Genomic DNA, 72089 nt, shown 5'->3' with positions numbered 1-72089 from the left:
GTGCTGATGCTAGAATGGAGAGGAAAGAATCAAGGTTACTTAAGAGACGCCATCTACAGGATCTGGTGAGAGGTAAGAGCCAGAGTGGGGCCAGGGAGATGGCTCCACAGGAAACGGCACGTGCGGCCACACTGACGACCAGAGTTCAGTCCCCAGGACTCTTGTGGTAAGAGAGAGTAGCTCGAGCCAGTCGTCCTCTGACCTCTGGATGTACTCTGGAGCACATTCACCCACGTGTCTGTACACAGTAAATGAACTAATGCAATTTTGACTTTTTAAAAAAGAGCCAAAAATGTGATGAATCAGTTTATCTACTCAGTGACTATTTATTGATCCCTATTAAATTCTAGACATGTAATGGGGATTCAGTTATGACCAGGACGGACAAGTCTCTCTCAAGGGGCTACTTTGGGTTTGGATCTGGAAATCAGACAATCTACTATGTAGAGAAAGTAGTTGTCTTAAATATAAATTATATTCCGTGTATATGATTATAAATAAGTTTATAAAAATAAAGGGGGATACACTAGGAATAATATGTTGAGGAATGATGATAAGGTAACACATGGGGGGGGGCAGCCAGAAAAGCCAGTGGAAGAGCTTTTCCAGGTAAAATAGAAAGCTAGGTTGAAGAGGCTGGTGTGTCTCAGAAGTGGGTAGGAGCCAGGGTAGCTTGACGTGGTGACGCGTGAGCAAGGGAGAGCCATTCCAAACTGTCCTGGTGATTGTTTGGGGTTTGAACACTTCCCTCTTCATACAGTGGCTGGAATAAACTGGCTTATACCTCAAAGACTGCTCTGTTACATGGCAAGTGAGAGAAGTGGATTATCTCAGACTGAGAGTCAAAACAGAGAGACCAGTTTGGAATCAGTCGTTCAAGATAGGCCAGCCGAGGACAGCCTCATACTGTGACAGTGAGTCAGATGTGAGAGGCATCAGGTGTGTTCTCTGGATGAAGCCGCGTGTCCTCCAGGAAGGACCAGGCTGGAAAGTGGCTGGGTGATCATTTGTAGAGGTTGAGAGCCTGTGTACCCTCTCTACAGAAACAGAATCTGTGATGTATCTCGTGAGTCCAGGCAAGGGCATGGCTGTCATTTTTCCAAGATCCAACAGATCACATCTTTAATATTAAAGAGGCACAAGTCAGCTCAGGAATCAGCAACACAATCTTGGTGCCCAGAGTAATAGATTAGACCTGCGGTTCTCGACCCTTTCGCATGGGGCCACCTAATATCATCCTGAATATCAGATATTTACATTCCAATTCATAACAGCAGTGAAATGACAGTTATGAAGTAGCAGCAAAACTAATTTTATGGTGGGGGGGGGTCATCCCAACATGAGGAACTGTATTAAAGGGTCATCACATTAGGAAGGTTGAGAACCACTAGATTAGAACAGGGGTCACCAATACTGAGGTCATCAAAGTCACATGGAGAAGGGAAGGAGCTGTTGGTCAAGGTTTCTGTGAATGCTGCTTTAACCCATGACTTAAAGCAGAAGTTGGTTCAAAACCTGGGTCTGAGAAGGGCTGGGCTGTGGGTGGTTCACAGTGACAAAGGTTAAGGCGGAAGGTTGGAGTCGCGCAACCTATGGTGCTGGAGGGATGGGATTCTGAGTCGGTGTTTAGACACCTGAGATGCATTGATAGGACAGAAATTCGTGGGAGTACCATGTTCTTTAGCATTTTGCAAGTTAGGCCAGAGGAACCCTGGCCTTGCAGTCTGACTTCAGTGGGGAATTTGCAGGTTTGTTTTTTTTTTTTTTTTTTTTAGAACATTACTGCTTCTTAGTCTTACTGTTTTCTACCAGCTCCACTTTATCCTGCACGTAAGGCCAAGCATGTAGCATCCCATGGCAAGGATCAGCCTAGCTCACCTGCATGCACACATAGACAAGAAGGAGTTCTATCTACCACAATCAGCACGTGTGGGAGCTGAGTCATAAGCTGTGTCTGCCTCTGGGTACTGCACGCTAACCACCCAGCAACATGAAGCTTCACGCTATGAGTTACCTAGGAAGCTAAGGAATATGCCAAAGCTAGCTAAGGTCCTAAAGCAGAGGAGCAGCTGGGGATGCTCTTGGGTGGGAGGACCATGGGGCCTTCTGGGGAGCAGGAAATGTGCGTGGTCTCAGTCTGGATAGTTGTTGCCTGGATCCACCCTTGGGCAAAAATTAATTGAGTTGTAATCTTAAGAACTGCAAACTTGACTGAAGTTATAGGTTAATAAAAAGTTTTCGGAAAGACAAAAGGCAGACAGGACAAAGAAGAAAGGTTTGTCCTAGAATCTGTTCATGTCTAACCACTGCTTGCTGCTCTTCCTCCAACCTCCAGCCCCCACCAATGCTGCATTCTTCCCAGTGGCTTCCCAGAGAATGTTGGCTGCTCCTGACAGCAAGCCAGGAGCCAGTGAAGGGTTGGGGCGGGGGTACTGACTCTTTTCAAATATTGAGAATCCAGTGTGACACCAACTGAAATTTTCTAAAAAAAAATACAGAGCAGCATTCTGTAATATCAGCATCCTTGGTGACCATAATCAGCTGCAAATGAATCAAGCAAGCCACAGAATTTCACAAACTTAATGCTTGGAGTGGGGAATGAAAGCATAACCAAGCAGCATTTGCTTTTCTTGTTAAGGCTCTGCTTTACCTGCTAGTGCCTCTTCTTGGAGATTTTACAACATGCCCTAACTAGACTGCTAAGGGGCCGGGAGTATAGCTCAGATGTAGACTTATCTAGCATACACTGGATTTAATCCCCAGCCTTTGTAAACCAGGCATGGTATCACATGCTTGTAACCCTAGTATTTGGGAGACGGAGGCATGAGGATCAGAAGTTCAGAGTTATCCTCAGCAACATAGTAAAGCTGAGGGCAGCCAACACAGTGTTGGTATGTGTGTTTGACCCAAGGCTATCATCCATGTACTTTCTGCTTGTTTCCTGCCTTGTTGGCCCATCACTCCTCCCTCTCCTAGCAGCTATCTGAATGCTGCCCGCTCTCATCTCAGGGCAGACCCTATACACCTCCCTATCTCCTACTGGATGGTCCTGGATGACCCACAGGTGCAGGGTGAGATCTCCAAAGGCTTAGAAGTTCTGAGTTCTTCAGACTTGAGACCCAATCTCAATGGATCTTTGAACAGTGAAGATGCAGAATATTTATATTTTGTCAAAAACAGTGACCAAGGGAACATCCACAAAGAGCACCAGTCTCCTGGGGATAGCACAGTCTGTCTGTCATTCTTAGTGTGCTTTGCCCAAGTCTCTTTGCCTCGCTGAGTCTCCCCGGTTCATCCTTTTACACATAGGGACCGTGTGCCCGTGAGTTTGCTGGTGCACTGAACAAACAAAGCCAGTGAATACACAGTACCATTTTGCCCACTCCTCACCTCGGCTCCTTTATTTATCTATAAACACTCTCATCTTCTCCCACTTCCACTCGCATGCATTAAGCTACCACAGTCTCCACGTAAACACCCGAATCCACATCTATTGGGCCTGCTCCTTCCTGTCTAGTCCACTCACAAAGAATCCTCCAGAAAGAGCGATCTGGGCCCCCTGCTTTCTCCAGGATAGGCAGTTTGTGGAATAACTTTTCAAGGACAATAGCATCTCAAAGGAGATGCTACAAAATGAGATCACTGGGACAGAAAAGAGGCTGGCTCCTCGACCTCTTACCCTTCGTTTTTCTCTTCCACTAAGTAGTAGTGCCCACCAATACCTGAATGCACAGAGCTACATAGAACACTTGGCTTCTAATCAAATTGCTTTACCCAAGGAAGATTCAGGAAGAAGGGAGAATGTCGCCATCATTTCTTAAAGCAGAAACCGTGCACACAATGACAGCCTTGACAGTGAGCAGGGACCACGGGAACCTCGCCCGACATCAGGCAGCAGCTGATGAATGAGTGAAGGCAGAAGGCTTCTAATATCTCTCCAAACCTAAATTCTTCCCATCTGGATGCATCCTAACACTCCTAGGAGGGGGCCCTTCCCACTGTGGCTTGCTTGCTTCTGTGTGAAGTTTACACCCTGATAATTCATAGTGAGATGGCTTCTATTCTCACTTACCACAACATCTACTCAGAACACTGCCCAGCCCCTGTCATCGCTGCAAGTCTCCCCCCTCTTGGAGCCTCAGTACACCCGTTTGTAAAATGGCACATTGACGCTGAACTGTTCTGAGATAGCTCCCAGGGAGTAACTTGGACCCTATGTGTTCTTTCGGTGCAGAAGGGTCTCCTGGTTCTTAAGGTGTCAGGGAACCCAACCCAGAACCCAGCTTCTGTGTGCTGAAGGAGATACAACCAAGAAACAGTAAAGTGAAGAGGTGGTGTCCCCTAGCCAGAGGGCCACTGCTCCAGAGAGATCCTTTACAAACCAGACCAACCTCTCCTGCTGACGCCAAGCCAGGCTGGGTTGCAAACTGAGCTGAGATCTTTCTGCTCTGGTGCGGCCAGTGCAGGCGGATGTGGGCTGCTGACGCGGGGAAAGGAGCCCGGGATGGGCTCTGGGAAGCACGCGGCAGGAAGACCATAGCCTGCAGCAGGATCGGAAGGGACATCGGGGCACCTTCTAACTCAGCCTCTGAGGCTCTAGCATAGGAGCTAACTGAGCCAAGAGACTCAAAAGCCCAGAGCCAGCCTTCAGCCACTATCGCCTGACCCCTTCCCTTAAGGTCCTCTGTTACCTGCTCCAGGCTTCTCAGTCAAAAGGCTGGCGCTCTCTCTCTCTCTCTCTCTCTCTCTCTCTCTCTCTCTCTCTCTCTCTCTCTCTCTCTCTCTCTCTCTCTCTCTCTCTCTCTCTCTCTCTCCTTTAGAAAAGCATATTTCCAAGGTATTCCACAGTCCTGTTGAAAGGAAGAGGAACCGCCTTTGTAACTTGGAATCCCCCCTCCCATCTCTACCTTCACCGCACTCATCCCTCACCCCTACCCTTCCCTACCTCTTCCGGCTTTCTCAATTGTCCCACTTCCCATCAATTCAGACCTTTTGTAGCTCTCTGAGTGGCATCAGCCAGCTGCAGATATTTTAGAGAAGTCAGAAAATGTCCCTTTGGATAATAACCCTGTGGTAGGGAAGTGTCGCATTGTAAGACCTTCACACATACACCACCACCGATGCCGCCACCCTCTCCTGGACAGAATGTAGGCTGTATCTAATGATACCATGTCTCTGATTCAGTGGGGTGGTTTGCATGGCTTTCTGTACCTCCTGTCTTGTCATCACAACTCATTGGAGAGGGTTGACCCTGCCAGGAGGAACCAAGCCAGTAGGATTCTGGAGTCAGTGGGGAGGCCTGGAGTCACTCCCTTGCTCAGTTCAATTAGTGAGGACCCTGGGAGCACCCCAGAGAAGGTCACTGTCACATTATCATATTAAGAGCTGCCGTTTAGTTTACTGAGTACTTCCTGTATGTCAGATCCCATGCTAAACACTCACACGCATTCTTTTAATAGCTCCCTTACAGCAACCCTGCCACTGCTACTTCTGTGTTACAGAGTGGGGAAGCAGAAGCACCGGGATTGAACAGTCTGCCCCGGGTCACCAGCTAGTAGTTGCTAAAACTGAGAGTTGAACCCGGTCACCTGTGCCTTGTGCCCTGTTGCCTCCCATGGTGGAACTGACATTTGGTATAAAGGATAAGAAACTCACCTTCTGGTCTTTATCACTTTTTGTGTGTAAGGGTATTTTGCCTGCATGTACATGTGTGCATCACATGCATATGATGTCCATGAAGGCAAGAAGAGGGCATCAGATCCCCTGGAACTAGGGTTACGACCATTGTGAGCTACCATATTGGCTGCTGGGAGTCGAACCCAGTTTCTCCAGAGCAGCAGTCCATATTAACACCTAAACCATCTCAGCAGCAAACAGCCCCCCACCCTCCAGCCCCTTTGTTGCTCTACCTCTGTGTGCCATTGAATCTTACTTTTTCAGATACAAGAAATGCCTGCTTTGGATCAAATATGCACATGAGCATTTTTTTCTGGTAAGGGCAGGCTCAGTTTTCTTTAGCACGGAAGAGCCCGCTACCAGGTTCCACAAAGAGACCCGTGACTTGTGGGGCTGTCTCATCGTCACGTCCCCGCAGTGTGCACACCCAGCCCTAGGTCCTCCTCCAGCACAGGCTTGCAGGCTGCTGCTGCTCTGAACCAGAATCCCCTGTGTGGCTCGGTGTGGCCAGCCCTTCCAGCACACCCGCATGTCCAGATAGCCATCAGAGGAAGGGTGGGTGACCTTGGAAGCCTCAGATTCATCATCCACCTGCAACACCTCAGCATTTTTACTTTGCCTCTTGTGTTCTTCGCTTCTGTTCACTCCAAGTTTATATTAAGAGCCAGTAAGAAACTCCTGAATCCTTCAGAATCCTTTTTTTTTCTAAAGTTGTACTAGAAAAAGAATGACAGTCATAAAACTTCCACTAGGCTTGGGGTGAGACAGCTTTCATTATTTTTTTTATATTTATCTTTTTTAACATTATATTTGCTAGTTAAGCACATAGCATAGACAAGACAGACCCTGACTTCCTGGCAAAGACAAGAGATTTTGAAAGGGAAGTGCCAGGAAGAGTCACACAACACTGAGAATCGGGAAGGGCTTTGTGGAGATGAAGATTGTGAGCCCTTCCTAAAGGGTGAAAAGGAACCTACTGGTGGAACGTGCGGGTCAGAGGACTGAAAGAGCTTTCCAAACAGTGGACTTCAGAAGGCCCTTGTTGGTGTGCATTCCAAACAGTGAACCGAACCTTCAGAAGGCCCTTGTCAGTGTGCATTTGCTCATGAGGTCTGCGGCTCCCTTGTGCTCTATTCTGATCTTTCCTATTGCTTTCTTCTGAATAAAATTAGCTTACATATATATATGTATATATATGCTGATCCGAAGGACCATGAAGAATTGGAAGGGCCATGTGGACTTGACCAATAGGAAACAAGCACTGTTGGAAGCCAGGCCCATTCTGGTGAGTGCTCGTGGTTACCGGTTAAGATACTTGCCAGCTGCTGCGTGACAATGGCAAATCAGGTGACATCTCTGAGCGTCCATTTCCTTGAACCTAGAGGGCTTGAATTAGAGGATTTTCAAAATCCTTCCCGACTCCACTACCCCATGATTTTTGTGACTTGAGAGAAAGTAATGCAGTCAATATCAAAGCAGGAAAGCCTGGCCACTTTCTTCAGCCTTTGCTGAGGCCTCGCTGCTCTCCTGTTGAACCAGAGTGTCAAGCAAGGCCACACCGTGACTGTGAAAAAGACAGAGCGAGCCACTCTGCCACTGCGTTTGAGCGTTTGAGCGCACAACGGAAACATTAACATCATTCAGTCGATAGAAAGGATTCATCATTTCCCTGGCCTGGTTTCCAGTCGCTGGCAGCTGCTTCTTTACAATTCCAGCCCCAGCCAGGCTCTAGACGTCCTTCCTTCAAGGCAAGAGCTATTGAGACTGATTGGCAGCAGCTTCTGGCTGCCTGCCAAGGCCAGCTTCTGTAAACCCTCCCACAGATCACCCAATACAAGCTCCAGTCCTCTATGAGGATGTTCAACCTGCGGCCCATAGGCCATCTACAGCTCTGAGTATCTGTGAATACGTTTGTAGATGACAACAACAGGTCACCATGTCAATGAGCGGGACTCCCCTGCAAGCACTGCTAGCACCCTCATCATATACTACTCCACAGTCATCCTCCTCTGCCATGAGTAAGAATCCTAATTGCTCCAAGCTCATCAGTGGTACAGTGCATGGCTGGGAGTGTGACAGCACGGGGCTGGCTTGCCAAACTGTACCTCACTTCCTGTCCCACCTCTTGCCCCAGCTTATTTCCACCTGTCCCAGCAGGCTCTACTCAAAGGACGTTGACACCAGCCTGCCCTTTCTGATCACTGTCCCCTAATCTCTCCATGACGACCCTGCTCTGTATCTGAAGGTATTACTAAGAAGAAAATGAGGAAGGGAAACACAGGAGAGCAACTTCATGGGGAGGTTTTCTGCAAGCAGAATTAAAACCAAGAGTGAGAGGCTTCTCTCCCCTCTCTGCAGACATAGCTTATCTCTTGCATGCCTACCCCTGCCCCACCTGGATCTAGGTCATGCCCGGGCTATTTGAGAAATGGTATTTCTGCTTACAAGCCAAAACCCCACCAAGCAAATTATGCCTTTAGGTCATTTCACTAGAACTGGCAGTTTACCATAGAAACCGACCCTGACCCGCTGGGCGGTCTCCAAGGGGCAGGGGAGTCAGACCTACAGCTTGATTTCCTGGTCTTTGCTATAGGCTTTCCCATGATGGGGGCGGTGTCTGTGTCCCATCTCCAGCTCCCACTCTGCTTTGTTCTTGTCAACAAACAGTAAACAAACCCCCAACTCCAGGTGCCTGGAGTCAGATGAGAACCAGCAGCAAGAGCTGAGCTCTGTCCCTAACCACAGTCAGACTATCAAACTCATTCCTCCTATTGAGACTCCTGGTGAAACGAACTCCTTCTAAACTGCAAACCGTGCAGCTCTCTCCAGGGGCATTGCCAGAGCCCAGTTGTCTGGTGTGTGACAAGAATAGGGGTCTTGTGCCCAGCCTCATGCAGGCCTTGGCAGACTTTACTGGAAGGGGCCAAACTTTAAACATTTTAGACATGGTGACTTAGCCTTTGCCGTAACTACTCAAATCTACTTTGCAACACAGTCATAGACATTAAGAAAATGTGCCTATGCTAACAAGCCACCCATGAGCTGTATCAAGTCCTGGCCCAATGAAATCAGCATGAAGTGGCACAAAAGTAGGAAAGGGTAAGCCAACCTGGGACTGTGACTTTTAGACAACTTACAGAGAGGTTAGGAGAAGACTTAAAAATCAGTTTGGAAACTTCTGGAGGCTGAAGGGAAAGGAGGGATGGAGGGGAGAGAGAATGAGAAGATCAAGTCTTATTTCAAAAAGGAGTAAAGAACTCTCAACAAGGCCCCTGAGCAGCAGGGAAGGCCTCCTTATGACTCTGGGAGGCTGGCTACTGGCACTGATGCTGGCCGGTTGTGACCTCGGTGCCTCCCAGAGGCCAGGGGAGGCAAGGCAGAAGGACAGAGCATGCAGGGAAGCACAGAATGCAGGACGCTAGACGGCAGCCCTGGTAGGGCCCTAAGGATTCCTGGGAGACCGGGCCAGGCAGGAAGACAAGGACTTGTAAAAGCCCCGTTTAAGAGTCTCAGGCCGTCGTATTTGGGACCAGTGGATAAACTGTGAAGAAAAAAAAATGTAGTCATTTTCTGTAAGCAAGGAAGGGATTTAATAATGAGGTTCAAGTTAAACTAGACCTCATGAGACTTCTGGGAAAGGGTGGAGAAGGTGACAGCCCCACAGGTAAGTCCCTTCCCTTTGGCTACAGCTTCCCTTCAGCTGTGGCTGCAATGGGGGTAGAAGTTGCCTCCTGTGGACAGTGGCTGTTTCATTAGCTCTCAGAAATTCAGAAGACTGTGGCACCAATGCTTTCTGAGTGGCTTCCTAGAATGCAGTTTCGCAGGGTTGAACAGCTTGCTGCACGATAGACTTTGCGGAAACCGGAGTGAGCTGACACCAGCAGGAAAATCTAGTGTCTCCAAGGTGCGGTTGTTGCTCGTCAGAATTGCTGGGGAACTACAGTGCTGGAAGGGAAAAATTCATTAAAAACAAAACAAAAAAAAACCAAAGAAATCATTCTTGGTTTCAGGTAGCAGCAGAATATGACCTTGGGCTAGTACAGATTAAGAGATAATTTAGCTGAGATTCTCAGGCCTGGTGTGCAGAGGGCTTGTTAGAGCTTGGGACTTCCAGGTTCAGGGGATGGTCAGGACAGGGAACCCACAGTTCTGACCAGCTTCCATACTTGCTGCTGCTGCAGGCCAAAGAACCCAGCCCGGTGGCCTCTTTAACATTAGGCTTCTGAAAGTGGATGCCCCTTAGCTCAGCAGAGTGTTTTCCAGTGTGGCTAACACCCTGGTTTAAATTCCCAGCACTGAGGGTGTGGGGGGATGCTTTTCCATTTGCTTTGAAGGAGGCTTTATCTAGGGAAGGCACAGCGGGGACTTTCCTCCTCAAACAGCTTCAGGACTGGTCACTAACCGACACTCTCCTCCTGGAGGCAACTGCTGTACTCCAAGATTTGGTTTTTCCACTTGGTTTGTTTGTTTTAAAGGGTGGCTCGAGGGGAAGTCTGGAGAGGCCCACTAATGAGTCTATGACTATTTCCTGACAGGAGAGATGTTCCTTTAAAACTGGGAACAACACTCAAAACGAATTTAACCAAGAGACGTGGTTCCTCAAAAATAAAATCAAAGTCAGTTTTACCAGTGGCAATATGGTATATTTGGGCATTAAAACACTGACACAGATTCCAAAAGGACTTCCCAAGAAGGCATATAACGCACAGGTAGGAGGACTTGAGTGGACGTGGGTGGCCCTGAGCCACATTGTGACATCACAGGGAGCAGGCACGTGTGTGCCCGGACGTCTGTTAGGCTGTTCCTCTCAGAAGTGTGACACCCATGATTGTTAGCTTACCCTGAAAGATGGCAGAAAGAGGTAGCAAAGGTCTATGGGATATTGATAGAAAGCTCTAGAAAAAAATATGACATAATTTGAAGTTTCTAAAATAAAGGCCCTGGAGATGCTATGCCTGGAACAAGGAAACTGATTTGATTATCTCTCTACAGAAATGGGCATTTTGTCTCTGTTTTTTTTTTTTTTCTTTTTTTCCACTGCAGTGATAACCAAGCAAAAGAAACAGCCTTAACTTTAAAAGAGATTCTTAGATCATTTTTTTCAGGCAATAACTTCTATATTCTTTCATAATTTTATAAACATATAAAATAGACTTGGATTCTGTTCCCCCAAGTGAGATTATGTCATTTATTGACCTTAAAATTCTGCAGAAAGTTAGTGGCATTTACATATGTCAAATGCCTTAAATTTTCCTAGGTCACTTTCTAGGTCTTCCATAGAAGTGATGATTGAAAAATCTCAAACGCCCTTTAGAGGGATCTGTGAGCTCCTCATATAATGAAACCTACCACAGTCAAAATCATAACCTGGAGTAGAAACGCAGGCGAATTTTCTGAAGTGAAAAAAAGTATCAGAAGATTACACACAGTATGGTATTCCTTTACAAAGTTTGAAATAATAAAAATGTTCAGGTAAACACAATGTAACAATATAAAATGAAGGCAAAGAAATCGAAGTGAGAGCTGGAGGAAAGTGGGCAGAGCTGGAGGGCGTTTCTCAAAGCAAGGTAAGCCAGGTTCAGAAAGACAGAGGGCATCTGTAGGTCTGACCTCTAACTGGAGGAAGTAAAAGGAGCCACAACACTGGGGATCAGAGGGCACTAAGGACGCGGAATGAAGAAGACAGTGGAACAAGAATCAGGAGCAAAAAGGTGTAGCATGGAAAGGGGACAGGGAGGTGAGACTCAAGCTACATGAAACGTGTCTGGAAATCCCATATGAAAACCTGCTGCTTTGTAAGCTAACTTTAAAAAAAAAAAAGAAAAGAAAAAATGTAGAACCAGGTGGTACGTCAGTCCCACTCAGGAGGCAGAGGCAGAGGCAGGCAGATTTCTGAATCCCAGGCCAGACTGACCGAGAGAGAATTACTGAGACTCAGTCTGAAAATTTAAAACTATATTTTAATATAATGACTGGGAAAGTGAGGATGGCTGGAGAGATAACTCAGCTGCTAAGAGCAATGGCTGGCAACTTCTGGGGGACTTTGCTTTGATCCCCAACACCCACATGAAAGCTCAAAACTGTCTGTAACTTCTGCTCCAGGAGATGAGACATCCTCATCTGGCCTCCGAGGGCACCAGAAACACATGGGCTGCACAGACATGCATGCAGGCAAAACACCCATTCAGAGAAAATAAAGTAAGTGAAAAACCATTTTAAAAGGAGAAGACAGATTGAGTGACAACCCGACCCATCTGGGTCTGTCTGTGTGAGTGCGCTGGAACTTTCAAAATCTCTTAGCACGAGACCATCCCTCCCTGCTGACTGACACATGGCTGTGCTATGCAGCGGAGAAGAAAAGCAAACAGGTTCCACACCCCCAAATGGCTGAGTCCTGCAAACATGTTAAGCAAAAGAAGCCAGACACAGAAGACTGAAACCTAAAGCGGAGAGGAAAGTCTCCTGTTGGAGAGTTTGCTCAGTGTGTGTGCAGCCAAGAGGGTAGAACGCACAGTTCATCTAGATGAAGGTCAAAGCTGGAGAAGCCAATCAGGTGGTGGTGGTCAGCCCTAGTCCCCCAGGGAGCATCATGACTGGAGAGACCTGGGCCAGACTCTGAGGTTCGGAGTCTCTTAGCTTGAAACCCACTCCACAGATGTTTTCAAATCCACATATGGTTGTGCACATGCCTGGTGTCTGTTCTAATTCAAAGAGAAGTTTATTTCAGGAGAAAATGAGTGGTGAAAGGGGAGACACAGGCCTAAGGAGAAATGGGATGGAGGTTGATGTAACATCCACACGCATAGACCGCCAAAGATAGATCTAAAGGCTGGGCCATGTATCTAGGCAAAAAACCCTGTGGCTTTTCATGTTTAATGTTTGTATTCATTTGTTCAGCCATCTTTTATGTGTGTGCATGTATGAGGTGTGTGGGCAAGAATGTGCAGCTGGGTACCCGCAGAGGCCAGAAGAGGGTGTTGGATCCATTGGAACTGGAGCTAAAGGTAGTCATGAGTCACCTATCCTTCACGCTGAGAACCAAACTCAAGTCCTCTAGGAGAGTGCTCTTCATTGCTGAGCCATTTCTCCAGCCCCATAAGCGTTTTGTTTGTAACATTTTACAGTACGTCATTTCTGTATTTAAAAGCAACACAGGCCGGTGAAGCACGGTTGTGGTGGTGTGAATAGGTATGGCCCCCACATGTGTTTGAATGCTTGGCCATAGGAGGAGGCACTATTAGGAAGTGTGGCCTTCTTGGAGTAGATATGACCTCACTGGAGGAAGGGAGTGGACTTCGAGGTCTCATATACTCAAGCTATACCCAGTGTGATATACAGTCTCTTTCAAGATGTAGAACTCTCAGCTCCTTCTCCTGCATCCTGTCTGCCTGCACACTGCCATGCGTTCCACTATGCTAATAATTGAACTGAACCTCTGAAACTGTAAGCCAGCCCCAATGAGATGTCTCTTCATAGCAATAGAAACCCTAGACAATGGGGTTAGCAAAGAAAACCAAGCCTCGGCAGCCCACAGAAAGTAATACGTGTTTATTTCTCTTAATCTCACAAGAAACCATCGAAGTTCAGAATTCCGTCACCAAGGTCCAATCACCCTTAGTATAATAAACTCCTCTTAGATTTTGTTTAAAAAAATATTTATAGCATAGAATGGGAGGGGAAGAGGGCGTGGTGACTCTACAGTTCAGGATTCATAGCCTTCTTGTTGGGAAGAAACCTGAGAACTCTTTGTTCAGACCGGTAGGTTCATCATAAAAATAACAAAGAAATACAAATGGGAGGCAGATGATTGACTGTGGATTGTGCTTAATCCGATGGTGTACACCTGCAGCCCAATTAAAATGAAAGGCGGTCCCATAGCGAGTAGATTTTATGCTGCAACTGAGAGAAGCTTAATCTTCTAAGATTCAAGCTGGCATTTTTAAGAAGTGCTGTACTGACAAATGTCAGGAGGTGGGGGGAGATGGGATGGGACACGCCTAGTGATGTCCTTAAGCCCTTTTTCAGGATGTTGTGAGTCCCAACTCCTGATACTAGTCACTGTGGTTTTGACATGACAAGCCAATTCCCAGAAAGGTAGATCAGCTGCCTGGATCTCTTCTGCCTGTAAACCTTTACATCTAAGATTAACGATGTGGCAAGATAGTCTACTTAAATCTATTCCTTCAATGAAGGAGGCCAGCGAGGCTCTAGTAGCTCCCTAATGACACAGAGGTTTCACCTGATGACAGCTGCATTGCCCCTGGCAACCCTCCAGATTTCCTCAGTGATTTGTTTTGTGTTTATGTCCCCCATCACCGTGTATATAAAAAGGAAAGATCCTCTGAGGTGTGGAGATGGAGGCCGAAGACAAACAGGAAGAGTCAATGGGTTTTTTTTTGTTTGTTTGATTGTTGTTTTTAAGACTAGTAAATGCCCCATTGCAGCTTTAGATTTCTGTCTTAATGAGAATTGGGCCACAGATCCAAGTTGCAACTTCTTAACAGGACAAACTTGAAAACAAAAGGACATGGAGGAGTTTGCAGTACCTGTGAAATACTTTGGACCACTTTAAACACACACACACACACACACACACACACACACACACGCCTAGTAATTCTTTGTACTGCCAGGTCTCTTGGTCTCTGTAGGCCCTTTTCAATAGGTGTGCGTACACAAAGTAAGGCCCAACTAAACCCAGGACTTCTGCATGCCAGACATCCTGCCCCTCCTAAGAGCAAATACCCAGGATTTACTCAGTGCTCAGGTTTTTTACAAATTGGTTGCTAAACCATTAGCAGCTCGAAAGTGAGTCTACCACCCATACCACCCTGAATGCCTGGATCCTGTCTGGAAGCTGACCAACATGGGAAATATTTAGCAAATATTACAACCTTTAATTGTATTTTGAATTTAGCTCACAAACAGTAGGTCTGTGACATCTTTTGTGTTCATCCCGTTTTTCTTTTCTTTCCTTCAGACACCTAGCTTTCTAGCACATCACTCCATGTGGCTGGTCCCTGCACTATGCAGAGCTGTGGAGCCACGAAGTGGGAAGGGCTCCTTGTGCTGGTCTGTTGTGTGCAGCAGAAGCACTCTAGGGGAGCAGACGGAAGCCAGAATCTACCCTTGAAATGCATGTGACACCCACACTGGGGGAGAGAGGCGTGTCTCCTCATGAGACAATTTGTTTAGAGAACTGAGAAAATCTCAGATTTGGGGTCTCAGGCTTTTTTGCCATTTCTGTGCTTCCAAGCCCATGTTTCATGGCGTTGGGGGGGAGGGGAAGCAAATGTCTATGTGCAAGAGGCGGTGACCTTTTCTGGAGGACTCCTCGGGCCTTTTGGAGGTAAATGTACCCGGTGGCAGAGAGCACATCAGTTCCTAAATTCATCGTACCTAAGACCCTAGGCAGTGGAAAGTGTTAGGACAGCAGACTGCAAGTCAGGGACCCACGTGGCGTGGAAGGCGATCCCGTGATGCTATTCCACAGAGACATTTTGATGTAAGGCTGGAAGGTCTGTTGTGTTTATAAAGATGTGACTTGGGTATCTCTGCAGTTCAAATGATCCATTTCCTTAACCCTGTGGGCATCCACACGCCCATCAGCAGAGCTCACGTAGGCACGAAGTGAAATAGGACGGAAGAAAAAAGCTTCTTAACTCTTGATCTGTGCCCCCAGTAACTCATCCAGTTCTCCCTGGAAACTAGCCATCTACAGGGTCCATGCAGCAACCCTCCCCAACATTTTCTATCTTAAAATTCAGGAGCAGAGAGCCTTGAATTTACACCTCTCAACTTCCATTGCTATTTTTTTTCCTTTTGGGGGGAGCATCGTGAGCTCCTCCTGCAGCACTTGTGTTCTGGGCACGCCTCATGTGGGTGTGCACCCCACAGTCATACATGCAGCCCTCCACCTTGTGGGCAGAGGCAGGACTCTGCCTGTTAGGACTCTCCAAAAGCAAAGTCAATGACCATCAGCACCCTCGCCTGTTCCTCTCCTGCCTTTGCTTCATCTGGCTTCTCTCCAAGGTGCTCCAGGTCCTAGGCTGCTCCTCCAGCTCCTGTTCATCTGCCTCCCTCCCTTCCCGGAGAGTTTTCCAACGACTAACAGGAACCCAGCTCAGCTGGTTTTTAATCACGCTCCTGTCCTTGCATTTTTCCGACTCAATTAAGCCATTACCAGGGCTAAATGAGGCGTGGACTCTCCAAAAGTCACACCTGTTGTCAGGGAGATTGGGCGCGGGGGCGGGGCGCCAAACCTGCGCAGCTGGCCAGAAACAAGCCAGGCTGGAGAGGGGCAGCAGAGTGTGACGGGGCATTCTGGGCTCCCTACAGTGCTGAAAGAGACCCCCATTGCAAAATAAGAGGAGAAATGAAGACTGACCTGGGACTGGGGACAGTCATGCTGATGGGGGATGGTCACACTGATGATGGCAGAGAGGATGTCCCTCTCTAATTCTTAGGCAACAAGTGTGTACAGAAGCCCTTACCACGGACGGCCACAAGAGTAAGGAAAGCTGTAGCCAGAGCCAGAGGTACACAAGTTTGCTGGTTGATATTTGATGTCTCCCGGTTATTTTCCGCTGTTCATCCTCATTACGTTTCTCCTCCTTTCCACAGCAGTAGTTCAAACCCCCACAGGCTGTGCTCACAGTCAGTGCGGCAAAGAGGAGACAGATTACAGCAGACCAGGGAGAAGTCCTTGGGCTCAGCCTATAAGGTGACACCACTGGAAATCGATTCGGCTTTGGAAACATTTTTTCTCCATAGTCCTTCATAGGCAATCTAGAAATTTTATCTCCTAAACTCCAAAACAGAGAAATTACCGTTTTTGAGCTTCCCGAGCCTTAACCATGCGTAGAAATGTGTAGAGGTTTTGCGTTCAGAAGATCTGCTCCCGGGTTTTCTCTAGGTGGACAAAATCGTTTGACTGGAGACTTACACAGCTTCCAGAAATGTTGAGCCCAAAGGGAGGCAAGGTAGGGCTTTACTCTGGTGAAAACTGAAAGTGGAGATGTTGATGACAAGCCTGTCTTTATCCTCCGGCAACTCCAACTGAACTGTAGGTCTTAGACGAACCAAGGACCTCTGACTTTTTTGCACAAAGGCAAGTTCCACAGATTCTTTTTAAGTATCCATTCAATTTCAGGTCCCTTGTTCAGTGCTGTAGATGCAGCTGAGATCATGAGGAAGTCCTGCCCACAGAGTTTTTAAGTGGGGGGGGGGGACTGCTTTCCCTAGTATGTCTTGCAAGTTGCTCAGCCATACCTGGTCTCTACAGACACACTTCAGTCACTCAGTTAACATCTACTAAACTTCAGACGTGGCACTTTGTGGTAGGCTTCCATGATGAGGAAGAGCCAGCCCTTGCTGTGTGTCATTCAAAATTGTGAGTCAATTCATTCCCAAAGCTATACCAGAGACCATCACTTGGCTCTGTGCTCACTCTGTCCCTAGTTCCCGCTTCATGATAATAATTGCACTGTTGTCATTATAATGCATGTTCTGTCTCCTTTAAAACCATGAATACCTGGAAGGCAAGAATTTCACATTTCTTTCCCTAGTGTCTTATATGCCCTGGTGTCTAACACAAGGGGAGCCAAGAAAATGTTCCTTGAGTGAATTATCATCCACCTAGAGAGCCTATAGCCCAGGCTGCTCACATCTCCCTTCCACACCTCTGGGGTAAGGAAATCGCGGTAAGAAAGCACTGTCCGTCCTGAAACACCCCTTCTGCTACCCTCATGATGGGGAGAACCTCTTAGTCATGGAAGCAGCTGTTTCCGATACATGTCTGCCAGTAGTAGGAGGGGGGGAAGACAAAACAAATATTAGCATTGGCTTTGTGTGTGTTTGCTGCCTTGGAGAAAGGCAAAACAGGGCTGATGCGATTTAAATAAACTTAATGTAAAGAGAATAATGAGTTGTGACTCAAGACAGGTTACTGTTAGGAATAATTAGTTAGGAAAGAATGCAGGGGGAATAAAAGCCACCTTAACCAAGTCAGAAACCTGTTTCCTTGGCCACCACCAAGGGCAGGAACAGTCCAAGTGGTGAGGTTTGGCTCCCTGAGAGTCTTAACCTACAGAGCCATCCTTCCCTAGAGTGTGTGGCCCTTGGCTGTCACATCCACCTCCACGCAGAACAAGGCTTGCGAAGATACATCCCAAAGTGACAAAGCCAAAGGCGGCAGCTCAGTACGGCAGGACATTCATCTAAGCCTTGAAGCTGAGGCAGGAGAATTGCAAGTTTGAGGACAGCCTGGGGGGCTACGTAGGGAGTTCTAACAAGACCTAAACAACAAACTAAACAACAACAATAAAAATTCACTTACACTGGGAAGGCGGGGGTTAGGAAAAAAATGTATAAATTTAGGTTAAAAAAATTAGACTTTTAGATGTCCTTGGAAATTGGGTGAATTCCAATTTGGGAGAAGATGGGAAAATTAGGTGGATTCCAGGGGGGATTTAGGAAGTAGGCTCTTGCAGTGTGAAGGGTTGATGTGATGTCTCAGCTTCTTTCTTGGTGGGTAGAAAATAAAGTTCTGTAACAGAAAATAGGAATGATCAGCAAATTTGGAGGGAGAAGAGTTTAGGGCTTGTTAAGGCAATGCAGCCTAGAGAGGCATCTGGATGAAGTTCAGGGTGACAGTAGTCCCTGGCCCTGGACTTGAGAAAAGACTATATTCTGCTCCACATCAAAAGGCAATTGGCATTTGACCTACCCAAGGGGGATCTGGGATGTGGGGTGGAAACACAGCAGAGGTTCTCAGCAGGCCGATCAGGCTACAGCAGAAAAGGCTACAGCCTAGGAATCTGTGACTGATCATAATTAACACGAGCCCTTTACCCTAGGACATCACACCCCTTTGCACTGTCACCACTATGTCCTGAAAAAAAATGATATGGCTTTGGGTATACAGAATATAGAATAGTCACACAAATAAAATCTTTACTGATAATAAACCAGAAAAAAAGTATTAAGACAATTATTTTAATGGTCTAGTTTCATTTTGTACTGTGAAAAACAAAAACCCTCATGCCTTTAATCTCAGCACTCGATGGCAGAGGCCAGGGGAATGTCTGTGAGTTCACGGACAGTCTGGTCTACAGAGTGAGTTCCAGGACAGCCAGGGCTACATAGAGAAACTGTCTTAAAAAACAGAAAGAGAGAGAGAGAGAGAGAGAGAGAGAGAGGAGAGACGAGAGAGAGAGAGAAGAGAGAGAGAGAGAGAGAGGGGAAAGAAAGAAAGAGAGAGAGAGAGAGAGAAGGGGGAGGGGGGAGGGAGGGAAGGAGGGAGGGAGGGAGGGAGGAAGGAAGGAAGGAAGGAAGGAAGGAAGGAAGGAAGGAAGGAAGGAAGGAAGGAAGAAAATAGTAAGCCAGGGGAAGAAAGGGTTTATTTCCTCTTACATTTGGAGATCAAAGCCCTTCACTGAGGGAGGTCAAGGCAGGCACTCAAGCCAGGAACCTGAAATGGAAACCATGAAGGAGTCCTGCTTACAGGTTCCCTTCCATGATCCTAATTAGCCCAGGACCACCTACCTAGGAATGGTGCCAGTCACCATGGGCTGGGCCCTTCTGTACTGTAAGAATCAAGACATTACCGCATGGGTAAGCCCACAGGGGAATCTTACACAGGCAATTTCCAAATCAAAACTCTGCTCAAACAACTCTGGGCTGTCTAGTTGACAATTAAAGCTTATTGGGAGCCAGGCATGGTGGTGCACACCTCAGATCCTCGCATGGGGGGGCAGGCAGATGGGGCTCTGTGAGTCTGAGGCTAGCCTGGTCTACATAGAGAGCTCCAGGCCAGCCAAACCTACAGAGAGATCCTGTATTAAAATAAGAACAAAACCCTATAGGATATTTAGTATGAATATAATTTTGACATTTATTAAGGGCAACAAGAATTTGCATACTAGTGAAATGGGTGTGTGTTTATTTTTACGTAAAAAATTAAATCTCAGCTAAAAATCATGCCTCATCTTCAGTGTTCTTGAGAGTTCAATGATATTTGGTTTATAACCATTGATGCTGAGCATACTTCATATAAATATGTAGTACAAAAATGACAGAAATCTGTTTAGGGTCATTTCAGAAGTGTTGAAAATATGTCCCAACCCCAAGCCAAATTTGTTGAATTTTTTTTTTTAAGACAATCAAGTCAGCAACTCAAATGGCAAAGTTTGAAAATCAAACCCTTCTGACAAGACAATCTGAAGACACAATGATTCGATACATGCAAGGGATGGCAACAGGACACATTAAACATCTGCTTCTGCTCTAAACCACTGTGTCTAAGGACAGAAAACTTGGGGCTGGAGAGATGGCTCAGTGGTTAAGAGCCTGCCTGCTCTTCTAAAGGTCCTGACCTAGGTTCAATTTACAACAACCACATGGTGGCTCACAGCCATCTGGAATGAGATCTGATGCCCTCTCCTGGCCTGCAAGCATGCATGCAGGCAGAATACTATATACACAATAAAAATAAATAAATTTTAAAAAGAAAAAAAAACAGACAGAAAACTTCGTATGTTTAATGGAACACTGCAGTTCATACACACAATTGTCTTAAGAGGAGGCATTTCCGGAAGCGTTAGCTTGTCACCCAGTGTGGCTAATGCCAAGGTCCTTGTGTGTTCAGAACCACAGCTGTGGTGAAGTCACACGGTGCAGTCTGGGAAACTGCTGCCAAAGCGCCTCAGATTCACCATGCATTTCATTTGGAATTAATTTCTGGTCAATGCTTCTTTACAAAGTCTTTCCTATTGCCAAAATTTCTTTTCCTTTTGAAGTTAAACTTGGGGGATGGGTATGTTTGCCACTGCACATGTTAAGATCAAATGACAATGTTTAAGAGTCCATTCTCCCTTTTCAGGAGTTGAACTCAGATCTGCGGGTCATCAGCTTGCATAGCAAGCACTTTTACTCACTGAGACATCTTGCTGGCCTCTGTCGAAATTGCCAGGATTCCCCACAGCTAATAGCATGACCCGCTGTTACAACCCACCGTTTAAGAGACTGTGTTTCATATAAACTCTTCTTAAAAGTCTTGTAAACTATTACACTACACACTGGAAACAGAGACCTTAACTAAAGGGGGTGGTACCATAAAAATAAGAAAAGAACGAAGGATCTTCTCTGACACTTTTGCTTGATCTGACGTCAGGTTTGAACTTAAATGTAAGTTGTTCTGTGTTTTCTATAGGAACATACGGGAAATAAAGTGTCATTGGTATTTTAACTGAACGAGCTGTTACTTCTGGGTCATTTCCATGCATCATTCATGCAGAAGGATGAGTGGCTTATGGTCAGCAGCTGCAGAGCAGGCCACACTTATGAGTGGCCTCTTCAGAATGTGGCCTCTCAGAACTGGATGCAGACCTTCTGCAATACAGGCAAATGACATTTTCTGTGTCTCACACACAGTACAGTAAAGTTGTGACTAAGTCATGCATCTCAATCTTCTACTCTGAGCCCCTTGAAATGGAAATTCTCAGCTACCTCTGTCAGCATACATGTGATGTAGGTTTACCTAAATCCTCTCTCTCTCTCTCTCTCTCTCTCTCTCTCTCTCTCTCTCTCTCTCTCTCTCTCTTTCTCTCTCTCTCTCTCTCTCTTTCTCGCAGCACCTGGGGCAGTGGCTACATGATGTCGCTTCTCAGGACTCGAGGACCAACCACCCTACACCTCTGCAACGAAGAAGGCAGAAATGGAGAAACAAGCGCAATCACTTCTATTCTGTCATTAACCACTCTGTAGACATGTGTCCCCACCAGAAGGTGTGAACTGCACCAAAGGGGGACAATCTTGGGGCCCCCCAGACCACTAGCACCTTTGACTGCCCCCTAGAGAGAAGGCAGAGCCATGGCATCTTATAGCTGCTGTTTGGCCCTCTTGGCTCTTGCCTGTCACTCCTCTGCCTACGGGCCCGACCAGCGAGCCCAAAAGAAGGGGGACATTATTCTTGGGGGTCTCTTTCCTATCCATTTTGGAGTAGCAGCCAAAGATCAAGATCTGAAGTCAAGACCAGAGTCCGTGGAGTGCATCAGGTAAGGAAAGGCTGTATCAAGAATCTGTCCATCTCTGGGTAGATAGAAAAAAGCCACAACAGACCCAAAGAATATTAAAAACCTCTTCTCTCTTTTTGCAAATAATGGGCTATCATGCTGAGGCATATTGACTCCTCTGTTTTCTTTCCCTAATGAAGTCTTTTTCTAAAAAATAAAATAAAATAAAATAAAATAAAAAACCCATAGAAAACCCCAGGCTGGCCAAGGGCCAGTCATTTGATAGCCAAAGCATCATTGTTCGTCTAGTGACAGCGTATGGCAGCGATGCTGCTCAATGCAAGACACAGGATGGTACATACTGCAATTCCAGCAGTGAAGCAGGACTGAGAGTTCCAGGTTACATAGCAGGACCCTGTCTCAGCAGCAGGACCTTGTCTCAAAACCACAGTCAAATAAAAAAAAAGATAGTGAGGGCTGGGGATTTAACATAGTGGTACAGCCCTTTCTAGAATGTACTTGAGTTTCATCATCAATCCTGCAATAGTAAGTAATTTATCCATTCGTTGATTGAGTAATTAAAAATGTATAGAAGGAAGTCCAGTTAAGCTCTCGTAAACTTCCCTAGGAAATTTCTCTTTAGCCTATATGCTCCAGTGACTCATGAGCATTGACCACTTTGCTTTGGTTTCATTGTTCATCTTCAATATAGGAGTTTAGTTAAAAGAGACAATGTAGCCACTATGACTCAAGCAAGCCGTTTCTAAATACAAGCCATTGCATTTGGAGACTTTCTCTGGTAAAGCATCTTTCTCATAAAAAGCCGAACCTCCATCCTCTATCCTACTCCCCACACTACCCACCCTTTGACCCCGTCATACACAGAGAACATACCTGGGCGGAGATGGGACATCTCAGGTTGCTCAATATCTTGCGGCCTCTCAGAACAGCTGACGGCAGCTAACATGTCCCCCCTAAATCTTTTGTCTCCAAGTCAATAGTCTCTGCTTTCTCATCAGCTCCTCTTATATGTATTTTATTTTTATTTTTTATTTATTATTATTCATTTTACACTCCAACTACTGTTCTCCCATCTACCTCTCCTCCCTTCTCCCCTCCTTGCCTTCCTCTCCAGCCCCTCCCTCCCCATCTACTCCTTCCAAAGGGTAAGCCCTCCCATGTGGAGTCAATGAAGCCTGGCACATTAAGCTGAGGCAGGCCCCCCTCCCTCCTGCATCAAAGAATGGGCTCCGAAAAGCCAGCTCATACACCAGGGATAGATCCTGGTCCCACTGCCAGGGGGCCTTCAGGTATATCAAGTTCCATAACTGTCTCCCACACGCAATCCCTTGCAGGCTCCACAGCTGTCGGTCTAGAGTCCATGAGTTACCATGAGCTTGGTCCAGCTGTCTCTATAGATTTCCCCCTCATGATCTTGAATCCCCTTGCTCATATAGTCCCTCCTCCCATAGGATTTCTTTTACTCTGTCACCATTCTGTCTTCAATCTGATGCTCTGTCCTTGGCCGTGATCCCTTTAGAGCTATGTAGTGGGATGTGATTGCCACAGCGTCACCTCCCTTAGATGGGGGACACCTCAGAGGCCATGAGCGTACACCCAAATGGCAGGGTAATAGAGTCCAGATCCAAGCCCAGCTTTGGAGGCCTGTACACTAACCAGCTGACCAGACTCTCCCATGACGTCCATGTCTTCCTTCCAGGTACAACTTCCGTGGATTTCGATGGTTACAAGCCATGATATTTGCCATCGAGGAGATAAACAGCAGCCCCGCCCTTCTTCCCAAATGACACTGGGATACAGAATATTTCGACACCTGTAACACCGTCTCCAAGGCCTTGGAGGCCACCTTGAGTTTTGTTGCCCAGAACAAAATCGATTCCTTGAACCTGGATGAGTTCTGCAACTGCTCAGAGCACATCCCTTCCACCATTGCAGTGGTGGGAGCGACCGGCTCGGGCGTCTCCACTGCCGTGGCCAACCTGCTTGGGCTCTTCTACATCCCACAGGTACTGATGCCTCTATCTGGAACTTATTTTTATTATTCTTGTGTGTGTGTGTGTGTGTGTGTGTGTGTGTGTGTGTGCATTTACAGGTATGTACATGAGTGTTAGTGCCTACCTTTGGTAATCAGAGGGGTCCTGGAGCTGGAATTGCAAGTGGTTGCGAGCCACCCAACATGGGTGTTGCGAATTGAACTCAGGTTCTCTCAAAGAACAGTTCAACCATTTAACCACTGAGCCATCTCTCCAGGCCAACTGGCATCTCCTTAGATGGTCACCAGGGGCGAGGAGGAGGAGGACCAGGTTTGGAGAGCTGTGTGCTAGCAGTGTCCTCTGTGGCTTGCGATGGGCACAAAGGTTGTTTCGGCACTGTACCATGAGCGCTTGGGGTCTCTGAGACCTTGAGACCACCACTGCTCTTCCAGCTCTTTTTAATCACACCGTGCATGTACACATCCTGATCTTCTTTTCCTGTCATTTCCCAGTTTACTCCTTTAGTAACTGACTTTCTATGTTTATCACAAGGAATAAGGTCCTCTGATGGGAATAGCACCGTTCAAAACAGAAATATCTGCCCCTAAGTCTGTCCACTCCAAATTTCTTCTTCCCTATCGTCACTTAGCTCAGAGGGAAAGGAAGCAGGTCTCCCCATAGAGCGGGAGCATGATCACTGTCCCCACACTCTCAAATGGAGCATGCTCTAATTTCTGCCAACAAATATTTACAGAGTATACATGAGCAAACAGTCTTCATCCTGGGTGGGAGGAAGGTGCATCTTCACATACCAATCACTCACCAAAGCAAGTATTGATAAGCATTGATTCAAAGCTGCATTCCTCCTCCATACCAAAGGACAGCAAACTCTCAATGCCATCTTAGTCCCTGATTGTCCCCTTTAGCACTATGAGCCATCCAGTCAACATTTCTTGGAATTAGTGACTATAGCTCTATTACATCCCTTCATCGTAGTGTGAATTGCAAGTAGAGCTTAATTGTCCATGGATAGGAAAATTGCAACAGCTTGGTTGTAGGATAGCTGTCAATTGTAAATTAGAGATCAGAATTCAGATGTTTTTAGTGTTCAATATTTAAAATTTAATCTTCAAAATTCATACGAATAAATTGCCATTTCTCTTCTTGCAAGGGGGGTCTGCTTCTTTGCTGACAGCCTCAATCCTTTTGCAGACACGCAACAACACAGACACTCTTGTCATTGTGTATGAGACCCTCACTTTTGGGAAGTAAAGATGTGGCCCATAAGAAAGCCCTAGCTTTGTCATTTTTGTACCGTAATGTTCTGACCCGGTCTGCATTAGTCAGGTTGGACATGTTTAAGTCTGGCAGACTGTGCCACACTATTTTCAATGCACCCTGACCATAAGCTGTCATCCGGTAGCCACGTGCTAGGAGATGGAAATGGCATCAGATAAAAGGAAAGAAGAAAGAACGAGAAGGGGAGAGCTTCGCTTCTGCATGGCGAGAGTCAAAGGCCAAGGGTGTGAATGATGAATGTGTTAAGAAGACTGCAGCTGGCTGCGTGCCGTGATGCACACACGCCGTGAGTTTGAGACCAGCCTGCTCTACACAGGTAGTTCCAGCACTACCAACATTAGTGATACCCTGTCTTAAAAACAAACAAACAACAAACAAACAAAAACCCTATAGCGATTGTCAGTCAAACTGATAGGTTCATCTTCATCGGGAGTTCTTTGCTGCAGCTTCACATTAGAATCACTCGGGAGCTCTAAAAGTCGCTCTGCCTGGGTCCCTCCTGCAGAGATTACGGTTTGATAGGCTAGGCTACAGCCTATGCGGAAGATTGATCTTTCCCCAGTGGATTACAGGACAGAGCAAGGAAACACTGCTCTGTGGGTAGAGCCTCATGACCAGCCCTGTTACACTCAGCCGTGCCACCAAGTGACTGTAAAAAAGACCAGCTGGAAGAAACTGTGGTCAGAAGGTTTTTCGAATTGTCCACTTAGTTTTCTCCACTTGTCAAGAAAAGTTTGATGTGGCTTTAAGGGTTTTTCTTTGAGTGACATTTACTTGATTTTATAGGTCATCATTTGAAATGGTCGAATATTATATTAAATAAATTAAGAGACTATATCCATGAGAGTGGTAGTTTGAGCTTTAATTTGTATCCCTTTATGAACATTTTTTGTTTCATTTTTTTTCTAAAGAAAATGAAGAAATGACCGATGATGGGCAAATGTTTAGAAATGGTAAATCTTGTCTTTGTATAAACCCTGACACCCAAGTCAGTTTTTTGGATCCACAAAGCTTTCAAAATTAATAATGTGGATATGACAGTGGTCTGACTGGGACGGACATCTGTCACCCCATTGGTCGCCCAGGGTTGATTGTGGCTTGAACTGGCTGCCTAGGCAGGTGTCCCCTTTCTTCCTCACCACACATATGCTCCTCCTGGCACTGTTCACATGGTCAAGGGGGCCCTTCCTTGAATAGAAGAGGACCACAGTCGAGGGTTAGCGAGGAGCTGTGCTCCCTACTAAGACCCTCCAAACAGGCTCTAATAACATGTACACAAGTCATTTCATCTAACCACCTAGACCCCGAGCTTCTGTGGGAACAAGGGGGATTATTCAAATTTCAAAAGTTTGTCAGTTTTGTATTACAGCTTCTATGATCAAAACCCTGCCAGAGAAGCTATGCTTGCCTTTGGCAAATTGGACTGAATCTTTCCTAGGCCAGTATCTTTGACACTTTTCATGTAAAGACTCTTAATTGATGAAAAGAAGCCTGTTGGAAATGTTGACTTTAAAACATTCCCCAAACAAAGCTAATTAGTAAGAAGTATACAAAAAGCATCCCTGTGGGTCTCTTCCGCTTGTTTTCTGAGGAAGTTCAGGTGAGCTTTAGAAAACTAGTGGACAAACACTGTTGAGCGCTGTGTCACTTCCCAGAAGGATGCTGTTAAGAAGGATGCTGTAACAGATGCTCTGTTCTTCAGAAGATATGCTATACTAACTTGGGACTCCCTGATTGGGGAGCTGTGATGACACCTGGGGTGCTCCCAGGGGCCCAAGCAGAGGTGTTGGTCCTCTGTAGCTTTCAGGAATCTGCTGGCGCCTGGGGAGACGAGACCCTGGGTTAGCCAGCTCTTCCGCTGTCAGTCTTCTGTGCTAGGATTTTTGTTTGTTTGTTTGTTTGTTTTTTTTTGAGACAGGGTTTTCTGTGTAGCCCTGAATGTCCTGGAATTCACTCTGAGGACTAGGCTGGCCTCGAACTCACAGAGATCTGCCTGTTTCTGCCCCCCTGAGTGCTGGGATTAAGGCGTGCACCATCACCTATCTCAACCACAACATTTTTAAAAACATTGCAGAGCTCTATACTACATAGTGGTACCTGGGCGCTTTCCCCAAAGTCATCTCTGGACATCAAAGAATTTCTTCCCTTATGGACATTCATGAGCAAACACAGAGCTGCCTCCAGCGCAGAGAGGGGCCTGTCACCAACACACCTGTCAACAACACACCTGTCAACAACACACCTTCTCCAGACCTTCTTATCATTAAGCCTCTGTAATGTTTTAGAGGCTCCCATCAGCGCCTAGATATGACGTATTAGTCCTCCCCTGAAGCTGAACAAGGGGCTTCATATGATGGTTGAAATACTGACAAGTCAGAAGGCAGGGTGTTTTACTGATGATATTTGTTATTGCTATTGAAGTTCACGGCAACTAAATTTACATACCGGGCGCGCATGTTTTAACTGAACCTAAAAGCTAAACAGAATTTACCGGAATTGGTGTTAGTTTTACCTAAAGAGCAGGGGCAACTAGGACAGGAGCCCAGGGAAACAGACAGGAAATGGGAAGAGAGAAAATGAGCAGAGGGGGAGGAAGGACCTCTTTGGGGTCCTCTGAAGAGACTAGTTCATAACCAGAGGAAAGCTGATTCTCCAAGAGGCGGGTTACGTACAAAGCATTCAGAGCAGTGGAGGCAGCTATAAAGTTCAGATCAGAACCTGGGCCCAACAGGCAAAGCATGTGTCAAGTGAACACATAGATCTAGTGCAACCAACGAGAAGCTTTACAGGAAGCTAGAAGGTTACAGGGGGCACAAGACTCCTTGAAGAGATTAGCACATTTCACTGTGGAGGGGCGAAGGCTATTGCTAGACCCAGTTTCGAGGTAGCATCATGAATCACGCCCTGGGAACTAGGAAGCTCCCCCAGTAAACTAACAGGGTTTGTGTCTGGGTGAAACAGTTTTCACACACCTCCATCCTGCCCACATTAAACTTGTTTGACAAGTGACATTAAGGTAAGCCTTGGAACTCGGCTGGAACCTCACGCACTCACTCATGCTTGACTTCTTGATTTTCCCAGGTGAGTTATGCCTCCTCCAGCAGGCTTCTCAGCAATAAGAATCAATACAAATCCTTCCTCCGCCACCATCCCCAACGATGAGCACCAGGCCACGGCCATGGCCGACATCATCGAGTACTTCCGCTGGAACTGGCGTGGGCACGATCGCCGCCGATGACGACTACGGACGGCCAGGCATTGAGAAGTTCCGGGAGGAAGCCGAGGAGAGGGACATCTGCATCGACTTCAGCGAGCTCATCTCCCAGTACTCGGATGAGAAGGAGATCCAGCAGGTGGTGGAAGTGATCCAGAACTCCACAGCCAAGGTCATCGTCGTTTTCTCCAGCGGCCCAGATCTCGAGCCCCCTCATCAAGGAGATTGTGCGGCGCAACATCACAGGCAGAATCTGGCTGGCCAGCGAGGCCTGGGCCAGCTCCTCCTTGATGCTATGCCCGATACTTCCACGTGGTTGGGGGCACCATTGGGTTCGGACTGAAGGCTGGGCAGATCCCAGGCTTCCGAGAATTCCTGCAGAAAGTCCATCCCAGGAAGTCGGTCCACAACGGGTTTGCCAAAGATGTTTTGGGAAGAGACTTTTAACTGCCACCTGCAAGAAGGCGCCAAAGGGCCTATGCCTGTGGACACCTTCCTAAGAAGTCACGAGGAAGGTGGCAGCAGGTTGAGCAATAGCTCCACTGCCTTCCGACCCCTCTGCACAGGGGATGAGAACATCAGCAGCGTGGAGACGCCTTACATGGATTATGAACATTTGCGGATCTCCTACAACGTGTACTTAGCTGTCTACTCCATTGCCCATGCCCTGCAAGACATATACACCTGCTTACCCGGACGAGGTCTGTTTACCAATGGGTCCTGTGCAGACATCAAGAAGGTTGAGGCCTGGCAGGTAAGTCTCTCACTTAGCTAGCAGTTCTGTGTTGTGATAGGCAGAATCAGGCTGCCCCAGGAAAGAAACAAGTCGGTTCCTGGTTTCCAAGGGTTTAATCTACAACAACATTGGTCTCATATTCTTGGGAAGGACATCACAGCCATCATAGTATGTGGCATAAAAGATCTGTTCACTTCCTGACGAACCAGGATGCAGAGGCAGGCAAGGACCTCTCTTCCCCTCCTTCCATCCCCTCAGGCAGTGGGATGGCACCCGCCTCAGAATGAGTCTCTCCTCAGGCAGTCTCCTCTGAAGGAACCTAAATAGACACACTCATGGGTATGTCTTCATCTCCTAGGTGATTCTAAGTCAGCTAAGACAGGGTCGATTGCAACCAGAGTGATACAAAATCGCAATATCAAAATGAGCACCAAGTAGAACTTTGGATTCCTGAAACCTTTTCAAACATCTGAGAAACTGACTTCTACCAAACTGCTGGTGTTTTGATTAACTGTTGCTAGAAAGCTACAGCTCAACTGATTACTAGCCCAATGTTCTAGACACCTAAAGCATCGCTCCCTGCAAGTTCTCAAGTGTCTGGGAGCTGATTTATTGTGGCTTGGAAAAAACACCTGAGCTAAAGGTATTTTCCCTCGTGAATAAGCAGTATTTGGTCAATACCTATTCTGTTCCGTACACTAACAAATAGGAAAGCAGCACTGTGTTCAGTCACTGCATTTGCTGTGACATCACTCAGCCTGTGCTGGACTGGCCAGTTGGCCAGCTAAGCACAAGCTTGGGACACAAGCATGTGGAAGGCACTGCAAACCTAAAAGATAAATGTTTCAAAGGGAAACACTAGCCCAAACTACAGGAAATTCAGAACGTAAGTGGAGGTCTTACAGGTTGTCTTACAGGTAGCCACTTAGTTGTCTTGAAGTTCTGAATTACACATGGAAGTGACAATACAATGTTTGTCAACCCACAAACTTCTGAAGGAAACAACCAGGCCCGGATTATATCCTACGTGGCTTGCTCCTGTCTTACGTGTGAACTCTGGTTTTTCATGCGGACTCTGTTTTACACTCTTTGTATGTTTTTCTCGGTTCCAGATTTTTTATCAGAGAGACTTCGTGAGAATGGAATGGGGTTATCCCCTGGATCTGAATCAAATGATTCAACTTCAGCACCCCCTTGCTTTTTTAAAAAAATTTTCCAGCTGCTCTCTCTCTCTCCTCTCTCTCTCTCTCTCTCTCCTCTCTCTCTCTCTCTCTCTCTCTCTCTCTCTCCTCCAGCACCCCCTTTCTAAGCTGTGATCTTAGGCAAGCCCGGGTCTCTACTAAATGACAGCTTCTTCTCCCCTGTAACGCAGCCCCTCACCTCTAACCTGCTCTCCTCCCAAGTGTCATTTCAAGATGATACACAATATATGAAAATACAAACATAAAGTTACAGAGATATGAACACGAGTTGTAAATTTGCAAGCTATAAACAGATGTGTGGCTATCACAGTCATAATTTGTATGTGTGAGTGTGTGGTGTATGTTCATGTGTGTGTGGTGTGTGTGTGTGGTGTATGTTCATGTGGGGGGCACATGTATCACATGCATGCAGAAGCCAGAGATCAATTGTTTGATGGCGTCTTCAATACCTGTCCTCCTAATATTTTGAGACAAGTTCTCAAACCTGGATCTCATTGATGGTCAACGAGTTTCTTGTCTCTGTTTCCTCCTCCTTCCCCCAAAGTGATGATTACAGAGACGTGCTATCATGGCTGGCCTTCTACGTAAGTGCGGGACATCTGAACCCAAGTCCTCAAACTGGCAGGGCAAGCATTTTACTGGCTGAGCCATCCCCCCAGTCCTTACCATACTGGTATCTTAACATACTTATAGTCAATCAGCTGACAAAATATGATATGTAGAACAGATTTATATATAGATCCCAGCTACCGTTCAGGGAAGATACCAAGAAACAAAGAGTGTGTAGCTTAGGAATGTTAATGTAGAGACTCCCATGTGGTTCTAAGGAGTAGCCGTCTGTGCTCATAAAACAAGCCAGGACTCACAGGTTCCCAGCCCTCCTTGAATGAGAAAACCTCACTCAAACACCACTGCTACCCAAAAGTTTCTAATCTCTGTGGAATACCCAAGCCTCCTTCTTCACACTGAACTACCACCAAAGCAGACAGTTAAGATACAATGAAGACTTCTGGAGTCATGTTTCAGCTGCAGGTTTTTTTGTTTGTTTTTCAAGTCAGGGTTTTTCTGTGTAGCCCTGGATGTCCTGGAACTCACTCTGTAGATCAGGCTGGTCTCGAGATCCACCTGCCTCTGCCTCCTGAGTGCTGGGATTAAAGGTGTGTGTCGCCATTGCCCATCTCAGTTGCAGAATTTTAAGATGAATTAAAGGACAATCTCTGGGTGGTAAATCATTGTTTTCCATCTCTTCGCATCCGTGTTGCATGAAAGGAAGACTTGGCTCTTGAACATGCAACAGGAGCAGGGTAGGGTTGAATAGAAAGACGTTTCCGGTGAGAAACATGGCTCTCCTGTGATCTCCTCCCAGGCGAGGACGTAAGATGGAGGAAGGCAATGGCTCACACATATTAGTAGTGAAATAGAAAATGCAAACCAAATTGACCTGCACAAAGTGGGGGGGAGGAAATTTTGTGGCTGCTCTTTGCTGCAAAGCTTAGAAGTATTCCCAGCACAGGTGGTTCCATCCCAGTCTCTGTGTACCCTCTCTCGGTGTCATTGTGTGTAGCCACTATGGTAGCTTTACGTTCATAAAGGTTAAGAAAGAGGGATGGATGAGGAAGGGAAAAGTGGGTCCTGAGCTCTGAGGATGAATGGCAGCTGGCACTAGCCAAGGCGTCTTCTCTAGTCTCCACTGAGTCCTGGAAGCCTCCAGACTCTTAAGATCTTGTTCACATCTCTCACTATAGATGTACCAGTAAGCGGTGACTGCCATCAGGAGATGTATGTAGAAGCCTGCCGCCTATATACACAGTCTAATCTGAGAGTCAGCTTGCAGCCTGCCATCTCTCAGCTCTTTGCTTCTAAGCCGTTTGCTTGGCACCACCCTTCAAAACTCTCACTAATTTTTGGTGCGGAAATCTTGTTTCTCGTTATCTTGTTTCTCATTAGCTGCTGGTGTGGCATCTCTGTCTTTCATCTTTTCATGTCTATGTTCCATAAAGGAAGACCCACATCCCACGAAAGGGACCCCCTGAGGAGCATTACATTCTATTTCCCAGATACCATGAACTTTTCCTTTTTGTCAAAACTCGTTTTCTCCTGGAAATTTCTTCAAGTCAGACTCCCATGAATATCCATTCTGTTCATCTCTCGTCCTCACTTTTGCTGGCTTCCTGCCAAGCCTCAGCTTTCTTCAGTTGATGGAAAGTCCTACCTGTGAGTGGAGGATTTCTAGGCTCTTGTGTCTGGCTAAACCTCTAGTGATTCTTAGAATGTATGCAGATAGGTGTTTCCCATTCAGGCTCACAATGCATACATCTTGACTCTAGAGTCCTTTGGTGGAAATACCCGTGAAGGCCACAAGATGGAAATATCACCACACAAGAAAGAGGCATTCTCAGAACTTGCATTCATTTGCCCTTCTTGGAGATACACATGTCCTTCTCAGAGATATGTGAATGCACTGTGGTTGCATTATGCCTGCATTTCTCTCCCCTGATTTACTCATTCTTTTTCCTCCCATCACTCCACAAAGAAAATAAAAAAAAAATCCACACATTGTGCTGATGTATGAGCTCAAGAAGAGTATTTTTTTTCTTTTTCAGTGGAATTATCATTCTCTTTTTAGATTCTGAAAACAGAAGAATGCTTTTTCTGGGAGAAATACCTAAATACTTTTTTATTTTAATTGCTTCTTATTGACGTGTATTCAGTGTACATAGTGATGGGCTTCACAGACACTTTAATTCAAGTATGTCATGTGCTTTGACCATATCCACTCTCCCAGACATTCCCCATCCTTCCCCCAGACAATCTCACCTCCATAGATGAGATTTGTGTATCTGTATAAATCTAGGATCCACAAATAAGAGAAACATCAAGACGTGATATTTGTCTTTCTTCTAAGTCTGGCTTATTTTGTTCAATCGGATCATCTTTGTTTCTATCTCTTTTCATCCAATGACATAATTTCATTCTCATTTGTGACTGATGAAAGCTCCATTGCATATGTATATGTATGTATGTATGTTTGCATGCATGCATACATATATTCATCTGCTGACAGACACACTAGTGATCCTGGTTATGTGAGTGGTCCTGAAATGTGCAGGTATCTGGGGCATGCTGACCTGGACTCTGGATCCATACCCAGGGTCATATGGTAGTTCCACTTTTAGCTTTTTGGGGAAACTCCATACTGGCAGTCATGGTGGCTAGTCTAATTTACATTCTTGCCAGTACTGTACAAAGGTTCCCTTTTCCCGACATCCCCACCAGCTACAACTCAGTGGGAGAGAACTTACCTAGAAGTCACGAGGTTTCGGCTTCAAATTCCATTGCCATTTTTTTAAAAAAATACATGTTTGTGCGTGCGCGCGCGCGCGCGCGCGAGGTGTGTGCGTGTGTGTGTGCTGTGTGTGTGTGTGTGTGTGTGTGTGGTGTTGTGTGCGCGCACGCCAGGAATAATCAATCTAAAGACTCTCATTGCTATTAGGTATAAAGTAATTTTTCACCTCTATGTTCCCCATTATATGACTTAAAGGCAAATAATGCAGAATATAACATGCTCAAATATAAAACTTATAAGCTAGCATGCCAAAAGAACTAGTAAAGATACTTTAAAAAATAACTTACAGGCTGGAGAGATGGCCAAGCACCTAAGAGCACTGATTGTTCTTCCAAGCAACCTGGGTTCAATTCCTAACACTCACATGGTGGCTCACAAGTATCTCTAATTCCAGTTGTAGGGAACTCAATGACCTCTTCTTGTCTCTACACATGGAACACAGACATGACCATGCATTCAGAGAAAACATCCATACACATAATTAATAATAATACACTAATTAATAATTTGTTAAAAGTGAGAAATGGAGCTTAGGGGGGCTGTAGAGATGGCCCGACAATTTACCAGTACCAACTGCTTGCTCTTCCGAAGGACTCAGGTTCAGTCCTAGCACCCACACAGAGACTCCAGTCTTAAGGAGCCTACACTGTCCTCTGGCTTCTCCCAGCACCAATCATGAACACGGTTATACCAATATCCATGAAGGCAAAATACCCACCAACAGAATAATATAATAATAATTTTAATTTTGCTTAATAAATAAGATTTAGTAAGCAAATAAAGGTTGGTATTGGACTAGACACAAATTTTGACTAAAATATATTTCTCACTCATATGACTACGGATGAAAGACTACAATATCATCCAGGTTAGAACCAGAAGTAAAGAAGGAAACGGAAAATGTCATGCCGGCTGGTCCTGAGGAATAGGTGGAGTTTGTGGAGAAGGGTCTGTGTGGAAGAATGCTGGTGCCAAGTACAGAGTGGACAGACAAGTCAGAGGAATGTTAGCTTCACAATGGTCTCGAGAGGAGGAGGAAGAGTACAGACCACTCACAAGGCGTTCTGGCTATCTCCAGCGGCAGAACTGTGGTGGTCCTGGCTGTGAGGCTGTGGGGTTGATTAACGGGAGACGAGCACCAAGGAGCCTGGTGGGGTGATGACAGCCAGAGAAACAAAGCTGTGTGTCTGAATAAAACTCAGAACTTTACACTTCTATGGTCAGGCTTTATCCTATGTAGATTATCTCTCCAGAGAGTATATTTAACATTTTTAAGTCTCAAAGAAGGAAAGCATAAGCCATAAATGAAAATCACAGCATCATTCATTTTGGACTACTCTTCCAATTATGGCCTCTTGATTCTTCCCCCATCCCACTTTTATTTTATCTTATTTTAAAGATTTGATTTTATTTTATGTGTTTGAGTGTTTGCATGCATGTATGTCTATGTATCGCCTGCATTCCTGATGCTCAATGAGGCCAGAAGATGGCCTCAAACTCCCTGGAACTAGAGTTAAGGATTGTGGCCACCATGTGGATATTGGGAAATGAACCCAGGTCCTCTGCAAAAGCCAACAAGTGTTCTTAACCACTGAGCCATTTCTTCGAGCCCCTACCTACCATCCCATTTTTAAACTTCCCTCTCAACCTAAATTTCCTACCTAGTTAAGCTGTTGACTTAGAGACAGAGAGCCTCATGGCCCGTCTAATCTAACTCCTACACATGAGCAGGTGGTGATGTCATCAGTTCAGTTTGGACTCCTGGTCCTGACTCAGTCGTTCTCAGCTGCCAACCATTTTTCTGACCTCAGGGCGCCACTTAATTGCCCTATGCCCCACTTCCCTGACCTGAGAAATGGGCGTCTCAAGACTTACAAGTTTGTTATAAGTTAATAATCAGTTAATATGCAGAGTCCTTGGGGGTGGTTGCCTATGACGGATACACTTTCAGTAACAGAGATCTTGAGCACTGTTCCTTTGTGTGTAGGGAAAGACCCGGGTGGTAAACAACAATTATTTTACCAAAGTCAGATAGCTAGCTGGTAAGAAAGGCCAAATCCAGATACCCGTGCCCTGTCAAGGCCAGTGCTATCTCTGAAAGAGCCGTGTGGCCAATAGGTCCCTCTGCCACACCACTTTCTAGAACCCGAGAGGCGCTGGCCAACGATGGGTCCCAAAGAAGGACACTGGTGCAGTGTTAAACTCCGGTGGCTGTCCTCACTCCCAAGTTCATCCACATGCTTTCTACAGAAGCAAGTGTGGTGTGGGGGAAATGCTCGGATAGATCTGACTGACCGTTGCAGGGGAGACCCACCATCTCCTCGGCTATATCAAATACTACTGTAATCTCCTCCCAAAAACCGGCCTGTTGGCCCTACTTGTGAAATAAACAACTAAGGAAGGAGGAGACGTGGCCACAGACATGTGCCGAAAGAAAACAGAAGTGAAGTAAATACAAGATAGTGTATCGACAGACCAACACCTTCTCCCTGGTGTGTGGTCTCAGAGAAGAGTCGTGTACCCAACCAGCTGCTGTGGTCCTGGTACGTCAGGGATCATATGGCCACTAATTCTGGTGTATCTATTACATATGCGTAGACGAGAAATACAGAGCTGGTCTTTGGCAGTTTTTTTCTCCCTGCAGGTATTTGAAGGAGGCAAGGGACCGCATCAGATGAGCTGGAACGGCTGCAGCCGGTTCCCTCTGGCTCATGGTTCTCAGGCAGCCCCCATTCCCTTTGTCTCAGCCACAGACAGTATGGCTTGATAAATTTGGTCGAAACCTTCTGCATTATCAAGGAGCAAGTGACAGGAATACTATGATAAAGACATTAAGAGTATGCGCAAGGGGCTGGAGAGATGGCACAAGTGGACAAGCACACTTAATATGCAAGCATCAGGGCCTGAGTTTGACTCCAAAAGCCTATGTAAATGCAGCCCATGTGCCTGTCACCCCAGAGCTGTGAAAGCGGGACGAGGGGATCACTGGGGCTCCCTGGCCAGCAGTCTAGTTCCATTTCAATGGGAGAGAACCTTTCCCCAAGGAATATAAGCAGAACCAGATGTCCTTGTACCTCTGCCACATGCACAGGACATGTGACATGCACACACACATGCATATACACCACATTCACACACAAAATATTCTCTCTCAAACCAGAGAGAGAGAGAGAGAGAAGAGAGAGAGAATTATAAACAGAATTATAAAGGCAAAAAAAATCCAGAGCTTGGGGTTGGAGAGATGGCTCAGAGGTTAAGAGCACTGGATATTGTTCCAGAGGGCCTGAGTTCAATTCCCAGCAACCACATGGTGGCTCACAACCACCTATAATGAGATTCAGTGCCCCTCTTCTTCGTGTGCAGGCATACATGCAGGCAAAATACTTATACATATAAATAAGTAAATCTTTAAAATTTTTCAGAAACTGGTTAAAATTTAAATTATTACTTTTGCATGCTTCCTGAGGAAGAGTTAATATATATTAAGAAAGTACTCAAAGAAAAATTAATAAAGTGTTTCTTTTTAAAATTAATTATTTATCAGGTGTGTGTGTGTGTGGTGTCTGTTGTTTGTGTGTGTGTGTAAGTTTATGTGCACCATACGCATGCAGGAGCCTGTGGAGGCCAAGAAGAAGACATTGTATCCCCTGGAACTGGAAGTTAACTAAGGCAATAGTTGCACAATATGGGTGCTGGGAAACCGACTCTGGGTCCTCTGCAAGAGAAGTAAGCACTCTTAATTGCTGAGCAAGCCGTCTCTTCAGCCCCGGAAATTGTTTCTTTTAAAAATCTATTGTTGTTTATGTGCTTAGTTTCAGGAAGTGGGCTAAGAACCTAGATCTTAAATTTTCTCTCTGAATCTGCTTGATTTAGCCCCATTTCACTGGTTATCATAAACAATATCACTAGAGAGAGTGATAATGGACATACATGTCTATTCATGACCTTAAGGGGAAAGCATTCAGTAACCCAGTGCCTAAAGAAGAGAGTTTGCCTGAATCAATCGTGGGTGTAGAATTTCTAGAACAGGGTCTCCAACCCATAGTAAGGGAATGAAATGTTTCATTCATCAGTCATTTCAAACGATGGGCATTTGGATTGCTTCCACTTTGGATTATTATGGTAATGTCACCATGAACATTTGTACACCAAGGAGTTTTTATGTGGCATGTATTTAATTCCCCTGTCTTGAATGGGTACCTGCGTGTAGAACTGCTGGGTTGGATGGCAAACTCTGTATGAACTTTCTGTTTAAACTTCATGATGCTTTCCCAAAGTCAGTGCTCAAGCTGAGAGAGACACTTTAGCCCACCCAGCCGGGCCACACTGTACCTCAGGCAGGAAATCCGAAGGGAAACAGAGAGAAGTGCTCCTGAGGTATGGCAGAAACGTCCTGTGCCGTGCTCGTGTCTGGACTTGTCTTCTCAATTGGTGCCTCAGGGCTGTAGAACCAGGCTTCAGCAGAGCACGGTGTTTCCAGGCATGGGCTTGTGATCCTGGACACAAGTACTTCAATTTTCTATGCCACCGCTTCCCAATGAATAAAACGGGCAGGTGGATCCGGGCACAGTGGCACAGGCCTTTAATCCCTGCACGCAAGAGGCAGAGGTGGGCAGATCTTTTAATTTCAAGATCAATCCAGTCTACAAAGTAAGTTCCAGGCCAGCCAGTGCTGCATGGTGAGACCCTGCCTCAAAAAACAAAACAAAAACAAAAACAAACAAACAAAAAGCTGTGATGGGGGTGTTTGTGCCATTTTTTGATTAAATAGCCTGAAGCACTAAGGATCGTGCCTCAAAGGCAATAAAATGCATTTAAACACTTAAATAACTCATACGTATTAGCAATTATTACAGTTGCTTTTGTGCAAGGTCCCTGTGATCCCTAAGACCTTAGATAAACTCAAGAATATGCCATGACTGACTGTCAACAGTGGTGGCCAGCTGTACTCCTTCTGTTTCTATTTGGCAGCAAGACATCTCCACGGACCCAAAACCACAGGGAAACAAGGTTCAGACAACAAAAAATCTTGGTGTTTCTCCTCTCTCTCCCCACACCTGACTCAGGAGTTGCCAGGAAGGTCATGGTTCTTCTACAAGGTCATGCTGCATCTGCAGAGGTTTCAGTTAACTGTAGTCAGGGGAGATATATTCCTCCCCATTTTCAAAAGAGTGCTTCCTACACCACTTACATTTGTATTGTCAATAAAGCATGGCTTATGAGAGCTACCATGGACACATGCAAGCACTCTAAGCAAAACTGGAGAAAGACCCTTTCCATTCAGGTTTCTTCCTTATTAAACATTCACAGTACACAGCCAACATAGCCACACGTGGCGGCCCATGGCTCCCATTCATTCATCTCTGTTCATCTTCAGGTCCTGAAGCACTTGCGGCCACCTAAACTTTACCAACAACATGGGGGAGCAGGTGACATTCGAGTGAGTGTGGTGACCTGGTGGGGAACTATTCCATCATCAACTGGCACCTCTCCCCAGAGGACGGCTCCATTGTGTTTCAAGGAAGTTGGACATTACAACGCGTACGCCAAGAAGGAGGAGAGAGACTCTTCATCAATGAGGAGAAGATTTTGTGGAGTGGGTTCTCCAGGGAGGTATGAGCAGAGCATGGCACAACCACCACAGACAGGGAACTGCTGGCTTGGGGGCGTGGCTGGGATTCATCACCGGCTTCTGGGATAATGTCTTTTTCCTATGCTGCCCAGCTCTGAGTGTCCAGGGGTCCCACAAACTGCAAGAGTGTCTAGTGATGAGAGGGAGCCTGGGAACCCACGCTTTATTACTTGCCCCTCTTTTAACGCCCCGGCTAGTCATTAAGTTTCCCAGGCTAACTCTAAACTTCCCCCAACCAGAGCAAATATTTAAACAAACATCTCTCCAGTCAATGGCTCTCAAGTGGCATTGAGGGAAAACATACTGACCTACCTTATGGAGGGAATTTGAGTTTGAGATTGAAGTGACTTCCTTATAGATTGTCACAGTGATCAGGAGAATTAATGGCCTTCCAACACTTGGGGTTCAGGGATGCTAAACGTCCCAGCATGCATGGGATGGTCTTTCAGAGCATTTTCCTCCTAGCCTAATTTCTATTAAACATGAAGAGATGTGAGCCTAAAATAGAGCTCTATGATTTAGAATGGGGACATTCAAATAGCTCCAGGCTGACCCACATACCAGAAAGGTCATTCATTATATGACCAAGAGAAAGATTGCTTATGACTCTGGTCAAGGTTGTCCTGCCCCATGTCTCATATGAAAGCCTGATTAATAACCAGAGGCCTGTCACTCTGGGAAGATGCTCCTTAAGAAAAGCCATAGGGTATGCTGGGATGATGACCATTCTGGGTGGCCGTGTGCTAATGTACTGGTCAGTTTTTTTGTCAACTTGACATAGCTGGGAAAAAAGACACCTCAGTTGAAACGAAAAATGGTCCTATCAGATTTGCTTCTGGGAAATCCATCAAGTGTTTTATTGGTTAATGATTGGTGTGGGAATGCCCAGCCCAGGGTGGCTGTTGCCTGAGTTGCATACAAGAGCAAGCCATGGGGAGCAAGCCAGTGAGCAGCTTTTCTCTGAGGCCTCTGCTTCAGTTCCCGCCTCCAGTTCCAGTCCTGGCTTTCGGTGATGATGGACTGCAACCCTGAAGGTGGAATAAATGATTTCCTCCCCAAGTTGTTTTTGGTCGTAGTGTTAGCAACAAAAACATTAACTAGGCTGCTAAAATGTAGCAAGTTATAGGACCCCAGCTTCTCTACAAAAGCAGACTCAGGACCAGGTATCCCGGGAGTTTGGTTGAGATCCCACTGCCACTGCATCGCTCTTTGCATTGGCTTTCTGTTAGGATCTTTGAGCTTCCAAGCTACTTTTCATTAAGAAAACAAAGAGTCAACTTGTTCTCATACCAATCTGCTATGATTTTTCTGTTTCTCAGAATGTGAGATGGCTTTGCCATTGGGAGGTCTCCTATGACAGTTAATCCCACCTGGGGCAAATTCTCCTCTCAGTTTCAAGATGTGTTTCCTGACCTTTCCCTGATGAAGGTTTTTGGAATCCATTGGTTAAAGTCTTATGCCCACTAATTTGTCTACATTTTAAATGACCAAAACCGAAACTGACTGGCTATCCCACCATCTTGTACCTGTATTACATTATCGGGTTATCATTTGCCCTATTAATGCAAGCAATTATCTGTCATTGGTACATGTCTCATCTCTCCTCCTGCTTGGAGCTATCCCTGTACACTTCCCTGTAAACCTAATGTCCTCTACCAGGCTATGGGCATGACAGACTTCATTGTTAGTAAATGTGTAACCCAGGTAATCATTATAAATGCAGTCATTTGTGCTCCTAGCTACTTGACAGGATTATAAATTAAATTTCAATTTTCTATAGAAATATGATCTGAGAGCTAGCACACAGTAGGAACCCAACAAATCTCAGAGTCTAAACGACACTTTTCTGAGAATTTTGTTGAAGCCATCACAAAAACACCACATACGTTTAATTATAAATTACATATTAATTTCTTTACAAATTTCATGAAGTTGCTACTGAGATCAACTGAGACCCAGGACTTGTGTGTTTGAAGCAAACTGCCAAATACGTCCGCCCTTGCTTGATCACCTTTTGCATTTACAGGGAACGGGAGCAAGGACCCTGACCCTCTCTCCATCTAGAATGACCCAGAGTTAGCCTCACTGATTCTTATACACCCAGACTCCACACTTTGCTCATGTCAAAGGAGTTGTAGGACTGACTTTTGACCCCCAGCAGCAAACCTCTCCCTTCTGTGCTCTCTGCTTGCAGGTGCCCTTCCTCCAACTGCAGCCGGGGACTGCCTGGCAGGGACCAGGAAGGGGATCATTGAGGGGGAGCCCACCTGCTGCTTTGAGTGTGTGGAGTGTCCCGATGGGGAGTACAGCGATGAGACAGGTAAAGGATCAGGCCCTCACAGATCCTGTGCCAGACTTGGGCTGCTGTCGGCTAGCCCGGGCTCTAAATTATTTCTCTAGACCAGACCCCAACCTAAACTATCTCTCTCCTGACCGGCGTGGAGGCGTAGGGAATAAAGACACAACTCACATGGCTTTATTGGGAGGGGAATTCTCCATGATCCCTCGTGATATCCTGAGTTCACATCCTGAAAGAATTCCTCTCGCTTTATTCTCCAAACAGCTTTTTATACCAAACATAAAATGAGGGGTAAATACATTAGCATTCTGTCTCCTAGGTAACCAAGTGAATGGCTTTTAGTCACATCCACAACTACCTGTGTGCTCTGTATGCTAGCTGTCACGTAGGCTTGAATCAACCTTGCATCTCTATTAGGCATCCTCCAAATTACAAAGAATAGGAGCAAACAACATCCTGACCTTTTGTTAGGTAACGACAGCCAGTCTGGAAGGTACGTGACCATCCTCAGATACTGACTATGGCTCTAGAGCCTGGCTGCCATACCATATAGAAATATGGGCCTACAGGCTGCCCTCAAGGCAATGCCCATGGGTGACCTGGGCGGAGCTGGTGCTAGAACCATTCTCCCTCAAAGGAAAGCATGCCTAAGCACTTCACTCCACTGGGCATGAGATGGAAGAGGAACGCAATGTCGGGTGACAGATTGCCTGCTGGTGCCTGGTGTGTTTGCAGTCTCTCTGATGTTCTTCCTGGGTCTCAAGTTCTCCATTCATTCATTCATTCACTTATTCATTTATCATCCATTCACTTATTTATTTACTATTTTGTGTGTGTGTGAATGCGCACTGAGTACAAGCCTGGTGGCTGTGGGTGTCAGAAGAGAGTATCAGATCTCCTAGAACTGGAGTTACAGATGGTTATGAGCTGCCATGTCAGTTTCTGGATTCCAACATGGGTCCTCTGTAAGAGTAGCAAGTGCTCTTAACCACGGAGTCATTTCTCCAACTCAGTCTCAAGTTCTTCTAAAGCAGAATCACAATCAAACCCCTTACGGAGCTCTGGTAATTAAACAAATTAATATATAAATTCTAAATAGATGCCTCTTAAATAAAACTTTGACTAGCATATTAGAAGGATGAGGTAAATATTGACTATAAGTCTTGATCTTTCCACCTTACCATGATAATGGGCCTGTCTGTCCCTCCATCTTAGAAATGAGGAAACAGGTTGGAGATGTAAGGAGCCTGACCAAAGTTATACAGCTAGCAAATGACATGGCCAGGATCCCACCCTGATCTCTAACTGAAAAATCCATGCTCTCTTCCCTGCTCCAAACTCTTCCCTGCCTAGCAGGCAGTGACAATTTGGTAAAGAGTTATTATCTAAGCCAGTGTTTCTCAACCTATGGGTAACAACCCCTATGGGCTTGAACGGCCTTTTCCAAGGGTTGAGTATCAGATATTTACATTAAGATTTGTAATCATCGCAAAATTACAGTTAGGAAGTAGCAATAAAAATAATCTTATGGTTGGGGGTCACCACAACTGTATTAGTGGGTCACAGTATCGGGAAGGCTGAGAACCACTGATATAGATGAGTATGTGGCCTCCCCCCTCACTGGAAAAGCTGAGACCATAGATGACTGGCCACACACAAGGAACAGCTCTTCTGGCATAGCAACAAAGCCAATCACATACCCCAGATAAACCAGGCTGTGCTGGAGACAGCAGCAGTGTTAGTACACTTCCTAATGTAAGCAGGCTACTACCTGTTTGCATCCCACAACTCCATCCTGAAAAACCTCAAACATGTACAATTCAATTAAACAAACAAACAAACAAACAAACCATAAGTTGGGGCTGGTAAGATGCCTCAGCAATGAAGAGCACTGGCTGCTCTTCCAGAGGACTCAGGTTCAATTCCCAGCACCCACATGGCAGCTCACAACTGTCTGTAACTCCAGTTCCAGGGAATCTGACACCTTCATACAGACATACATGCAAGCAAAACACCAATGCACATAAAAATTAAGAACAAATAAATCATAAAAAATAAAAGCTCCATATTTAAAAAAAATCGTAAGTCAGACAAAACCTGAAACTGAGTTGATGTGTTATGTTAGATTGCTAGGGTGCAAGGTAGTGTCTGCTATAAACTATTACAGTGTTTAAAAAAAAATAAGCCACGCTCAATTGTTGGAGAGGGGAGCAGTAGATCTTGCGAAGATGTTATTCTTAATAGATGTTTAAAAAAACATCAGTAAGTAAAATATGAAGCGACCACATCCACCCTCCACATGCACACTTACATTGACTGTGCCACACAGTAATTGAATCTGCCTGCACTGGTTCATTTTACAGATGCGAGCGCCTGTGACAAGTGCCCCGGATGACTTCTGGTCCAATGAGAACCACACTTCCTGCATTGCCAAGGAGATTGAGTTTCTGGCATGGACTGAGCCCTTCGGAATCGCTCTCACTCTTTTTGCAGTGCTGGGCATCTCCTGACTGCTTTTGTGTTGGGCGTCTTCATCAAGTTCCGAAACACGCCCATCGTCAAGGCCACCAACCGCGAGCTGTCCCTACCTCTTGCTCTTCTCGCTGCTCTGCTGCTTCTCCAGCTCTCTGTTCTTCATCGGGGAGCCCCAGGACCTGGACGTGCCGCCTGCGCCAGCCCGCGTTCGGCATCAGCTTCGTGCTCTGTATCTCGTGTATCTTGGTGAAGACCAACCGTGTCCTCCTGGTCTTTGAGGCCAAAATACCCACCAGCTTTCACCGGAAGTGGTGGGGCTCAACCTGCAATTCCTGCTAGTTTTTCTCTGCACCTTCATGCAGATCGTCATCTGCGTGATCTGGCTCTACACGGCGCCCCCCTCCAGCTACCGCAACCATGAGCTGGAGGACGAAATCATCTTCATCACATGCCATGAAGGCTCACTCATGGCGCTCGGCTCCCTCATCGGCTACACCTGCCTGCTGGCTGCCATCTGCTTTTTCTTCGCCTTCAAGTCCCGGAAGCTGCCAGAGAATTTCAACGAAGCCAAGTTCATTACCTTCAGCATGCTCATCTTCTTTATTGTTTGGATCTCCTTCATTCCGGCCTATGCCAGCACCTACGGCAAGTTTGTCTCCGCCGTGGAGGTGATCGCCATCCTGGCAGCCAGCTTTGGCTTGCTGGCCTGTATCTTCTTCAACAAGGTCTACATCATCCTCTTCAAGCCTTCCCGGAACACCATCGAGGAGGTGCGCTGCAGCACCGCGGCGCATGCTTTCAAAGTGGCAGCCCGCGCCACGCTACGCCGCAGCAATGTCTCGCGGAAGCGGTCCAGCAGTCTAGGAGGCTCCACCGGTTCCATTCCCTCCTCCATCAGTAGCAAAAGCAACAGTGAAGACCCGTTCCCACAGCCGGAGAGGCAGAAGCAACAGCAGAGGTTGGCCCTGACCCAGCAAGAACAGCAGCAGCAGCAGCCGCTGACTCTACAGAAACAGCAGCAGCCACAGCAGCCGAGATGCAAACAGAAGGTCATCTTCGGCAGTGGCACAGTCACCTTCTCTCTGAGCTTTGACGAGCCTCAAAAGAGCGCTATGGCCCACAGAAACTCCACGCGGCACAACTCCCTGGAGGCCCAGAAGAGCAACGACACCTTGAGCAGACACCAGGCTCTGCTCCCACTGCAGTGTGTAGACACGGACTCAGAAATGACTATGCAGGAAACGGGTCTGCAAGGGCCCATGGTGGGGGACCACCAGCCGGAAATGGAAAGTACAGAAGAAATGTCCCCAGCACTGGTCGTGTCCACGTCTCGGAGCTTTGTCATTAGCGGTGGAGGTAGCTCCGTCACGGAAAACATACTGCACTCCTAAAGGAGGGAAAGGTTGACTGTCGAGCTGACAGCTTTTCTTAGAGGCCCAGGAATAAGAACGAGTTTTTCCTTTCCTCCCAGGAAGCCAGGATGATAGGTACATCAAATACCTGTACTCGGGATGCACTGCTTTGAATGAAATTAGCTGACTTATGTGCTCTTTAAAGTTAAAAGAAGAGACATGTTTCGGAGTTTGTTTTCCAGAGCTCAGTATCACACCAGAGTTTGTTGAAGTCTCTTCTTTGCTCTATCCACCAGCAGCTCAGGTAAAAGCAAGGCTCTAAGCTACCCACCTACTCCCTCCTTTAAGAATGCATACATAGATCCAGAAATGCCTGCCCTGAGATTTCATGGACAGCATGGTCTGAATCACAGTCCAGAGACAGACCAATGAATGGGACATCAGATCTGTCACTACCAGAGTTGAATCTGAAAGTCAGACAGTCACGGGGGCTGTCTAACACATTGACAGTGGACAGGACTTTACATGTTCAAGACATCATGGGGATGTATCCTCTCTTATTTATGGAGACCTTAAGAAGTGTGGTCTTTTTATCCTCCCTGCTGCTGCTATTGTGTGGCATCTATCGAGCCTGCACCCTTCCTGTGGCACCATGTCGGGGTGCGTCCAGAACCTGATGACAATGCCATGCTTAGATCTCAGGATCGTAAGCTCACCTCTAAGCCCTGGGAAAGGACTGACTAATCCAATGAGCTGTCTCTGTAATTAGTATTGCTGTGTGTAGCTTGACCCTTAAGAAAACTCTCTGTTGCTGAAGTCTCGCAGTCTGGATTCTCCAAGGCAGTATTATCGAGTTCTGTTGTCCTTTCCCACCCCTGCACCCTCACTAGGGGAGCAGAGCACCTGTGGTCCCTCTCAAGACCATGGTCCCCGAAACTCCCCTCCAACCTAGCCCTACACGCTTTGCGAAGAGCCAGATCCAGACCTGGCTCTGTGGAGAATAAGCTCCCAGAGGTAAGTGTGGCTCCCAGGGAACACCATGGTTCCCTCAGCAGTAAAATTAAAGGTCACCTAACTGCTAGGAACTCAAACTTGGGGCCCCAGTGATCAAGGTTCAGGCTTAGGCTTGGTCACTGGCAGGATGAGCGGTGGCAGGCAAGGAACCACAGCCTCTGTAAGCTTCTTTGAGTCTACAGTAGGGTGTTCAGTTCTCTTCCCGTGGAACTCTCACATGGGGTAAGTGAGAGCATGTGGCAGCATATTTTAGCATGGCGCTGACACCTGATAAGCCCTTAGTGTAGTATGATTAGCGATATAGTAGCTACTAGTTTCCATTGGCTTAGACTATGCTGTAGTTTGGATTGTGACCCTCAAGGTCCACATGTTAGAAGATTGGTCCCTTGGGTGGCCCTCTTGGAAGGTCATGGTGTCTTCAGGAAGTGGGGCTTAGCAGGACATAGTTCAAGATGTCTTTGAAGGGAGTTATGGGACTCTGGCCCCATTCTCTTTCTGTCTCTTACTTCCTGGTCATAAAATGAAGAGTCTCCTCTGACATAAGCCCTTTGTTGCTGTCTAGCACCCACCAGGGACCCTAAACAATGGTCCACATGAGCAGAGACCAGAACCTCCAAAACACATCACCAAGATTAACTTTTTTCTCTCTAGCTGTCTGACATATTTTATTATGCTAAGAGAGAGCTGACTAATACAGAATTTAAAGAAAAACTCTTATTAAGCATTCAAATGCTACTGCCTAATCCACTGATCACAATAGCTTGATTCAGAATAAGTCCAGAATTTCTGAGACCCAGGTCAAGGCATCAGCAGGAGCCACGTCCTACTAGCACCCCCAAAACCCAGTGTTCTGTCTCTATGGTAAGAGTATCGCTTCCACCACCATTGCTGGTTGACAGTTTCTCAGACCAGATCCCACTGAGCTGTGCTGACCTCAAGACCAAGCCATATAACGTAAATCCGTCCGTGGCCTGAATTTACAGTTTGTGGTGGGTCCTCCCCGACCACTTCCTTCCGAGGGTTTTTAGGGTAACAGTTGGCATTTTGATCGTGAAGGGTATTGATGGCACAGTAGAGAGAGAGTAGCCTGGTCACAGAACACAGAGCTGCCCTGGTGAGATACCAACACTGCAGCCAGAGAGGGCACAGCCTGGCAGAGCCTGCTGTCATCTGCTGTCACCTCTGAGCAAAATGCCAGGCTGAGTGAGGGTTCATTTTTAATATTTCACCTGGCCCTAGAATAAATAAACAAACGAGCAAAATAGCAGCCAAATGTTGAGTGGCTTTTCAAAAACTGTGGGGAAAGAAGCGGTCACACGTTCATCCTTCCTGTCCTGATTACAGTGCACACCGTCCCCTCTTCCTCAAGCGCTCTCCTCATCCCGTGAGGAGACGCTGAGGCTCATCATGGAAAACACCAGACTGGCTGTTGCAATGTGTTCGCTATGACAGGGACTTGCGAAGCAAATGATCCTTAGGAACATCCTACCCTCAACAGAAAGGAAGACGGGACCACCACACCAGGCCCAACTCTGCATTCAATCACAGAGATAAGAGAGGAATTTCATTGTGTCTCCATAGCAACCAACTTTTTATCTAAAATTCCTATTCTGGCAGCAACCAAAACTATAGTTAAGTTAATGGTTTTTTTTCCCCCCCCTGAGGAATTTCAGAGTTTTCTCATTCGAATTAGATTTTTTAAGTATCAGCTCAAAAATGTGGTGTGTCCCCCCCCCCCCTTCCTCTTTCCAGGCAAGTTGTAACATGATGGGGTGAGCCTTCAGTCAAGGACATCTCTTAGCACCGCTCAAGCCACCTTGCCTAGCTGTCAGTAATCCTGTCTCTGTGCTGCCTTTTTCTTGTGTATCTGTGGCAGTCCATTTTCTGTTGCTGTAACAGAATAGCCAAGTAAGCTAACGTTATAGAGAAAAGAGGTTTACTTAATTCATAGTTCTGCTGGTTCCTGGGCCAAGACAATATGACTGTCATTGGTCACCACAATGGCAAGAAAGCACTAGAAGGAAGGGATTACACATCAAAATAGAATCCAGAGGGTGATTCAAGCTTTACTCATGACAACTCACTCATGAGACTCCAGGGACTCCATAAGAACTACCTTAACTCCTCAAAAAGCAGATCCCCAGGGACCTAAAGTCCTCCCACAAGGCCCCACCTCTCAGCACCAGCACATTAGGGGTCAGGCCCCCAACAATAGACCCCTTGGAAACCATAGCCAAACCACGAAAGTACTGTATCCCCGAGCCATCCCAACCATGGGATCCGTGGTGGTTTCCATGGATAATCACTGTCTCAACTGACTGACCCTTCCTAGGCCTGCAAGCTCCCTCAGCTCCCTCCAGGTCCATCCTAGGGACCAGGAGACTATGAACCCTCCATGTGGTGACCCCTTGACTGCTGCCCAAATGTGTCGATACAGAGACTCTGGATGTTAACAAGCCTATAGAGCAGACACGAATAAGGAACGGGGTAAGATACTGACAAGCCTGTGCGGACCTGTGTGCTAGACAAAATAATATTCAGCCAAAGATGCCACGATCACAACTCCAAAGCACGTGGTTGCGTCAAAGCCACAGAGATCTAAGTTGCTGATTGAATTAAGATTCTTTCCAGTCAATCCTGAGGTCGGAGCCTACAGAACGATCGTGACAGGTGGCACAGCGGGAGGAAGGCTGCAGACCATCCACCCCCACTTTGTGTGTGGGAGGAAGTGAGAGACAACAGGGTGTGGGTTGTTTCTGGAAGCTGGCAGAGTAAGAGTCCCGATTCTTCCCAGGAATCTCCAGGAAGGAACACAGAGGTGGAGACGTGGGTGTCAGCCCAGGGAGACCCTTTGAAGACTTCTGATCTCTTTAACTGTAAGATAATAAACGTGTGTTATTTTAAGCCACTGGGTTTGTGGTCATTTATTTTAGCAACTGCAGAAAACAATTATTTTTCAGTGCTAGGAACTGAACTCGGGGTTTACAGCATAGAAAGCAAGCACTCTACTCCTGAACTATCCTCCCAGTCCAGGTCTATCCTATGGATCATTGCTTTTCCTGAACTTTTCTGCTTTAAGACATCAGACAGAGACCATCTCAGACATCCATTCTGATTCTCACTGTGGAACCCTTCCTTCCAACACTCGTTCTTCCCAGGAGCAGGTCTTAGCCAGTGTTCTCTCCAGATCCGTGTGGGAAAGTGTAAACCCTGTGTTCTGACTCATGCTGGACTTTGTTTGGCTACAGAACCCTATGTTCTGAGCCGTGATAGACCAACCTATCCCTTAGCAGCAGAAACCTAATGGACAGTAGCTTCATCACACTGGCGTTTGGTTTCCTCTTTCATAAAAGGTTACACTAGATAAATCTATGATCACTGTCTTCTTCACTGTTTTCTTTGTCTGTTTGTTGCTTTTTGTCTTTGTTTTGTTTTTGCTGTGAAGAGACACCATGAAAGAAAGCATTTAATTGGGGCTGACTTACAGTCTCAGAAACTTAGGCTATTCTATTGTGGTAGTGTCTCAAACTTGGGGAAAGCCGGGCTATGTTGAAACTATCCCTCTGAAAGTCACCTTTGGGGGCAATGCTGCCTTCTGTCCTGGTTAAAGACACATGGCTATGTCTGCCTCTGCCCAGAGCCTGAGTTTCTTTCTGCCTGTCACCCATGTTTGAAATCATTAGTGTTGGGGCTGGAGAGATGGCTCAACGGTTAAGAGCATTTCCTGCTCTTCCAAAGGTCCTGAGTTCAATTCCCAGCAACCACATGGTGGCTCACAACCATCTGTAATGAGGTCTGGGGCCCTCTTCTGGCCTTCAGGCATACATGCAGAGAGAATATTGTATACATAATAACTAAATAAATAAATATTTTTTAAAAAAGAAATCATTAGTGTTAAACTGGATGGGGTAGCTAGCATATTGCATGTAACCCTAGTAGTCTGGAAGCCGAGGCTGGAGGATTGAGCAATGGTGGCCATCCTGAGCTACATAGCAAGGCCCTGTGAAAGGGAAGAGACAGGAGGAAAGGAAGGAAGGACAGACTAAGAGGGGGAGTGGAAAAATGATCATTAAACCTGGAGGGACAGAATATCAGCAAGGGTGCAGAGTAAATCACCAGAAGAAGTGATATGCCTTGGCTGATCGTTTTAGAGTCCACTAAGGACAAAGGCAGACACAGACATCAGACATGTATGGAACTGGGGGAACAGGAGTAGGAGGCAGTTGTAGTGAAACCTCCAGGAGAGCCTGGGTTCCTGATGCAGACAAATGGAAACCCCAAGGGTTGTCTGAGTGTCAACAAGTGGGCTGTTAAGCAGAGTGAGATGGGGTCCGGCATGCAAGCGAGGATGAGACCAGTCACGGAATATGCTCATTCTGAGAAGAGAGGGAAGGGCATTTCAGTGTTCAGCAAGTGGGGTGAGACCTGGGGAATGAATCGGTAAAGGTCCACAGGGCCAGCTGGCCATGACTAGCCCGAGGACATATCAGGAACTTGAAGGGAAAGCCCTACCACAAATATCACATGAGTCTGGGGTGGATTTCCCTTGGCTGGGGATTGCTACTCATTCCTCTCCTCCCCTGAGCCTGCAAGGTTGGAGTAGAAGAAATCAAGACCATCTGTTTATGTTAAGAGCTCCTGGAGCTGGAGAGATGGTTCATTGGTTAAGGGCACTGGCTGCTCTTGCAGAGGGAGCAGAATTTGATCCCAAGTACCACTCCCAGGGGACCAAACACCCTCTTCTGACCTCCCAGGGTGCTAGGCATGTAGCACATAGATATATATGCTGGCAAAACATGCACATGTAAAATAATGTAATGAAATAACAATTAAAAATAAATAATAGCTAGGTGGTGATGGCTCACCCCTTTAATCCAGCACTTGGGAGCCAGAAGCAGGCAGATCTCTGTGAGTTCTAGGTCAGCCTGGTTTACCTAGTGAGTTCTAGGACAGCCAGGACTGTTACATAGAGAAACCTTGTCTCAAAAAAATCAAAAGCAGGAGGAAGAGGAAAGGAAGGAAGGAAGGCAGGCAGAAAGGAGAAAGGAAAAAAGGGAGGAAGGAAGGAAGGAAGGAAGGAAGGAAGGAAGGAAGGAAGGAAGGAAGGAAGGATGGAAGGAAGGAAGGAAGGAGGAAGGAAGGAAAAGAGCTCCTACAGACTGGAGGGCCAGAGTTTGCTGCCTATCTCAGGAATGTGGGTGAGCTCACCACCTGGGTGACTGACTACCACAGGTGCCTAGCAGCTGAAAATCCATTAACTCCAGAACTGAAGTCCTTGAATTTGGAAGACAAATGCCTGCCTGCATGGTTACTGAACACAGAGAAGAGATGAAATCCCAGGAAAAGCCCTTGGGTTCAATATAGCTCTTGACACCTGACGAAAGCATCAAGACATGTTTTAGAAAGAATGTGGTCCTCTCCCTGGACATTAAACCTGCAGCCCCAAATCTCTTCGACTGTTCCCTTCTCTCTGACAGTCAGCAACATTCACATTCTACTCGGAGCTTACTCGAGAAGACGAATGAGTGGCTGGTGCTGATTTCGTCTTGGGTTCAGTGGTTTTTCTTGTTTGTTTGGTTGAGTTTTTGTTGTTGCTTTTGGTGGTTGTTTTTGCTTGTTTGTTTTATTTTGTTTGCTTCTTTGTTTTTATTTCAGGACAGGGTCTCACGTAGCCCAGGCTGACCACAAACTCACTGTCTACTTAAGGATGGCCTTGGCCTTGGTCCCTCCATCCTCTTGCCTGTGCCTTCCAAGTGCTGGGATTACAGATGTGCACCACACCATGCCTGATATGTTACTGATTTTTTTTAAAGAATACTATTAGTACTAAGAAAGATGAAAACTCCTAGAAAGTAATGCCCAGCACAATGACTAAAGTAATCCCGAGTGTTATATCTAGGATTCCTGCTGAATGAATTTATTTTGGCCTTCTTGCTGAAAAGGGATAAATAGATAAACAAATAGTTGGACCGTGGCTTGAATATGTCCTCCCAAGTCACACAGCACAAACTTGTCCTGGAGGAAGCAGCATTGTGAGAAGGAACCTTTAAGAGGTACTCAGGGCTGGGTGTGGTGGTGCACACCTTTAAAGCCAACAGCCAACACTCTGGAAGCAGAAGCAGGTGGGTCTCTGTAAGTTCCAGGCCACGTGAATTTTACAGTTCAATCTACAGATCGAGTTCCAGACCTGTGCGGCTGCGTACTGAAATCCTGCCTTAAAAAAAAGAAAATAAACAAAAGCAGGTGAAATCAGTTCCTCATGTGTTGTGGAAATTCATTCAGCCAATAAATAATCTTTGGAATACCGGCCCACTGGGGCGCGGTCTGAGGCACTATTCGCACAGACCGGAAGCCTGGTCATCCCTTTTTCCCTTTCTTTTGGTTGGTTGCTGGAGTTTGGTTCCCAGTTCCCAGCGCCCACAGAGCAGAGGAACGCTGCGGCTCTTATTGTGAGTGTTCCACAGTAAACATTTGTTATCCTTTTTTACGGACTCTCGTGGACCTCCTTAACGCTACAGTCACGGGTGCCTTAGTGCTTTTATCTTGGAATGTGAGTTGGGTTCCTGCCGACCAGACCCGTCCGAGCCAGTCTCCTCTCTCCTCTCCTGTCCTCCCACCCTCCTCGCTCACGTGTACCTTGCGTAAGCACGTAAGCAAGCCCGTGCTTTCTTGTCTTATCTTTCAGGAGATAACAGGGTAAGAAGGACCTTATCAAGTGTGGGCTCTTTGACTCTGAACTTCTCAAACTCTAGAATTGCAGGAAATAAATCTCAGTTCTTTTAAATCACGCGGTCTTAGATATTCTCTTACAGTAGCACAAAATGGATTCAGGCAGCTCTATGAAATGATGGCTATGTTAATTTGCCTCCCATCCTACAGCATCATGTTGCAAACTTAAATATATGCAATAGAACGTCTTTAAAAATAAAAGAATTTAAAGGAAACATGTTGCTGAATTTTTAAACAAATAAGTATTTTTTTTTTGAGACCGGGTTTCTCTGTAGCTTGGGAGCCTGTCCTGTAGACCAGGCTGGTCCTGAACTCACAGAAATCCACCTGCCTCTGCATCCCGAATGTTGAGATTAAAAGTGTGCACCACCACCACCACCGGGCTACACATTATTTAAGACGAGACTCACTCAATTCAGGCAGTCACCCCACCCCCTTAAAGCTTTTCTATAGTTCAGAGTAGCCCAGAGTTTATGAAACATTTTGATTTATTTATTCATGAACCCATTGACTTTGTGAATTATTGGAAAACGGAGAGCAGGATTTCAACCAGTATAGCAAACTTACTTTGCTTCAGTTTCCTATGTAAAGAAGGTACAGGACCTCTACTAAAGCTTCAAACTATGGCTAGGTACCAAACCTAGTAATTGCTATAAAATTAGTGGTGTACAGAGATCCTGAGTTCAATGCCTAACATTGAAAAAAAAAGATGACAGTTAAACTTTAAAAGGTGGGTATAAGGTTAGAGAGATGGCTCAGCGGTTAAGACTGCTTATTGCTTTTCCAGAGGCCCTGAGTTCAGTTCCCAGCAACCACACCAAGCAGCTCACAATTGCCACTAACTCCAGCTCTAGGGGATCCCGCCCATTGTCTGACCTCCTTGGGCACCAATATATGTGCCAAGCACACACACACACACACACACACACACACACACGCACGCACGCACGCGTGCACGCACGCGCATCTTTAAACATAATAAATCTTAAATAAATAAAGAACAGGTGTGGTATCACACTCTGATAATGCCAGCATTCAGGAGGGAGCAAATCAACAATTTGGAACCAGCCTGACCTACAGAGGGAAGTCCCTGTCTCACACAGAAGAAAGAGGGGGAAAAAAACGAAAGAAAAAGTATCACCTTCAAGAATGTGGGCAAAATACAGATAAGCACCAAAATCATGAGATTTACTTTTAAATACTTAGCAAGTATGGAATTCAATGGTGTCTTCTATCACTGGAAACAACAGAATCCACTCTGTGTTGCTTAAACAGAAAGGGATTCATGCTATGGCACCTGGACACAAAATGTTGGGAAGCCGGTTTTTCAAGTTTGGATGATACCCAACCAAGAGCCATCTGAGCTTTATCCCTCACAGGGTTGTTAAACAGGGCTTCACTACCTACCTCACCTTGCCTCAGCATCCAAGAACCCCCCCCCCCCAAAAAAAAAACAGACCCAGAGGCTGCCCTGTAGTTGTCATAGCCGGTGTCAGGCAGGCCTGTAGCCCACAGGGCATGCTGGGAGATCATGGTCTGTGATAAATGGGTCAATCTGTCACCCAGCAAGTCAAACCACATCTTTTAAGATCAAACATCAAATGAAACCCATACTTTCTTGATGGGGTGGGGGAGCAAAATGTGATCCCCTTTCATGTCAACAGCAGTGGTGGATCAAATGACGCTGGGAGAAAGGCAGAAATGACCAAGTGTTGGGGGGGGGGGAGGAGCAACCTGCTGGCAGATGAGACAAGGCAGGCGGGGGAGTTCGGAGGGAGTGTGGGGTCTGGTGGTTCTGCTACAGACCATTAGCATTGGCTTTTTAGTGATGGGCATGTGTACGTGCCTCTCCACATGCGTGGCAGTGTCTGGTGCGTGGAAAAAAGAGCTTGGTCTTCTGACAGTGATTATGTCTAGGTCTTAGAATTGGGCATCATTTTATTTCCTTTTTAATCTTTTCCTGGGTTTCATTTTCCATTAACTTCTTTCCATAAAGATAAAACTCCCCCTTCCAATTAGATAAGAAGCAAAGCTGGAGATGTCATTCCGTGCTAGTGTTTGCCCAGCACTCACCAGCTCCTGGGTTTGAGCCTCAGCACCACAAAATAAAGATAACAAAAATAACTTCTAGAAGGGTGACTTACAATAAAACAGAAAGAAACCTGTCATCAGGGTTATTAGCTATGATGATGTTGTAGCCATGGTTTCCCTTTGTTAATTGGGGATTATTATTATTATTATTATTATTATTATTATTTTAGAAATAACTTCAAAATTACAAAAAATTTGAAAAGTAAAAGTAACATAAAGAATTCCTGATTCTGCCCTGTGCCAGAATCATCTCTTGTTGACATCAATTTTATCCCATTTATTCTGACACCTATGCCATGGTCATTTAACAGAAGCAGCTAAGAGGGGGTTGCTGCTTCTACCGAGGACCTAAGTTCTCTTCCCACTGCCTTCCTGGGAAGGCTCACAACCACCTGTAACTCCAGCCCCAGGGGACCTAACTCCTTCTTCTGGCCTCCAAGGTCATTCACAGTCACAGACCGGTGTGTGTGCACACACAAAATTAAAATAAATCTAAATAAAATATAATACCTCCCTGCAGGGATAAATGTGCGGTGAAGAGAAAACCCATGAAAGGTCATGGTGGTTGTTTTTGTTTGTTTATTTTATTGATTTTTCAAGACAAGGTTTCTCTGTGTAACCATCCTGGTGGTCCTGGAACTCACTCTGTAAACCAGTCTGGCCTGGAACTCACAGAGATTCTCCTGCCTCTGCCTCCCGAATGCTGGAATTAAAGGTGTGCACCACCACTTCCCAGCGGGGTCCTGGCTGTTTGCTCCACCACTGCAGGGCGAGGTCCTGGCTGCTAAAGCTAATCAAGAGCATAGGAAACTACACTTAGTTCTTTGTCTCTGGGGGAGAAGGGCTTTAACTTTCTCCTGTAATAGAAAATTATCACGAAGCAGCCACAGGATTCTTTAAAATTCAACAGCGTAAAAGTCAAACTGAAAAATTTCCCTGACTTGGCTGGAGATTAATCACTGGAGAGTTAGCCAAGCAATCACAGCAGAAAGAACTTGGAAGTCTGCCGTGAAGTCAACATTTCAATTCAGTGAAAGCCTTTAGATAAAACAGGCTGTGTCTGACTTAGCATATGCTGAGGCCCTGGGTTCAGTCTCCGAAGCCATGAGGGGTGGAGGGTAACTGATGATTTTTACTACCAAAGCCAAGGCGACTCTTTGGAGCAGAGCAGAAAATACTTGCCGGAGCTTGCTGAGTCTAGTTGTGACATTTATAAGGTGACATTTTCACCTTGTCCTCAAATGAGCCAATTATTTGGTGGTTCAATTTCTTTCTTTTTCTTTCTTTTTTGGACTGTCCTCCAATAAAATGCAAAAAATCAGCACAAAGATACGCAGTGCAGGGCTCTTCCGGGCAGCCACGTGCAGACTCGGCTTTGCAGAGGAGCTGTCTTAAGTGGTTTCCTGTGCTGTGGTGAATTTGCCGCTGCTGGCAGGTGATGAACTGAAAGCTTTGGCGAGCTGGGGATCAACAACATGAAGGCAGTGACCTATGATGATGTGCATATCAACTTCACTCGGGAAGAGTGGGATTTGCTGGATCCTTCCCAGAAGAATCTCTACAAAGATGTGATGCTGGAGACCTACAGGAACCTCGCTTCTGTAGGATGCATTTGGGAAGACTGTAATACTAAAGAACATTGTTTATTTTCTAGAAGACATAAAAGGATTGGAAGAATTCAAACTGGAGAGAAACTTTCAGTATATATTCAATGTGGTAAACCCTTGACATATGACAGTCACGTAAAATGGAATGAAAGAACACAGACTGGAGAGAAACCCTATGAATGTAATCAGTGTGGTAAGGCCTTTGCACAACACAGTCATCTTCAAAGCCATAAAAGAATACATACTGGAGAGAAACCCTATGAATGTAATCAGTGTGGTAAGGCCTTTGCACAATCTAGTCCTCTTCAAAGGCATAAAAGAACACACACTGGAGAGAAACCCTATGAATGTAATCAGTGTGGTAAGACCTTTTCAGTTCATAGTACTCTTCAAAACCATAAAAGAACACATACTGGAGAGAAACCCTATGAATGTAATCACTGTGGAAAGGCCTTTGCACAGTACAGTGCTCTTCAATGCCATAAAAGAACACACACTGGAGAAAAACCATATGCGTGTGATCAGTGCGGTAAGGCCTTTGCAGCTCACAGCAATCTTCAGATCCATAAAGAAACACATACTGGAAAGAAACCCTATGAATGTAATCACTGTGGGAAGGCCTTTGCACAGTACAATGGTCTTCAACATCATAAAAAAACACATACTGGAGAGAAGCCCTATGAATGTAATCAGTGTGGGAAGGCCTTTGCAGTTCACAGGACTCTTCAAGTGCATAAAAGAACACACACTGGAGAGAAACCATATGAATGTAATGAGTGTGGGAAGGCATTTGCAGCTTCTGGTAATCTTAAAATGCATAAAAGATCTCACCCTAGATAGAAACACTTTGAAGGGTATCAGTGTGGTAAGAGCTTTGCACAGCACAGTGATCTTCAAATGCATAAAAGAACATACAAAAGAGAGAAACCCCTTGGATGTATTCAGTGTGGTAAAGCCTTTGCAGATGACAGTAATCTTCCAAGGCCTAAAAACAGTATGAATGAAATCAGTGTGATAACGCCTTTTCATGTCTCATTCATCTTCAAGTGCATAAATGTACACATATAGGAGAAAAACCATGGATAGAATCTATGTGGTAAATCCTTTGTCACAATAATTTACAAATACATTAAATAAACCATTGAGGAAGGAACTATAATTTTAATAAATGTAGTCTTCAAAAACATGACAAAAATCATAGTGCAGCGAAATTCTATAAATAAACTTTTTTGTGTAATCAATCTGAGAAAGCTTTTGAAAATTACAATAGCCTTTATGTACCTGAAGAACAACCCGAGGGCTTATTCTAAATTATTTTTCAAGATCGTAAGCAAATACACTTACAATCAAACAACTAACAGCATTCATTCTGTAGAAAAAATTTGATAGTATCAATAATCTATTGAATATAATACCTTTTTTTTGCACAAGCAAACTAATGGACAAAACGTAATTATTGAATTTATGCTGACCTGTGGGCAAGAGAAAGAGCCAGTCAAAGAATCACACCGTGGTACTGAAATGAGATCCAAAGGAAACACTTTGTCCCTGAATCTTGAGCTACTTATAGAGACAACATCACCCTGAAGACAGAGTCAAAAGCCAGTGAAAGAAATACACTTTGGCTCTCAAACTAGAGCTAAAGAAACAACTCTACGAAAAACAAAAACAAAAAACAAGAAGCCGGGCGCTGGTGGCACACACCTGTAATCCCAGCACTCGGGAGGCATAGGCAGGTGGATCTCTGAGTTCGAGGCCAGCCTGGTCTACAAGAGCTAGTTCCAGGACAGGCTCTAGAAACTACAGGGAAACCCTGTCTCAAAAACAAAAACAAAAACAAAAAAAGAAACACACTCTACCCTTGTCCAACTGAGCACAAAACCAACCAATCTCTGAGCACAAAATCCAGCCCATGTCTCAGCTTGTTCAACTCAGGGATTGAGATCTGACCAGTTTCCACCTTCAAAATCTCCTTAGAAGAGATTCTTTCACTGGAATGGATCAGAAACTCCCTAGTGGAGTTGAATTGAGATATAATTGATACTTCTACTTGGAAACTCATTTAGCCCAGAGGAGCACAGCAGCAATGGACACCTCTTTTGAAGCACTCCGTTAGGGGAGTGGAGCAGATCAGTAACAGACATGTCTGCTGGGAAACTCTTAGAAGAATGGAGCAGATCTCAGCTGGGATGGCTCTCTGTCAGAGAGGAACATTATTGCCTCATCCAGTGTGGTGCCCTTCTCTTCAGAACTGTAGGTGTTTCCTGACTTCAGGCAGTAAGGGTACCTTTCCCTCCAGAACTGTAACTCTTGTGCTATGAATCTGAATGATAATGAAACCCTTTTAGATTGTATACTTCTCTTCAATTGCAAGGCAAAAGTAATTCAGGTATAAATATTTAAGGATGTGTAATCACTCCTTTTTTGTTGTTATATCTCTATTTCAAATTATAAATGCATTTAATTTGGCCCTTGGTCCTTGAAGATAAAAGGATCACCATGAAAGTTCCATGGCAAAAATTGTCAGACATGGCACCTGAAGCAAGAGCTAAAGAACTCACATCCTTAATCTCCTGCATGAAACAGAGAGTGGGAACTGGAACTGGTGTATGGATGTAAATTCTCACAGCCTACTCTCAGTGACATATTTCCTTCAGCATGTCCTAAATCTTCCCAAATGATACCACCAAATTAGAAGGACTTAATTTCTCTTACTCCAAGCTTAAATTTGCTTTCTCTTTCATGAACCATTTCATGAAGAAAAACTTTGTAAGTGAGCTGTCAGATGCCTCAACTCCTCATGTAGAGTGATGAATGCTTACAGGAGAAATATGTTCATGAGTGAAAACTGATTAAAAAGTTGTTTTACTTGTAATTATGTGGTTGTGTGTGTATGTGTGTCTATTTGAATATGCATTCTGTATCTTGAGAAAAGTATCACTTCTTGTAGCAGGAATTACAGGAAGATGTTAAAAATTTGACCCTAGTCTTGGGAATGAACATTTCTTAGTCACCTCGCCATGACTCTAGTGCTATAAATGTTTTAAATTCTATTTAGGTCAGTTTTAAGTCTGCAATAGGAACAAACTCATAAAGAAGACATTCCTATTCATGAAAAAATTCTGTTAATGACATTAAACATCACAGATTTTTTTAGCTTCAAGAAAAACTGTTTTTCATCATAGCATTAAAGGAAGTAAATTACATACCATGTTCATTCAAGACTGATGGAGGAGATCATTGTATTGTGGATTCTATTTTAAAATATTTGAGGGAGTCACTAAAGTGTGCTGTGTGCATGGCAAATCCATTTAGTGAAGTTCATTTTGTAGACCTTATATTCCTTCTATGACGTTTGTTCATATTCTGTTTTGTCTGTACCTAGTGGTAGGTATTTTTCTTCTGTAATGTATACAATGGAGCCTCCATCATAAAATTTTCCTATTGGCTATTGAAACATCAGGCCATGTTTGAGCATGCTTTACACATAAGGGTGGTGGTTTGTGTTCCTGGGTTGATTTTCATGTTTTCACAAATTCCCTTGAGATTTTGTTGTTATTCATCTGACTTTGGATGTCAGTAATGATTCAGGGATACATTTGAACTCATGGTGCTCATTTGTCTTACGCTTGAGTACAAGTCCAAGGGTAGATGATGAACTCAAGTGTGCTGTGTTTTCCAGAGAATTTAACAATGTAAATGTTAAAATGACTGATAAAAGAAATTATAAGAAAAAAAATCAGCACAAATCACAAGGTCACTCTGATTCTTTTAGGTCTCCTAGTGTAAGCTTTGCTAATACAATGCTAAATTCTCCATCCAGAAGCATTCCCATCTACTAGTTTTGTAACACGCATGATGTCAAACTGAGCATGCTCAGCAGTGTGCACCCCTGATGGGGAGTCTTTCCTGTGTAAGCGTGCATTTGTTTTCCCAATACATGCCCCTTGCCATCCTGGTTTGGGGAGGCCCTGCTTGACAAATTCTCTCCTTACTTATTCAGAGTCTGTCTTCATTCTTTGAGCTCTTGGCTATGCCTATGGGCTCTGTTCTCACCAAAGGGTGGGCCTACTGTGCTTGGTCAAGGAAACACTTAGTCCTCTTTCTTTGCTACTGTCAAGAACAAAATTACAGGGCCAGGGAGAAGGCTGAGTGTGAAGCCGACTTACTGTTAAGCCTACGGACCTGAGTAGATGGTCCCACATGGAGGCTGACACCAGTGGATTGTCCTCTGACCTCAGCATGCTCCCTATGGCATGTGTACACACACACACAGGCACACACACGCACACACACACATGCACAGGCACACACACACAGGCACACACACATGCACAGACACACAGACGCACAGGCACACACACACACACTTCTAAAAATTTAATTTTAAAAAAAGAACAAAATTACATCAGTTTATTTTATGATTCTAAAATCGGGTAACACTTTGTTGTATAAAGTAAAATAAATAACCCCCTGGTAAAGGTTGGTTTTGTAAGAAGAAAGGAGTGAGAAAGAAAAGAAGAACTCAAAGGGAAAAGTGGATTGGTCATTTCAGTGTTCCTTTCCTTGTACAGCTGTGACAGGAAGAGACACCAATGGACAGCTAACTGCTTGGTTACCAGGTTACCAGATTAGTCCAGGTTAGCCTCTGCGTATAAAGATTAAAGCAGAGGGACCTTAAATCTATCCTGTCTTAGTAAATCCAAAATTTTATACCTAACTTACTTTCTATTATATCTAAGAAAAACTACAACTATATCTAGTCTTCAACTCCATCAAAGGCACCAGCAGGATATACTATTATTTAAATAAACAAAGAGTGCACTGCAAATGACTTCTAAAATCTCTAGAAATGACAGAGACATAGCCCAAAGTTCCCTTGCATAGTTGGGGCATCCATCTTCAGCCTACAGGTCTCTAGTGTCTGGCAGACTTTTCAATGAAGCAGGAAATTTGAAAGACTGTCTCACCTATATTGGCAGTTTGTCAGTCACTTTCCTCTGTGTCTTGTAGAATGTCTGGCAGTTTCTTCTGTGAAGCAAGAACCCTGAATGACCATTCCACCTTGCTTTGACAAAGTTTGCAGCAGTCACTTTCTTGTGGGTCCTACATGTCCAGTCTGCGCAGCACATAGTCAGCAGTCAAAGGCAAGAGTAGTTTCTCTGCTCAGTGGCTAGCCTTGCCACAATGACAGCAAACTCCATAAGGAGTTTCTTCAATGCCCTTATCTTTTCAGAAGAAGATAAGTTGGTGCTGCCAGGAGCAGATATGTCTCATTGTCATGAAAAACTTAAAATTAACAAAACATTTTAAATTCCATATTCTATAGGTCTTTGAAGTATTTGAAGACCATCTATCTAAAATATACCTCTATATGATCTAGAAAACATACCTAGCATATCTACAAATTTGATTGTTATAGATGACTAACTACTGACCTGTGTTTCTTGATTATCCTAAATAGTTCATAATAAAAGTTTTCAAAAACTAGAACTTTACCATATTTTTTTTTAATTTTTATTTTTCGAGACAGGGTTTCTCTGTGTAGCTTTGGAAACTGTCCTTTTAACTTGTTCTGCAGACCAGGTTAACTTCAAACCCACTGAGATCTGCCTGCCTCTGCCTCCTGAGTGCTGGAATTAAAGATGTGTGCCACCACCACCCGGCTTTACCTTGCTGTGTGTATCCTGTCACTTTAATAAAACACTAATTGGCCAGTAGCCAGGCAGTAGAGGTGAGGCAATGAGAACAGGAGAATTCTGGGAAGAGGAAAGGATCAGTTTGCAGTAGTCACCCAGACACAGAGGAAGCAAGACGAGAACACCTCACTGATAAAAAAAAAAAAAAAGGTACCAAGCCATGTGGCAAACACAGAATACAATTATGGGTTACTATAAATGTAAGATTAGTTAATAAGAAGCCTGAGTTAATAGGCCAACTAGTTTATAATCAATGTAGACCTCTGTGTGTTTCTTTGGGGCTGAACAACTGCAGGACTGGGCAGGAAAGAAACCTCTGTCAACATTACCTTACATTTTAAAATGAACTGCATAGATACAAAACCTTAAACAAGAGCAAAAACATATATACAATATGATGTAACAAAAATAACCTTAAATTGGTATCAACATACCAAATTTTTAAACAAGAGTGGAAGCATTTAACAAATATCCATGACCCACAATATAACCAAAGGCCACCACACCCTCTTTTCTCTTGGGAATGTGGATAACGTGTTCTCTAGACTGCTTCCTGCTGAATATGGGTGAAGTACTTTTAGGGTCCCAGAGAGAAAATTTGAGATAATAGCCAAGTCCTGGGAAGAACAGTTATAACCTCCTTAGACTTGACAGTGGATATCTGTCAAATTTAAGGAGTCTCACCACTTGGTGACTCATCTGTAACTCCACTGCCAGAGTAGGACCTGCCTCCCTCTTCTGACCTCTATGGGCACTGCACATACATAGTGCAAGTGCATAGATATACACATACACATGAAATAAAAATAAATAGATTCAAAATCTAACCGTCAGCCAGGTGGTGGTGCATGCCTTTAATCCCAGCACTTGGGAGGCAGAGGCAGGTGGATCTGTATGAGTTAGGGGTTAGCCTGGTCTACAGGAGCTAGTTCCAGGACAGGCTCCAAAGCTACAGAGAAAGCTGGTCTCAAAAAACAACTACCACCACCACAACAACAAAAACCTGTCTTCAGATGGGCTGACTCATGCTAGCCTTCTGCTGTCTCAACATAGCTGTCTGAAGGTAAAGTTATCATACAATGATTTTAAACACCTCGATCGTTAAGCTCTTGAATAGGATTCTACTCAGCCTATCTTTTGCAGTACAAAACAGACACCTGAGACTGCCATGTGTTAAAGGTCCTGGTGAGAAACTCCTAATTACTAGATGCCTTATATAACGGCTCCCCACAAGGTCCATGCCCAGGCCCACAGAGTCTGTGGCTATGTTATGTTAATGGCCAGGAGTAACTAGGTTGCCTATGGAACTCAGATTGTTTGTCTGATGACCCCAAGACCAACAGTGTGTCCTGGATTGTTGGAGTGGGCCCGGTGTAATCTTCAGGGTTCCTTCACCCAACAGAAGGAAGCAGACAGTTGAAGTTAGGGTGAGAGAGGTGAAGATGGCGTTCTGCTGGCTCTGGTGGAAGTAACCAGAAGTCAAGGAAAACGGACTCTGGGAAAGAAGCCAGTGTCTCTGTCTCCAGCCTTCTGGCACTATGATGTAATCCAGGGGACCCACATGGATTTCCGACCTCCAGATGTGTGACTGACACATCTGTGTCATGTGAAGTGTCTGTGTCTGTGGTAACACACTATAGCAACAACAGGAAACCATTACACTTACCCTGTCTGGGTCTCAGCTTTCTCGTGTGTGGGTGTAGGTTCCCTGATCTGACAGTCAATGGTTGCAAGTCTTCCTGAGCCATGAAAGAATTGTTCAAACCAAAAGACTGTGGGTTCAAACCACGGCCACTTCTGAAAAACCTCATATGCTGCTCGGAACTGGCAGTCATGCAATTAAACACTGCAAAGGAAACTCTGATAAAACAAAGATAACAACATATTAAAAGGACAGCGGACCAGGTCTCCTTTAAAAGAGATACATATATCCAACAGACATAGATAATTACCTCCTTTAAAAGAGATACATATATCCACACAGACATAGATAATTACCACCTTTAAAAGAGATACTTATAACCATACAAACATAGATAATTATCCGCCCTCTGAGTACTGGAGTTATGTGGGGGGTCTGTCTGTCTGTCTGTCTATGTCTGTATGTGTGAAGGCCTTTCTTGGGGCTAAAGAGGTAGTTCAACAATTAAAAGCCCTTACTACTCTTGCAGAAGACCCAGGTTTAATTTCTAGTACCCACATCTGTATCTTCACTTACAGAATATCTGTTGCCGCTGCTGACCTCCTCAGGCTCCTACACACATGTGACGCACATACATACACTTAGATGTATATAAACACATAAAATACATATATTTTGAAGATTACATATTAATGTCGTGACTATTTTAGTGTGGTAGCACACTTACCTATCAAGGGTTACACCTTGCCAGGGAGTGATGATTCATGCCATTGAACCTAATACTTGGAAGGCAGAGGTAGTTGGGTCTCTGTGAGTTCAAGGCCAACCTGATCTACAGACAGAGAAATCCGATCCCCCAAAACAAAAACAAACAAACAAAAGTTATGCCTTGGTTTAATGCCTTGGTTTGATCTCCAGCACTGTGATAAAGAAAAAATAAATGAAATAAAAACTCTTTTAGATGACACGACTCTCAAGGGACTTGGCATCAGCAAACGTGACTCACTGTACTTGCACTGGAGAAATGCAAATGCGCCCTTTAAAGGCTGGGTATTTTTTTGAAATTTTATTTATTCTATTTTAATTTTTGAGTAGGGAATTTTTGTCTGCAAGTATGTCTGTGCACCAAAATGTATAAATATTAAAATATATATATATAGGAAATATATAATAATTGCTTGATCTGAACGGAGGTTCAGAGGTCCTTGTCGCACAGTCTGCTTCAGTGTTTGGGAATTCTACAATAGAACTAGAGGGAAGGGAGTGGAGGAATGGCCCAGAGGTTAAGTGGTCTGTGGCTCTGGCGGAGGCCCAGGGTTTCCTTCCCATCATGCATGCCTGGCAGCTCACAACCACCCGCAAATTCAGCTCCAGGGCATCTGACACCCTATTCTGGCCTCAGGTACCTGCAAACAATCTGAGCGTGCACTCACGTCACAAACACATACATACATACTGTACATGTCTTAGGGAAAAAACTGTGGGATGTGCAACATACAACATACACTTGTATGAAAACTTAAAAGCTAAGGGAATTTGTTTTCAAAACTGTAAGGAATTATTCAATTCTTGTTCAAAACTTCACAGTGTAATTTCAATTCCCTTTATAAATAAAGTTTTTTCCTTTTTTTTTTTTGGTTTTTCGAGACAGGGTTTCTCTGTGGCTTTGGAGCCTGTCCTGGAACTAGCTCTTGTAGACCAGGCTGGTCTCGAACTCACAGAGATCTGCCTGCCTCTGCCTCCCGAGTGCTGGGATTAAAGGCGTGCGCCACCACCGCCCAGCTAAAGTTTTCCTTTTTAAAATTAATTGTATCCCCCAAGACTGTAAAAGATAGAGAAATAGCTGGGCAGTGGTGGCACATGCCTTTAATACCAGCACTCAGGACACAGAGGCAGGGGGATCTCTGTGAGTCCGAGGCCAGCCTGGTCTACAGAGCTAGTTCCAGGACAGACCTACAGAGAACAGAGAAACTCTGTCTTGAGAAACAAAAAGAAAGAAAGAAAGAAAGAAAGGAAGGAAGGAAGGAAAGGAAAGGAAAGGAAAGGAAAGGAAAGGAAAGGAAAGGAAAGGAAAGGAAAGGAAAGGAAAGGAAAGGAAAGGAAAGGAGAAAGAAAAAAGAAAGAAAAATAATAAGAAATAAAATTATTATCAGGGCCGGTAAGATAGTTCAGTGGTAGAGAGCTTGCTTACTACATCTAAGGACCTCATTTCAATTGCCAGTGCCCCCCCCCAAAAAAAGGGGAAAAATAATTGCAGTAACTCTAGTTCATGTCAAATGGGATCCCATGTAAAACAGCTACATTTCCAGTTAGAAAGCTTCTAGGCACAGGGTGATGTCATTCTATGAATCAGTGGGAAACGGCTACCCTCCAGCTGAAGCCCAGCTTGGTAGAGGGGGGATTTTTGGTCTCAGCAAATCATAGATTTCATTTCTTGATTTTGCCAACAAAACAGACAAAAGTGAAACTCTAAAAATAAAAATGGAAACTTATGGACAAATGAAAAAGGTAATCGGGCCATTCCCTACACCCCAACATCCTATATGCTGGAGTAGACAGGAGCCACAAGAAGTTAAGGCTGCCAAGCTTAAAGGTTCAGAGCTAAGCCAACTGGTTCTTGCTAACACATTCCCATAAGAAACTATAAGAGACAATAAAGGAGTAACATCCTAATTATTGTAAGGCTAAGACCCAGTTAGAGAAAGAATGACAGACAGATTTACACACATTTATTTTTATGCTTTTTTTTAAATAAATGATTTTTATTTGTATTTAAACAGTAGCCAGATATGGTGGCACACAACCCTGGAGAGTTGCTCGACATTTAAGAGCACTTGTTTCTCTTGTGAGCACCTCAGTTCAGTTCAAAGCACTTCATCTGTGTCTCCAGTCCCGGGAGCTCTAACGCTCTGCAGGCACCAGGGTTACACGTGGTGCACAAACATATGTACAGGTAAAACACCCATACACATAAGATAACAAAGTAAATACATCTAAAAAATAAGTTTGCCTTCCCATGCCTGGCTTTTAAAAATCATACTAATTATTAAATTAAAAATAATTAATAAAGTTTTAAATGCTCAATCACGTTTTAAATTAATTGCAATTTAAATCTACACTGTCTTTAATACAGGAAACTAATTTGAATGCGAGGTGGAAGTCATAGCCAAGAGATCTGCTACCACCTAGTGGCGCTTATCTGAATTGCAGGAGAAGCCTAAGGTGAGAAATTTCAATGTTTTCCTCTCAGAAATTACTATTTTGTACTATTACATAAAAAACACTGACTTTTCTTGTTCAGGCGAGGGAAAGGAAGTAAGGTGGCAAATGATGGGAATTTTTTTTAAAAATGGACAAAAATCCAATAGAAATACACAAAAGACATGAACAAATAATTTGCAATTACAAAAGAGAAGAAACTATCTATAGAGTGAGCAGATTCCTGTCCCGATGGGCTGAAGGCAGACTTCGGCAATAACTTCTCTGACATTTTTAGACAGGGTCTCTCTGTGTAGCCCTGGGTGTCGTGGAACTCACTATGTAGAGCAGGCTAGCTTGGAACTCACAGAGATCCACCTATCTCTGCCTCCCACATGCTGGGATTAAAGGTGTGTTCTGCCACACCTGGCTCTACTCTACTGCTTCTAAATAAAAAGATTAGAAGTGGCTGGGTAGCAGCCTTAATACATGGGGAAGTGCTTAGTCTTACTGCAACTTCATATGCCAAGTCCTATGGATACTCACCGGAAACATGCCCTTTCGGAAACAGAAATGAAATAATTGGTTGGGGGAAGGGAACAGAGAGAGGAGGAGGAGGGAGGGAATGGGAGGAGAGGAAGAAGGGGACGTTGCAGCCCAGATGTTTACTTAAAAATAAAGTAAATTAAAAGTGGCTGGTCAGCTGGCCCCGTGAGTAAGGCTTTTTCTGCACAGGCATTAGGAGCTGCTTTCTGAGCTCCAGCATTAAGGCTGGGTATAGTAGCACATCTATGACACCAATGCTTTCACAGGGAGGTAGAAGCCCGCAGGTCAGCTGGAGCCCTGTGTTTGGAGGCAAAATGACAGAGATGAGACTCAGAACAAGGTGGATATCAAGGACTAAGGCTTAGGGTTGTCCTCTGACCTCCATACCCAGGCTGCTGTGACATCTGAGGGGATTGGGGAGGATGGGGAGAGATAAACAGTAGCAAGATGCAAGAGCGTCTGATAAGGAGTTGGTTGAAAACATCCCTGTGAAGTGCTTAGGAAAACTGGCAAAGACAGGAAGTTGTAAGACTCCAACCACGGAGTCAGACTATGGGTGAATGAGGGTTGAAACTGAGGTGCGCCCCACTTGCAGTTTTGAGTTTGCATTCCTTTCTAGCCGGCCTTGTATATAATAAAGTAAGCATATGGGCTTATCTCTGAGGAGGGAAAAACCTGGTGTGGAACCTTGTGGTGCTTCAATAATTCTGTGATAGCTCAGCTTCCAAGGGTAAGCCAGGTGCCGATGGCCACTTGGTGACAAGCCTGTCTATCCAAAATCTGTGGAAGATTCTTGCGTGGTAATAAACAGTCTATTATGAAGGCATTTCTCGAGGATTGCAATATGCTTTTATTGGACAGCTCAGAAAATCAATGGTCTTAGGGGTATTAGAGGCAAAGCTAAGAGTATCTTGTTTGGACACAAACTAAAATCTCTGTTAGGAAAGATCTTTGGAGATGGAGAGTATCTCAAGGGTGAGGGGAATGGCTGACATCAGATCATAAGGGTATGGAGCCTGGAAAGCATGGGACACCTTTTACTGATGAGCCATGGGCTGGAATGTAGCGTGGGAAGGGCTTCACTGAAAACATGCTCGCTGTCAGAATCTGAGCTGCTGCCAGACTCTCCACCAAGTTAATAATGCCCCTGGAGATAACTTAAAGAAGTCCGCCTCTTTCCCTAGTGTGTGCTCCATCTGTGTGAGCTAACCTGCCTTTAAGAAACAATGTAACCTTTTTCCAACTTGAGCCTGGCAGAATGGCTCCCCCCAAAAAGGGTGGCGAGACGAAGGGCCGTTCTGCCATCAATGAGGTGGTGACCCGAGGATACACCATCAACTTTCACAAGCACATCCATGGCATGGGCTTCAAGAATTGTGCCCCTAGGGCACTCAAAGAAATCCGAAAATTTGCCATGAAGGAGATGGGGACTTCAGAAGTGTGCATTGATACCAGGCTCAATAAAGCCATCTGGACCAAAGGAATAGGAATGTTCCATACCGTATCCGGGTACGTTTGTTTGGAAAACATATTGATGATGAGGACTCACCAAACAAGCTCTACACATTAGTAATGTATGCAGCTGTTACCACATTCAAAAATCTACAGACAGTCAATATGGATGAGAACTAACCTGATGAATGTCAAATAAATTTGGAGAACTGCCCAAAAAGGAAACAATGTAACCAATCTTACTATGCCCTGCACTCCCCCACGTATTGCTTTTACAATATGCTAAATACATAGCTTTTTAAAAAATATTTATTTGTTTGTTTATGTATGTATGTATGTATGTATTTATTTATTTATTATGTATACAATATTCTGTCTGCGTGTATGCCTACAGGCCAGAAGAGGGCACCAGACCTCATTACAGATGGTTGTGAGCCACCATGTGGTTGCTGGGAATTGAACTCAGGACCTTTGGAAGAGCAGGCAATGCTCTTAACCATTGAGCCATCTCTCCAGCCCCCCTAAATACATAGCTTTAATCTTAAACAATATACCCTTTGGTGGTGGTGGTGGAGGAGGAGGAGGAGGAGGAGGAGGAGGAGGAGGAGATTAGATGCTGAAAGCAGCCAACTGGTTGAAAGCAACCTTAAAGAAAACAAACATCTACTATGATGTTAGAAGAGACACATGGGTACAGGGGATCACACTGTTTGTGGGTTGTGTTACAGTTGTGGGTCAGTTGGGGTTTGTAAAACTCTCTTAACATTTTGCTGTAGAAAGATCCCTCATTCTTTTCCCAAGCCATATTTTCTGTGCTGTTCAAGAAATACAGAGCAAGGCCCTTTGCTAGGGGCAGACAGGCTTTAGACATACACAACAGATAACCACAGATGGCGGACAGACAGAAGAGAGAGGGAAGGAAATGGATAATTCAAATTTAGGCTTATTCTTGGCAAGCCTATTTTTTTCTTAATATGTTTTATTTCTTAATATGGCATCAAACCAAAGTATTTGTGCTCTCAGGGTTTCATTTTCTTTATCTAAACCCTGAGCTGCATGGAGGTGAATTTAAAAATTTAGGAAGAACCAGATAACAAATATATTAAGCTTAACAAGTCATAACACTGTTGCAACTTCTTGGCTTGGCCCTGGAGGACAGAGGCGATGACTGTCAATACATAAGCAAACTGCACAGCTGGTCCCATGAAACTCTGCCTGTGCACACTGAAATTGAAAGTTTACATCTTTTTCATGTTTTATGAAATATTTTTCTTTGAATTTTTTCCCCTACCACTGAAAAATGCCAAAACTGGGGGCAGGAGAGATTGTTTCACTATTAAGATATCTAATGCTCTCGCAGAGGACCCAAGCTCAATTGCCAGAACCCATTATCAAGTGGCTCACAACTGCCTATAACTCCAACTCCAAGGAGTACAAACGCCCTCTTCTGGCCTCCACAAGCACTGCCCTCATATACACAGACACACACATGCACACAGGATTAAAAATCAAGTCTTCAAAATGCAAAACCTAGGGCTAGAAAGATGTCTCAGCAGTTAAGAGCACTGACTGCTCTCTCAGAGGAACACAGTTTGATTCCCAGCACCCATATGGCAGCATGCAACTGTCTGTAGCTCCAGCTCCAGGGGATCTGGCATCCTCACACAGACATACATGTGGGAAAACACTAATATACATGAAATAAATAAATTATAAAATGTAAAACCTGTTCTTAGCTCAAAGAGTTTTTAAAACTAAGGAGCTGGGCTAGATTTCGCTCTAGAGGCAGTTTAAGGCCCAGGGTGAGCAGTTCTCCACCTTGCTATACCTGTGATTTCACTGCTATAGTTTGTCCAGTTAAGGAACATGGGGATTGAACTCCTTTTACTGCATCTCCTCACTTCCTAAACTGCCATTGTATAAGAACAGGAAGTCATCACCTCTGCCATTGTATAAGAACAGGAAGTCATCACCTCTGCCATTGTATAAGAACAGGAAGTCATCACCTCTGCCATTGTATAAGAACAGGAAGTCATCATCACCTCTCATCTATGGCGGCATTAGTTTTAGAGAGGTCGTCTGAACTCTTGCTGAGATTGCCGTCTCACATCTGAGAGTCACCACCTTTCAGGTGTTGAGAATCAAACATTTCCAGTGGTAAAACCCTGCTTTGTACAGTTGAAGATTATGAGTTTTCTAGGAACTCTGTAGATGAAGACAATTGATTAACAGACTTCTTAGAACAGCAAGTTCCAGCTAAGACCTCCGCCTGACTTCCCCTTGGGTCTGTCTTTTGTCTATATTAGTGGTTCTCAACCTGTGAGCCATGACGGCTTTGGGGGTTAAATGACCTTTTCACAGGGGTCGCCTAAGATCATCTGCATATATGATATTTACATTATGATTCATAACCATGGCAAAACCGCATTCATGAAGTAGCAACAAAAATAACTTTATGGTTAAGGGGTCACCACAACATGAGGAACTGTTTTAAAGGGTCAAAACATCAGGAAGGTGGAGAACCACTGGTCTATATGATCAAAATACAAAAATAAGAGAAGGATCATGGTCCACACCTTGCTCTCCACTCCGGTTTGCCAGCAATCACAAAAGCCTGCTTTCAACCGAGATCTGAGCTACCCCACAGTATACTGATCAGAATAGACACAGGGTCGAGATAATGGGAACATATGCTTCTGCTAAGAGTGTGCAAAATGTCTAAATTGTAAACAGGTGGGAGCTAGCAGCGACCAAAGACACAGCACTTCTCCTAGGATTGATTGTAAATGCTCCATCTCCACAAAGCACGTTTCACTGTTCATTAGGAAGGAGGAATGCTAGGCTCGTGCACACCAAATGCCCAACGTGAGACC

The 72089-nt window shown here is 45.0% G+C and overlaps 2 protein-coding genes and 1 pseudogene across 2 annotated transcripts; all 3 read left to right on the top strand.

The window, feature by feature from the left end:
- Positions 1 to 21546: 21546 nt before the first annotated feature.
- On the top strand, positions 21547 to 45277 carry Casr (calcium sensing receptor). Its single transcript, XM_038346435.1, is given in 21 exon segments — positions 21547 to 21731; positions 23410 to 23716; positions 28064 to 28126; positions 28128 to 28196; positions 28198 to 28404; positions 28406 to 28497; positions 28499 to 28622; positions 28624 to 28950; positions 38858 to 38875; positions 38877 to 38921; positions 38923 to 38994; positions 38996 to 39034; positions 39037 to 39104; positions 41307 to 41331; positions 41333 to 41432; positions 43775 to 43797; positions 43799 to 43913; positions 43916 to 43995; positions 43997 to 44065; positions 44067 to 44202; positions 44205 to 45277. Coding segments are annotated over 21 exon segments (3237 nt in total).
- Positions 45278 to 56547: 11270 nt separating this feature from the next.
- LOC119824258 (zinc finger protein 120-like) lies at positions 56548 to 68756 on the top strand. Its single transcript, XM_042055819.1, has 3 exons — positions 56548 to 56737; positions 56822 to 57481; positions 68626 to 68756. Exons 1-3 carry the CDS (start codon positions 56548 to 56550, stop codon positions 68754 to 68756), a joined length of 981 nt encoding a protein of 326 aa, XP_041911753.1.
- A 257-nt stretch (positions 68757 to 69013) lies between these two features.
- Positions 69014 to 69396, top strand: LOC119825381 (annotated as a pseudogene).
- The last annotated feature ends 2693 nt before the right edge of the window (positions 69397 to 72089 follow it).

This window comes from Arvicola amphibius, chromosome 10 (genome assembly GCF_903992535.2).
Source record: "Arvicola amphibius chromosome 10, mArvAmp1.2, whole genome shotgun sequence".
Classification (NCBI taxonomy): domain Eukaryota; kingdom Metazoa; phylum Chordata; class Mammalia; order Rodentia; family Cricetidae; genus Arvicola; species Arvicola amphibius.
This window is presented reverse-complemented; position numbering and strand designations above follow the sequence as displayed.

Coding starts and splice junctions, on each gene's coding strand:
- LOC119824258 (XM_042055819.1), top strand. CDS start 56,548: ATGAAGGCAGTGACCTATGATGATGTGCATATCAACTTCACTCGGGAA. Junction 56,738..56,821: donor ATTTTCTAGAAGACATAAAA/GGATTGGAAGAA, acceptor GTCACGTAAAAT/GGAATGAAAGAACACAGACT. Junction 57,482..68,625: donor GAAGGCATTTGCAGCTTCTG/GTAATCTTAAAA, acceptor TTTATTGGACAG/CTCAGAAAATCAATGGTCTT.